General features: G+C 36.2%; 1 protein-coding gene across 1 annotated transcript; it reads right to left on the reverse strand.

Moving 5' to 3' along the window:
* Positions 1-2520: 2520 nt before the first annotated feature.
* PRKX (protein kinase cAMP-dependent X-linked catalytic subunit) lies at positions 2521-55059 on the reverse strand. Its single transcript, XM_066571618.1, has 9 exons — positions 54876-55059; positions 29068-29236; positions 24692-24955; positions 17847-17966; positions 12106-12201; positions 8393-8450; positions 6243-6320; positions 3195-3343; positions 2521-2793 (listed from the first exon to the last, which is right to left on the reverse strand). The coding sequence occupies exons 1-8, from the start codon at positions 55057-55059 to the stop codon at positions 3218-3220; spliced, it is 1095 nt and encodes a 364-aa protein (XP_066427715.1). The 3' UTR covers positions 2521-2793; positions 3195-3217.
* Between the last annotated feature and the right edge of the window lie 17030 nt (positions 55060-72089).

The raw sequence follows: 72089 nt of genomic DNA on the forward strand, positions 1-72089 counted from the left end.
CCATAAATCCAGAATTCCTAGTGCAGTGTTTACCTGCATGAGCACTCAGACAGAACTACATTAGCGGGCCATGAAGTCCCAGTAAAGACTTAAAGCAGACTCACATGTGCAAATAAATAAAACAGCCAGGTAATAACACCTCATTAAGTCCAGGACTGTAGAGAAAATAACTGATCGCTTAAAATAATGCTTCAAAAATGTTTTGGTTTTATTTTTTACTTCAGTATTTTAATTTAAAAAAAACTGAAAGCAGTTTTGTACTAGAAAGCATGCTGACGAGGTTGGTAGTTAGGTGTAGGTACACATGGCTCGGAAACAATGTAAAGTCAGTGAATTATCATTATTAATAACATTGTATTCACTACATTAGTCTCCATCATAATGAGTGTCAGTGCATCCACTGCCAGCAATGGATAAAAGTCATAGAAAGAAAATTCACTATTTCCTGTTGTTCAAGCATTCAAAACTTCTAACTGCCACGGCGGTAAATTACTCCATTTCAACTTAATTTCCTCAGATCTGAAGACTTAAACACAGAGCAGCTTTGAAATTTGAAGAAAAATCCTATATTTAGCACACTTTCTTGCAGTATTTTCTAATAAGAAATGGATGTATGTATTCAGAGTCCATAAAATACCATACACTTACACATCAAGAAAACTCTCCAACTGCTTGCTCCCCTTACACAAAGTAAACTGTGTTTCATGTGTTTCCGTTTTTCCAATTGATTTAGAATAACTAATTCCACAGATACAAACATAGTGGGTCAGATTCATTTTTCCAAGAGAATAAGGTACTTACACTAGGTTAAAACTGTAATTTCCTATGGATTGTCCTGTATTTCATTATACATTCCTACACAATATTCACTGAGTGGCAGCTGCGGGCATCAACTTGCAGAACATCAAGACAGCTTTGTGATATTCCAGAATTTTCATTTTGAAATATCCTGATTTTTTTACACATTGTGCATTTTTGACAAGAGTTATACAATCTCTTTTAGGAAGACTTGCTTTATGAAGAAATAATCTAATATCCTAGAAGTTACAGGTTCTCAATAGCACTTCTGTACTGTTTAAACAAAAAAAAAAAATTGAGATCACTTTTCCACAAGGAGACTCCAGTAACAGATCTGCAATAAAATCATAAATATGGTAATTTCAGTAGCAATTACTAGAATGCCTACTTGGTAGGCATTCAGGATTTAGTTTAGAAAAACAAATCTTCAGCCTACAGTTCTTATAGCTTTCAGATCAAAATGTGGAGAGTAGTTTTTGGAAAACACTGTCTGTATGATCTCATCAAACAGTATTATGTAGAGCCATAAGTCATACTAGTAGACCTTCAGAGAGCTGATGTGTTCTGAGAAGAAAAAAAGGCCTAAATATGGTAATTTCACTAGAAGTTACCTAAACTGACAACATCCTAAAAAAATGCCATTGTGTTTTTTGTAATTGAAGCACTTCAAAATCAACTCACTTATATTAAGACAATATTAAGACAAGTATCACAATATGAAACATGAAAAAAAACCTAAAAAAGGACATTCTGCCTAGTATTCAATCTACCTTCATGCTTTTGTGCATTCATATATAGAGATACATACTTATGCACATACTGATATTTAGTGCTACTTAAAAATAAGCAATATTGCATATACTTCCAAAAAAGTGTGCTCAAGCTGCTAGAAAGATGTTAACACAGGATGAAAAAAGAGACTCTGTGCATCTAGGGTTTGAACTCTGTACATATGAAATTGCTGGCAGCAGGGACTAGGACAATTTCAAAAAAGGAGGAGAAAAATAAGGCTGTACTAAATATTCAGTCTTCCCTCTGATATTCTGAAGTGTTCAGCATACAACAACAACTATTGTGCTAATGAAAAAGGTCTGTTATGGCTCATGCTTTACATTTGGAGACGACAACAAACTTGTGAGGGAAGAACTCCTGTCAGAGCCAGTTAAAGCCCTTTTATCAGGATGGACTGACTTGCATGTTTACAGTGAGTTTTCATGTGAGGAATCTCATTTCAGACAGTGTATTATCACTCAAAATTCTGGTTTTCAAAAAGACTTAATTGTAACAGAACTTCTTAAATTAGCCATTAAGATACATCTTTAACAACAATAAAACATGCCCTGGTCTTTCTGCTTTCAAGTACTATGGTTGTAAGTGTGAGGCATTGGAAATTTTAGGTACAAATCTTTTTTAAAACGTAATTATTTCTGTTTTTTACAAAGAATTATAAAATGTATATAAGATGATGAAAAACTCATTTATCCTTTTTTAAGACTTTTATTCCTAAAGAACTTCTTGAAAAACATTATTTGAAAAATAAAAATCATAGACTCTGCAAAGTACAAAAATTTACATCTTTGCACAATTCCTGTGCTTTAGTTGTATTGTATCCATTATATACATATATACTAATTTGTGCTTTTAATTACACAACTTTAGTATAAACTTATAAAATTAAGTCTATGAGTTAACTATGCAAAAAGGATCTGGGAATAGCAGGAAACTTAATTCAACCATAAGTTAAAAAAAAATAATCCTAAAAATATCATTTTAATTAGTCTACATCAGAGCAGACTACCATTATTACAATTTAATAAACTAAGGTCAAATGTTTACAGCAAAAAATTATTCCTGCCTGCCTCCATCTTTTTTGACATTTACTAATACACATATCTGAATGCAGTATCATTCTTAGCCACAAAGAAAATCTTCCTTTATATCTGAACTCCATTGTTCTTCAGACTTGCTCTTAGCACTTCAATTTCCTTCCAGTTTCTAAGACAAAAAAAGAGAACACAAAACTCAAGGTGGACTATTTGAACTCAGTAATAAGTATCAACCTATCACATTTATAAGAGAGAATATCCAGGGTACAGAACTAATCTGACCACCTTATTCCTCTAGAGTAGTAAAACCTTAGAGTTAAAAACTATCACATTTCCTTATCTGTGAAATCATTCTAGGTATTTCTTTTTACACACAATTTAAAAAAAAATAAGGACAGAAGGACTTAAATATTTGTAAGCAAATAAACCTTCATGAATGTAGAAAACCAAATCCTGTGAGGTGATTTTTGTCACCTCAAGCCATTATAAATCAGAAAATGTAATTCTGCATATGGTTCTCACTCACAGGTCTGCAATGTTTTCAAGGGCACTCTTGACATTTGGACATACCTTGTTGAGTGTAGATGTTACACTCAGAAGTTCTTGAAAATTTCTAGATCTTTAGGAGGTACCGGAGGTGTCTTGTTCCAGTCATCTTCAGGATAAGCTTCAAAATTGGAAGTATCCCCGTCATTGGATACTTTGGGCACTATGGGAGGCTAGTCAGAAGAAGCACAACAAAAATGTCAGTAGTTTCCTCAATGAGCTCCTCTCCATCATACTATTCTGTAAAAGCTCTATTAAACAAATGGAGTACAGATTTACTGTTCACCTGTTCCCTAATAATGAATGGCACAAGAGAGAGAAACTTGCAGCAACACATACACATTCCTACTTTTTGTCAATTTTAGACTTAAATAATGTGGCTAAAAGACACTTAGATAATTAATACACTTAATATAGATACCTATTTTATTGAGAGCACTAGCTTCCTTTCAACTAAGAATCTTCACAGCAGTATGGGAAACTGCTACCATATTGAAGGTAGCCTCCTCTTCACTGCTTTCAAATAGATTGATTGCTTTTAAAGAGGTTGAAATTACTAACTTCTGTCTACCAACTATGTTTTTTCCTAACCTAGCAATAAATTCAAGCAGGTAAAGAAATTGCTTCGCCATAACTCATTTCAAAAGGATGGTTATAAAAGCATCTTAATTCAAACAGCCTGTTTTTATGAAACTTGAAGGTGCCAAGAGACGTATCAGGTTATTTTTGTTTTCACAGAGGATCCTTTCAATTTCTAGCATTGCTCATCAGCTTTAGAGTACCTCCAGTTTTAACTTGTCTGAAATCTAACATTGAGAATGCTCTGTGCTTCTGGCCACAGACTACGAGATAAAGATCCCTTCAGGAACATTTCATTAATTGCAGGTATTAATGAAGGGCAAACCCCTTTTCCTCTCTCAAGGGACATTCATCTCTATTCTCTTCTCAGCAACTGAGAGCTTAATTATCATGCTGAATCCAACAGAACACTTTAGAATGAGAAAACCCTATGGATGATCACTGAACTGGCTCCAAGTTATACCACAGACAGAATTATAAAGTATAGCAAAATGCTATTCTGCACATCTTCAAAAAGATAAAAGTCTGGCTTCCACTAGCTTATGAGATCTTATTTGATCTTATGGGCTTTTCAAAATGATGTCATCATCAGTTGGTTTTCAATAGGAAAGACAGGTCCCTGTATGATAGTACTTCTAACCTTCAGCCAAAAGCAGAGTCCTAATTTTGTGTCTGGCAGCCACAGTAACACTGCCCAGATGGTGAGGAAAAGGTGCAGAATCTGCTCTGCCCCTGAGAAATGTCTGCCCCACTGTGGGCAGTGCCTGATACCCCTCCTCCCTGTAAGCATTTTGGCAGAAAAAAGAGAGTTTTGTGAAGTGACACATAGAAAGAAAAAAACAAGAGAGAAAGGATGATTAATGAAACAATTTTTCCCTTTCAGCCATTGCTATTGTTTATATGATATTGATATTTAGGACCTTATTGGGACCATGAATCTATGCATAATTTATACAATAGACAAATTCACGCTTTTTACCAGGAAAATGGAGCATTGTATGCATTATTTCATATTTTCAATCTCTTCATAAGTATGAAATCATGAAAACTAATTCTATAGAGGCAGCTATATTCTTCAAATAACCAAGTTAAATTCTGATCCACTTCACATCCCTACTCTAAAGTTTAATTAAGTACCACTTCATCTTCCAAGAGCTAAATGCAACCATCATAAAGATTAAGAAACAAGTTTTGTATTTATAGTAATCTGAATGCTATGGTAACTCTTTTTTGATTAATTTTTAAAATAAAAATGCCACATAAAGGATGTTTGGACCTGAGACATTTGATTGTACATCTAAAAATAATTTTTAATACTATTTGTTTTTTATTGCTTTGATTGCCATATTCTGAGTTTATATATTATTAAACAGGTTATCATCCAGTTTGTGTTCTTTGCAGGTTTGGTAAACAGATTTATAGTAAGTTTGGTAAACAATTTATAGTAAGTTTGGTAAACAATTTATAGTAAGTACCTAGAAAAATGTGACTTCATTACAATGCATATACATAAAAATATCAACTGGTTGCAGTAATGATTAAAAATAAAACAAACCCACACATTTAAAACACTGTAAACTTATTTTTCTTAAAGAGAAAAGCCATCTATATCTTTGTATTAGATATTGTTTACAAGAATACATCAAGAACATTAATATTGTCTCCTTTTTTTTTCATTTTTTCAAGAACTCAAGGTATCTACCTGGAATTTAAGTGGAAGAAACTAATGCAAAGAAAATAAAAACAAATGTTTAATTTGTACTTGACTGACTGCATGTGGTAACTCAACCTCTGCTACAGAAAACCACTGCTGTAAGGAATTGTACAAGTTAAAACTCTGAGGAAGGAAAGAAAGAAAGCAGTTTTACTTCTAAAGTACTTTAAAAACATTTTGTAGTGTTGATAGCTTTTGCAAACATCTGCCCTCATATAATACTAGAATTCAGTGCTATAAAAAAGTCTGTTGGAATTACATTCATAAATCCTTCTCTTTCACCTTGCCTATTCCTCCTACTCCCATGTGCTCTACATTTTATTAAAACATTTACCTGAATTGAACTTGGTACAAAAATTTAAAGTCCAGAATAAAATACCTCCCTATATGTAAGGACAAGGAAAAAAGAAAAACTAAATCAAACCAACAAATTAGCAATCCCCTCCATGTCCGCAAATAAAAAAACACTTACAACAAGTAATCACTTACAAAAACCTAAACGTGAAAACTAAATTCTGTATTAACAAATCATCTTCAGTGAACTAAAGCAGGGATTTTTAGACAGTTTGTATATAGACAAAAATGCAAACAGACATTCATACAATTAACTCCACATTGCAAAAAGGCCAATATGCATTTAATTACGAAGTGTGCTTATAGACATGTGCTTATACACACACAAACACACAGATGCAACAGCCAACAAACCTTCAACAGATCAGCTTAAATGAACAATGATTTCTCCTTGTGATGTCCTATACAGTATTTGCAGAATGTACCTTTAGTCTCCTTTGAGGTACAGCATCCCAGTCTATAGACCTGAACCATCGATGTCTCTTCACATCATCAGCTCCATTCTTTAAGGAAAGAAATCAAAATTACTATTTTTTAAGCTTACATGTATGCCAAACCATGTATTTCATTACAAGGACTGTAATATCAGGTCTAACCTTTTTTCTTTTTTTCAGGTGATAATCATAAAAAGATTCTAAAGGATAAATTCATAGTGTTAATTACCTAGTAGGTCCTGAGTTCCAGCAATAAAACCCAAGTAATTTTGATTTGAGGTTTCTTTGGGCTTTTTTTAGCATTCTTCTGACACAATGGAGATCAAGAACAGGCTTTAAAATACGCACAAAACCATTCATTACAGTCCTATTTACTTTTGTTTTCACCAACATTTTAGAGAATGCCTTCTATTCAGATATACTTTCTAATCCTTGCACTATAAAAAAATAACAGAGATGATGGTGTTTTAAATAAAAATAATGTCTGGGAAGCACATAGGTTTTTTTAAATATTACAGGCATTTAATGCTGACAGCAAGAGGTTCTCAGTACTGTTACGAAAGTAAATATATTAAAACATTTGTTTTCATTTTAGATATACAGCTAAAGGTGTATTTGCCTTGCAATGATTATTCTCTCTGGGGTGCCTGTTTTATTTATGTACATAAGAAACACAAATGTCTCTTTTTTTCATGATTAAGCTTGTTTCACGCACAGACTTGTTCTCAAGGCATTAAGCACTGGGGAAAAACAGCTGGTTCCCTGTCTCAGGCCTGATCAAAGCACAGCACTCAAGACTATAACACGTACAGCTCCACAAAACCAAGCATTATTACACATTTGGGTTTTTTCAGATTTATGTGGAGTGGAACTATCCATGCTCATATCCAATGAGGCATCAAGGAGAACAGTTCACATAGTTCCCTCAAAAGCAGACCTGACTGAATGTTTCACCAGAAAATGTTTTGTGGGATTTACATATTTTTAAAACAATTATGACAATGGAAAAGGATCAGACACAAGTCTGACCTAGTGCTCCCACCCCAAAATCTGCTCTTAATTAGAACTGTTTTTGATTTAAGAATTTTAGCCAATTGTAGGGAAAACCCCAAAACAAACCTAAGCAACCATGGACTAAAAACATCCCCAGAAAAGAGAAAACCCAGCCAAACACATTTACCAAAGCCCATGTTTGAACAAGTCAAGATTTGCTTTTATTTTTGTTTTCCTTCAAAACTGTCCAAAGATATAAAAGTTTTCACTGGTAAATGAAAAACTTTCAGCTTAAGAAATTCTCCTGAAAAAGACTACAAAGGATTCTGAAGGATAAGAAAAACATTATTTCCTGTTTTTTCTTACCAGTCTAACTTTGTGCCATAAAAAAGCTCCAAAAGAAAACACTGGACAACTGGTTAAAGCATTTATATTAATATGTTAAGTAAACCTTGGATGATTGTGCACCTTTTACCATCTTCAGCTATGTTTACCATTCAAGGTGCTTTGGGCCAAAAAGCAAACCTCTAACATCCCTTCCCCAGAGAAATAAAAATTTTAGATGTCTCCAAAGAGAAAGATTATACATGCTAATTTCAGTACCTATTGTCTTCATAAATCTGTTTGGATTAGGGTAAACAATTCTTCCTGGTGCAAGAGTATTTAACTCTTAAACTATTAAAAAGAGTATTTAAGGCTTAATCAGCCCCACCAAGACAATGACCAGGTATCACTACAACCCGTATCTTTTAAAAATAATTTTTAAACTTCAAGTTTGATTAGTGGCCCTTCTGGGATTAACACTGCCACAAAAAAAGAACCAAATGAAGCTGGCACCATGCACTACAGGGCTTAATACCATGTTTCTGGTCTAATCTAGGTTTTCACATTAATGAACAGGGTGGTGGTGAGGAGAGAGGAAAACCACCAGGAAGAGTAGCATTAATCCAAATAGGGGAATGATTTTCAGAAACACAGAAATACACAGTTAAATTTGCATTTAGCATTGCATAACCTAAGTAATGTATGGGGAAATGTATGTGTTTCATGCTTATAAAATCAAAAATTCTATGAAGAGCTGGTCTATATCTTTCCTACAGAATTCTTTCAACCTTGTGTGAATCTTACACTAAAGATTTTACACTGACCTTCATATTTCCTAGTCGTCTTGTTCTGTCAACCACAAGTAGCTTCTTAATAAGGTCTCTGAAGTAGAGAAAACATGTTCTCTGTTAAACAGAAGTAATTTATATTTGACTGTCAAGTGTTACAGAATATAGACATGCTTCCCTCTGACCATTCATTTCCTCATATTTTAGGACATTTAAGAGTAAGCAATAAAAAAGAATCTAACAAAATTCTTGCAGATTTCTTTTAGACTCTTCCAAGAAACAAAGGGAAAAAACCTCACTCTCTCCTCCCCTGCCCCTTGCCAAGTAGCACCATTTTGTTCTTTGTTTTTTTGCATTTTGCTCAGCATGCCCAATCTCAAAACCTCCATTTTTTTTCTCCAACAGATATCCAATCTGCTTGTCAGAACTCAACACTAAAATGTATTAAAAAAGCACATAAAGCTGCATCCTCATCTTTATGCTAAATACCCAGGGAAACCATGAAAGAGCTAGTAATCTGCTTAAAACTAGTAACATCTTTAATTTAATTGAAAACAAAGTCTCACTGAGATACTGGCTCATTGAACAGTTCTACACAAAACTAAATCAACATTTTAAGCAATTAACAGAAGTTTAGAGACAGAAAACTCTTCCATATTAATAGCAAAGTACTTCAAATATTAAGCCCCAAACAACTATCACAAACCATAAGTATCATAATTTATGGAATTAGCTTGATTACTTGCAAGTTGAAAGAAAAATACGGCTTCATATTTCTATAAGAAGTTACATTTTATCTCAAAGATTATTTTGCTATTTGATTTTAGAAAACTGGATTCTGGACTGATTGCATGAAGTACCAATGACAAGAAAGAACATAAGTTTAACCATCCTTATTTCTATAATCTCAAGTATTCCTGAGAGATGACATACAGCATGAAAGAGATTAAAGAGTATGGCTAGTTCAAATTTTCAACAATATCAAAGGTTAAAGAAAGTCAACTGTTTTATTTACAGAAAAGAACACAAACATAACAATGACACACCTGCCTCTCTCCATCCCTACCTGTAATGTCTACTATGCCTCCCAAAAATAGCAGTGTCATCTATCCTTGAAATCACAAAAGTGTGTGCAAAATGAACATATAAACTGAATATGCTAGACTGTTTGAAAAGCTGTTGCATTTGCAAATACAATTCTAAAATTCAACTGAAAAAAAATTAAATTACCAGATATATGAATAAAAAAGTCCATGTAGAAAGCAGTTTTTAAAACTCTTGTGATTATTCCAGACAATCAATATTTCAATTAGATTAAATCATGTGACCAACTCCTTTCACAGTCACCTTTGCAGAAAGATCCCTTTCTACTTCACAAAGAGCATTCATCATGGAAGAGGCTACAAGGAGGACTATAAGCACACTTAAAACAGAAGTAGGGCTGAAAAGAAATCCAGAAACCCTAAAAGAGATTCACAGAGTTTATGGGCAAAGACACTTTCCCATTCCTATAAAACCAGAAAACATTTCATGGATCATTCTTGGCTTGCTTCAAAAATTCATCATAAAACAGATAAGGGATGAGCTTACATGCTGATACAGTATTGTTACTAAATATGATACTTGCTGCATTGGACCAGTGAAATATCCATTGAATTGAAACCAATAATAGTTTAGTAGTTCTTTATTACATTGGTTCTAAATACTCATTTAAAAATTATGTTAAATTTAATTCAACAGATATGCTGGTGCATGTTTTTGAGAACCAAATTCTACATGAAGGTCCCTGCAGAGCAATAATCAGTAAAATGCTGTAACAGGGACATTTCATTTGGAGGTTTCCAAAAGTGGCTTTGCAAAGAAAACCTTAAAAAAACAGTAAGGAAGAGTGACATTCATGCATCAGGAGGGAAAGCAGAAGTGGTACAAATTCAGAAAGTAAAGAGTACAGGAGAGTGATAAGGGATAAGTGAGTAAAAAATGTAAATGCCTGTAAGCTGAGGCAGTACATATCCCTAGGGAGAGAAGTGCTCTCAGAGTTCCGAAAGGGAAACAGTTTTGCTGCCTCAGAACAGAGCGTTAAAACTTTGTATAGCACTAATACTTCAGACACAGTCTGGATCTGACAGGACCCAAGACAGCCTTCTTTCTGGCTGAAATATTGACTTATTGGAAGAAGAGAGAAAACAGATGGGTTAGAACGTAAGAAGAAGACTGCCTTCATTAGACAAAATAATCTCAGCACTTGCTTTAAGGTAATGATGCAGAGATGTTCAAGGACTATCCAGTTCTGCATATTGTGGTTTAAAAGAAGGAAGAGGGGCTGACATCCAAGACACTGTGTTCACAACTCACTGCAGAAAGTAAGTGAAGCCACAGGAGTAGTGTGGCCAGCAGGACAGAACAATGATTGGCCCCCTCGACTTGTCAGTGGTGAGACCACACCTCATGTTTCTGTATCCAGTTCTGGGCCACTCACTTGAAGAAAGACATTGAGATGCTGGTGTGAGTCCAGAGAAGGGCAATGGAGCTCGTGAAGGATCTGGAGGGTAAGTCCAGAAGGAGTGGCTGAGGGAGCTGGGATTGTTTAGCCAGGATAAAAGGAGGCTCAGGGGTTATTAGTCTCTGTAACTGCTTTCACTATATTGGATGGGCTGTTAGTGATGATAACCTAATTTGAGGTGTTCCTCCTTCTGATCACAATATTATAGCTCAGTGCACAGAATACTAAAAGAGATAATCAGTTTTCTTTGCAAGACCAATTGGATTAGGAAGACCAGATAAAACTACACTAAACTGTAAACTGTGTGGAGCTACTAAGAGAAAACTGTTACAAAGACACAAGAATATGAGACACTAGTCAGCCTAAGGGGAAGCAGACATGCTTCATTCAGAGCATCCAATGATTCAGTGGAGACTTAAAAAAACCAAAACAAACACTTTCTCAAATGATTAGTTTTGCTTGTATGTTTACCCAGTAGTAACAGTAAGCAAGTGCCTCTCTGAAGTCACCATCAAAACATCAGAAGTGATTAACAAAGGGGTAACTTCCTGTCTTCACTCCCTCACTCATTCACTCAGTTGTCACTTAGAAGAAACTTCATGTTTATAATCACATTTCCTCATGTTCCAATGTTTACTAAAAATTATTTCAGTTATGGAATTTTCAAGGAGGAAAAAAAACTTATTTCATTCGCAATACACTTTTAACAATTGCTAAATACTGAAAATTAAACCCACATTACATGTGTATGCAATACTCCATATTGAACTGCGCCCCTGCTATCACAAATTTAAGTTGACTTTACACGAGAACTTCCGAAGTACCAGAGTTCACTCAAGTAATTATGCTGAGAGTGATTTAAGTGGTATGTATCTATGGATAGAAACAGTTTTAGGGTCCTCTTCCTGCTCTCCTAATTTTTGCTCAGATTATTTCCTCATATTTCTCTTCTCGACCTCCTTAAAGGACATGCCAATGGGGTTTCCACAAGGTGGAAAAGCATTTAATAACCCATAATAAACAGAAAAGATAGGTAGATACTATCTTACAACTATATCACCACCTTGAAGTCTACAAAATATGTAAGTTTATTTGGACTGAAAGTGTAAATGTAATATCAAATATTTTCCAATATGATGTTTCAGAAAATCAGAATCTGAAATCAGGTCTTCTAAAGAGATTTTTAGAAACAGTGCTCAGGAGGTATTTAGAATAGAAGAGACAGTGTTGGGAGTCATGGACTTACTTTACATATAAATCCAAATGCCTCGGGAAATCGATTTTGCCAGCAAGAATCTTCTGATATATACCAAATGGATTGTCATCAAAAAATGGAGGAAACCTATTTTAATACAGAAAATTTTCAGAGGTTAGAAAAGAAGTTCTAAAAATTTTATAAGCAATATTGTGCTATAGCAATTCCCCTCAGAAATAATCAATGATGTTCTTTTTGGTAGGACGCTACCAATCAAATATTATCTTGAAGAATAATTTAAGGCCGCCATTGTAAAACAGAAAACATTTTTGTACGCAACACACTGAATGCAGAATTAGAATTTAAATATAACAACAGAAGAGAAAAATATAAAATTGCTACACAATTGCCATAAAAATATAATTTATGAAAAAAATTTTCAGTTCAAAAGTAGAAAATGCTTTGCTTTTATCTCTAAAACCCAGGGATATACTCTCCAAAGAGCATTACCATTTTTGATCTTGTCCTGTAACTGCCGGCACACCCTTATTTATCAGTTTCTTTCTAAAGTGTTAAAGGGCCGCCACATGAATACATTATGCAGTTCAGTTATTTGTTGTACGTCTTGAATTCAACTATATGTTTTGCTAGATAAGGTTTTTGAAACAGTCAAACTGCTCACAACTCTCCAAGTGCAGCTGCCTTTCTGTGTGGGACAGATAAAGTTTTCATTTCAAAATCTTCCCCATGATGAATAGTAAATAACATGTAATTAAAACTTCTATGAAGTCATTCATGAAGTTATGAGCTAACAGAGAGACTACTTCTTGTTGTACAGCTACAGTAAGAATCGAAAGTTTTCTGCTGTGCTTCCTTTACGAGTACAGTACATCCCTGATGGCTGCAAGAGGTGCATCAGTACAGCCAGTACAGGCAGCTGAGCCCAAGAGCCAACAGCTTTCAGAGTGTCACTCATGCTCTTAAAAGTTAAACAGGAAACCTTCTAAGGGAATAGAATTACTCATTCAGTAATCTCAGTCCTGCTTTGCCCTCCGTAATATGACCATAACAACCCTCTTACCATGCTTCTGCCTCAAAATCCCCACAGAATTAAAAAAACCTGCAGCTTTTGAGTGGTGACCATATTAAAAACATCCAACCACTATTACAGTTTAAATAAAGTATTTTCACATCTCTCTAACATAATTACTTTCTCAGAGAACTTAACTGTGTGCATACGCACACAAATACAGTGCTTGTGGCTTTGGAAAGCACTGATAGCACAAAAACAAGGATGAAAACAACATTTTTTCACTTCAGGCTCTTTTTTTAAATTTTATGGTAGTCAAACTAGCTTATTCTTCAACAAGTAATATACATGATTTCCATTATGTTTTCAGAAATATTAATTTCTTCATTATTCAGCTGATGATCAAGTGGATTAGCATTCCCTTTGAAATACTGTCAATTTCGGCCACAGGAATAATCAAATTCCATCAGAATAATTAAGTAAAGGTATTTGTAGGCTTATGGTAAAAAAACCATAATAATTCAAAGCACTGAAAAGCATGACTAAACTATCTGGTCAGGGAAAGACTAAAGGACATTTTTTGTTGGTTTTCACAAAGAGTATTTTCTTTATGAAAAACTACTTCCCAGCTAACTGACAAATAGAAGAATCTCAGGAATAATACTTGTGCTATTAAAAATTCCTACTTTGACACTAAAGAACAAGGAAAACATGATTGCTATTTAACATGCACAAGTTTTTTCACCACAAGAATGACTATCATATAGTTTCTTTTTTAGTCAAGCAACATAAATATCATTCACATTCTCCACAGCAAGTTGACAAACCCAATTTTCTATTTATTACCTATTAGAATCTGTATATGCATAAAGCAATTAGAATATTTTTAACTATGTATTACAAAGCTACCAGCTGCAGTAAACAGATTACTGTACATTACTGAGGTGTGAAATCAAGAAGAATAGAATGTACATATAATTTTTTTCATATTTACATTGCATTGTTTTAATTTGCTTTCCCACTTTAAAAACCCAAAACTACTATGTCTAGAGTTCTTGTGAAAAATTTAAATCACAGTTGGCTGTATAATAATTTTATGGCAATTAAAGTGCATTTGAACTCTATGCAAAATGACAACAGCTTTGAAAGATTGCCGTTTTCTCATGGACAAACCAAGTAACTTGATTTTGATGCTTTTTATAAATGTCAAACTTCATTGACATGAAGCACAGATTTTAAACAAAACAACACAAGTATTGTGCTGGAAGCTACCTAATAAATCAGCAAAAATCCCCCTGAGTTTCAGACTTTCTTCACACCACAACACAAATACAAACAGCTGCCTTTTCACCAACTGAAAAGAAGCTACAAAAAATATCATCTCTGTAAACGGGAGAACAGCTGCAAACCATTCCTTTTGCTAAGTGAAGCATAACAATGGCACGGACATAAGTTTCCAAGACAGTCTGAAGAAGAGAAGCTGTAAAACCTCAAGGGAAAATATACAGGTCTGAGAATATGAAACTGCAGACAGGAACCAATAACCTACCTAAAATGCCAGACCACCACATCACATATGACAACCAAAGCAAAAGTAAAAACCACAAATCCATATTAATACACAAAATTCGTATTAGCTGCATATCTGATAACAGTACAATTACAACCTAACTTATCTAATGTTAAATAACAAGTATATTTTTCTTTGCATTAAATTGTAACAGAACTCACTTACTCAAAAAAATAGATGTTTTTGTATTGACAGTTTGTTTAGCTTGTTTAGGTTAACTGAATGAACTTGGTGTTATTCATCTGTTAAGTTTTCTTCTCACCCTTGCTTCTCCCTGTTCCTCCCCCCTTCTGTATCTTGCTATGTTAAACCTAAACAGGACCTTGCCTTAAACCTAGTTTCTGCAGAAGAAGAATTCAATGGGCCTCCAGAGATTAAGTTAGGGAAATAAGACACTATGGAACACAGGAAGGTGTGGGTTTGTTTGTTTGTTTTTAGAGAGGCCATTTCCTTACGTGCACACCTACCAATTCTTTTCAATTGCTTTTGGGCTTCAGAGAACTAACTTCAGGAAATAACTATCAAATGTCTGACATTAATTTACTTGCAGACAACCTGACTTAGTCTTGAAGTCAGGTTTTGTTCACCTTCAAAATATTTTCAGATTTCTTACATCTTCTTTGAATTTTGAATTATAAAGTTAACTAGGACTGCTTCTGTAATAAAAGCCTTGATAGCAAATATCTAGCCAGATCTTGAGCTGGTGAGGAAAAGTGCTTCAAAACACTATTGCCAAGAACAGCAAAAAACTTATAAAATGCTAAAAGCATACATTCATTGTGACAACATTCCCATCTAAAGGAAACACATACAAGCCATAATCCCTACCCTTCTTTAATCCCCTAAAAAAACCCCCTAAGAAAGTAGCATATCCCCATCTTAAAAAAGCCCAGATCAAACAAAAAAAAAACCCAAAAACAAGCCTCAAAACACAAACACCCCAAACATACAAGCTTGTATGGAGTCCCTACTCCAGCTTTGGAAATGACTGAATGCTGCTGTGTTTAATTTTTTAGTCTTGGATCCAGTCCCTATCCAAAGCAGCATTCAATCATTATAAAGAGCATGTCTATACAAGTACTGTAATAAAAAAACTTTAGCAAATCGCACACAACAGACAGCTGCTCTGTCAATCAGCCTATATAAAACTTCACTTGACTTTTAGGACAGTGTAAGCTATCCCTATTGGTTAAAAGTCTGTAAAAGCCAAAGTGTTCATTTTAAGCCACACACTCTGAAATCCAAGTCTCATCCCCTGAGCCAGACAGTGTCATGACACAGAAGATCCTACATAGAAACAACAGCAGCTGCTCTCATTTTTAATGAACAAAATATACCAGTCATGTTTCAGTGGAATATACAGAAGTCATACTTCAGCACCCTGCGGTCTTGAGGTCTCAATGACTCCAAATATCTTGCTTGATCGCCACCTGTAGACTTTGTTAACTTTGTAAACTACATTTCTATTAGTGGTCTAGTGGAGAGAATCATCCCAACATCTCTGTAAGGCATGCAAATAAATAAGGTCTAATATCCAATCACACTGAGACCACACAGACCTAACAGAGAGTGGTCACACTGAAACCCATGGCAGGAAGGTAAATCACAGCTGGGTGACTGCAGCACCTATGCTCATATTACAGCCCAGACACTTTTATCTACAGTCTTCCTGCTGTCTAAGGCTAAGATTAGTGGCAACAAGCTTGCTGGGAATCTCTTTTTTCTCTCTGAGAAGGACTCTTTTGACCAACTTGGGCTGCTCACCTTGCAGGAAGCAATGGAAAAAAGGTGAAGCCTGGTCTCTACAAATCAGCCTACATAAATAACAACTTCATATTAGACCAGTCAGCCAAGCATGCTTGGGTCAGCCAGCAACTATGTTTATTGCTTTACTATCTACAAATTGCCATGAGATTCAAAGGCAATGCATATGTAAGCCTTCAGGACACTAAGAAAGCAAGCAGTGGGTAGCAATGTTGTGCTAGGGAAAGTTGTGTTGCTATTGAGTGAACTTCACAGCAGTACCCGCAATGGATCAGAGCTCTGAAGTGAACACCCTTTCATCAGGGGAGCTACTTGCTCAGGCAAAATTACAAGCTTGTCCAAACACTGGAAGAATCAGCAAAATCACTTTGAAATGACAGAAATACACAGAGAAAAGGATTAATAAATCCAAGCAAGGACACTGTTCTGATCATTCTACAAGGCTGCAAATTTATAAGGAAAGGCCACAGAGGACACCTGATGCACCCAGGGACCAAGAAGGTATAGAGTGCAGAGCCAGGTACCAGGCAGAAGGCATGAAACTATGAAGAAGGTAGAACTATGAAATCAAACTGATGAAATGTTTCTTCAGAAGCTATGAAAACCTTGCTTTCACCTGCATTTGTCCTAAAGCACCCACCACGGCAAAGCCAATGGCTTTCAAAAATCCAAACCTTTTTTCAAGTGCCCTCAAACAACACAACCAAGACAAAACAAAGTAAGAGGAAAACCATAACAAGTAATGAACAGGTTATTGTATTAATGCCAGAAACCGTTTCTTCAGTTTGAATTTGTATCTTCTGAAAACATTGCTTTATCAAAAAAATTCCAAAACAGCAAAAGCAGCATTTGAGCAAAGTGATTTCAAACAGACCTATAAAGCTTTCCATTGTTCTTCCTCTGGTTTAAAGAAAACCAGTGCTCCGTTATAATATAGATTGTATTAATAAAAGTCTTCTGACTTGCCACTGTGCATTTTTACAGATTAAAGCTCCCACTGTAACTAGGATTTCCCTATGCTGGAAATTAATTACAGTAGTAGTCCTGTTCTTTACCATTTAAATGTAAATATAAAGGACCTTGTGAATAAAAATCTAAACTTCAGCAAAACCTAAATTTCCAAACACATAAGGAAAAGAGAAGCTGTTAAAGTATTAAGAAAAACAAAACAAAAAACCCAAACCAAACCGAAAACACAAACCCAAAACAAGGAACAAAACCAAAAAACTCAAAACCCTAAAACATTCCCAGAACAAGTGATATATGTAGTTTTGTAAAGCTTCCCAATTCCTTTCTTTAAAGGCAGAAATTAAACCAGTAAATCAATAATAAATTTGGCCCAAATTTGCTTATCCAAATATTGTAAACAGAACTAGCAAATAATTCTGTATTACATAATATTGCTGTGATATAGTAATTATCACTTACCCTGACAACATCTCAAATATAAGAATTCCTAGGGCCCACCAATCCACAGCTCTTCCATGGCCTTTACTTTGTATGACTTCTGGTGCAAGGTACTCAGGAGTGCCACAGAGAGTCCACGTTCTGGTTGTAAAAGAACGGGAAAAGAAAAAGCACAAAACAAACAACAATAGCAGATCAAAGTGGAACTGAAATAACAGTTACAGGAAAAACCAAACACACACATAAGAACTACCCAACATATACCTACCTATGTATTTACTATACAAAGGAATAGAGAAATGAGAAAGGCCTGTACAAGATTTAAACAGACTGCTTTGATGATGTTGTCCAATTCTCCTGGAACACAGATATGTGCAAATTAAGAAACCTCCTGTCTCGGAAAATACCTGTGCATAGTGTTTCCCAGCTGGTGCTGTGGTACTCTGGCCATTAAGACTATACATTGTTTTGAATTATTAACAGTGTTTTTCATGGACTCCTTCTGATAGGCCCAGCAGAAGACAAGCTTAATGAATTTTTCCAGAAAAACAAAGTTTCATTTAGAAAAAAGAAAAGGAAAGGAGGAGTTTTTAAAGCAGTAGTAGTTTAAATCAGTAAATAATAGCACATATATGAAGATTTGTTTTACAATCCAAGATTTTCAAATAGTATTGAAATCTAACCTTTCATCACTTCCACAATATTCATAAAAGGGAAACATTTGTATTTTTAGTTATTTAAAATATTTACAAGGTGTAGTCAAGCAAGTGTGAGATAAGTAGGCAATACTTTTTGTGATCTATTTTTAAGTCATTTTTAATCATAGCTTTCTATGGTAAGGTCAAAATAAAACTCTTATATTGCTAACTAACTGAAGCTGCTCAAGTTCTATAAAGACAAGAAACAAACTGAAGCTAAGCAGTTATGTTTACAAAGACCAAATTATATTTGAAAATAAGAATATACATCAGTAATTTCTTCCAGAAATGTGAACTTTTCGTTGTAAAAATACCCATGTAGAATTTGCTTGGCTTCACTCCCTTGACTTAGGTTTAAATATACACTTGAGAGAAAAAGGTCCTCTCATTTTGAATAAATTACCCTTCCCTGGCAAGTCAGAAGATGAAACTGTGAAAATGTGCTCACCTATTCAAGAGAAATTGAAATCCCAGCACAGAATAAGAAAGGAAACTATACCAGATTTTAAAAGGAACTCTAGTAAAATATGACAAAGACTATAATCACAAATGGTCACCACACGATTTCTAACTTGCACCAAAAAAACCTGAGTGTTTGTGAGAGGAAGAATTTTCTCCAATCAAACTGGTAACACTCTCCTGAACAAATGCATTAAGATGAATAGCAATCACCTTTAGAAGTAATACAAATTCAATTTCTTTTTTTCTGAGAATGCAAGGAAGATGATTGTTCCACCCTACTCTGTGCTGATGCGGCCTCACCTTGAGCCCTGCGTGCAGTTTTGGGCACCACAATGTAAAAAAGATTTTAAGCTACCAGAGAGTGTCCCAAGGAGGGCAATGAAGATAGTGAAGGGTCTGGAGAAGCCTTACGAGGAAGGGCTGAGGGTACTTGGTCTGTTCAGACTGGAGGAGACTGAGGGGAGACCTCACTGTGGTCATCAACATCCTCACAAGGGAAAGCAGAGGAGCAGGCACTGATCTCTTCACTCTTTGACCAGTGAGAGGACTCAAAGAAACATAATGAAGCTGAGTGAGGGGAGGTTTAGGTTGGATATCAGAAAAAGGTTCTTCACCCAGAGGGTGGTTAAGCACTGGAGCAGGCTCTCCAGGGAAGTGATCACAGCACCAAGCCTAAGAAAGTTCAAAAAGTGATTGGAAAATGCTCTCAGGCAACATGGTGTGACTCCTGGGGATGTCCTGGGCCAGGCCAGGAGTTGGATTTGAGGATTCTGATGGGTCCCTTCCAACTCAGCATATTCTATGACTCCTTGCAATATTTTAAAGGGAACTTTTGTTTTTGGTTTTTTTTCCAGTTGGTTGGTTTTTTTAAACCTTGAACATTTGATTCATAAAAATAAGATAAAGAAAGGGAAACTGTACAGTCAGTTAAGGCTTTAGCTGAAGAATTACGACTTGAATTTCTTTAAGCTTCAGTTTACTATGGCAAAAGCCAAATTACTCCAGCTAAACTGCCAGAAGTCTTAGGCACACTTTGCATCCAATGCACTTCAAGGTTCTTGAAACTACATTTGTAAGTGTAAAGAATACATTTTTATTTTTATCATGAATTTATCTAAAAAATATAAACTCTTATTTTCCAAATCAAGCATACTGAATTTTTACATACAGCGCTGCTTTACACTACTGCCATCTAGCAGCTACCTAGATCAGGACTATGGAATTAAGACTAAAGCAAAGCTCTGTCATCTTTTAAAACAAAGTACTTCTCCCTCTCCCAAATTTAAAAATCTGTATCTGTCATGTGACTTAATCACACTGATTTAGGCAGCTATGCAAATGAAGCAGCTGACAGTTTTACCATGTTTTTATTCAAGCAAGAGGAAAATTGTGAATGTAACTTGCCAATGCAATTTGAAGTTTCCTAGCTGCATTAGGAAATAAAATTTATTACCACCACATTAACTACTTCCTTAATTTCAATCAAGAAATATATGTTTACTAACTAGACAAAAACTTGGAACTCATGTCCTTTTTTAAGATATGCATTTGTGCTGTAAGACCACAACTTGTGTTTCCTCTTTAGTTGGCCATGAAACAGACTACTTAGTATTTTGGAAAACACATCAAATAGATGCTACAAAAAGATAATATTTTAAATTATTTTTTTTATCCTTACTATTTTATGGCTACTCCATATTTATCTGAAATTCCAGATAACTTATTTGAAGATAAATTACAATGAAAAAAGGTAAGAATAGACTGTTCCCTTCTAACTGCTACGAAATAGTTACTCTTCTGAATTTTCAAGATAAAAAAGCTGAAATACAAGAAAGTTCTAATTGATAAGCTTGAATATGCAATTTTAAAACATGAAATATAGAATCTACTCTGGTTAAAATGTTAAGCGACAAAATAATTTTGTGAAACTACTGAAGAGTACTGTGTGAAGAAGTTCAGTCTTGATGGTTAATGTGTTTCAGCATTCTACACCATTCAGCATCCATCTCCTTACCTGACAAGCTTTTTGCATATAAGCCAGATTTGTTTTGGTATTCTGTCAGTTTCTCCATAAGTAAATTTAACAAATATGGTTTTGCATGCAGCCAACAAAAATTTGTTCTGCAAGACATTCTTGCTTGCTTCTACAGCGACAAAAGGTACACTTTGCAAACTAGACTTACTATGCCTTACATAGTCTTTCTCTCTTTAGTCCACTGTGTGGAACAGTCATGAGGCACATCCAGCCTATGCAACAATGCAAAACTATCCCCAATATGTTTAAGATTAATCACTTCTCAAGTTTCGAGAAAGACTCACAGGTAAATTTCTTTTTTAGGAATGTAAACTGAATAAACTAAAATTAACAGTTCCAGGGAAAAAATAAAAAAAGAAAAAAAGATCACTTGAGTCTTAATTTTACCTAAAACATTTATAACTTTCTGAGTGAAATATGCCCATAAAAAAAAAACGTAAAATTCCATGCAGATTAGTTTTGTGCTTCTCTGAAAGAATATGGGAATTAAATGCCAACCACCCAAAAATTCCCAAAAAACCCCAAATACCCAGACCAAAAAAAACCCAACCAAAAATCACACAAAAAAAGGAAATCAGAACAGAAAAAAAAAATTCAATAAAAATACTATATACCCAAAAAGTGGTATATGCATTTCAGAAAGAGAAAGCTCTACTAATGTAACAGTTGTAAAGTTCAAAAGAAATCCTTTTTACAATCTTCAGGTAACAGTAATTTATAAAAACCCCCCTCCCCAACTTTCTTCTTGACATCTCCCTTTTCTAGAAGTAGTGGCACATCTATTTTATATGAATGTACTTACAAGAAACTGAAAAGGTTATTAAGTCTTCAGTTAAGCAACATCAAGGTGGAAAAGAGAAGAAATAAACAGCAGCTGAGGCAAAGATACACTGTTTTGGAGAAAAATTCAGAGTTTTTAAACATACACTATGAGTGAAAAGGGAGGAACAAGGATAAACAGAAGGACATACCAACAAGGAACAGAAGGAGCAAAGAAAACCTCCTCTGTCTAAAAAAAAAAAACCAAAACCATTAAGAGTCTAGCCCTTCAGAAATTGTAGTAACAAGAAGGTACAGGTGCAGACTGCTTTCCACAGTGGGAACATAAGCTATGAGCCAGACACTCTTTCTGAAGAGCAGCTTAACTGTAGAGGGACATGGTGAAAATTTCATCCCTTTACACATGGCAGTGGGAAGAAAGGAAAATGTCTACAGAAAAACCCCAATTAAACAGCTACAGAATCATTCAGTGAACTATTATCTATCTGGAATGTGGGATCATATCCCAAGTCTTCTGCAGACCATGTTTTCATTTATGTAAAGTGTCTTCTTTCTAGGGATGTCTCTGCTGATCCTGAGAGCAGGTTACCTCACAATGTTTGAAGAACATAAATACTTCATGTCTTCTTTTTGCCATTCTTGTATGCTGTGTATATGCTCACATCTATACACTCACTGACACCAATATACATAAGATTCATGTGCACAGACATTTGCCATGCATAAAAATGACAGTATCTCCTATAATTTTGATCAAATAGGCTATGCCATAAACAAAAGCACCTAGTGGCGGGCATTAGTGAATAAAGGGTTGATAACTGTGTATTTTTACTGTGACAAAACCAACATTGTGAAAATGACTTCAGCTAGTGGGGAGAATACTATGTAGTTTCAAAAAAAAAACCCCAGTAACACAAAAAACTAAACCAGATTTGCATAGGTGCAAACTGTGCAAAGGTGCAAACAGGTGCCACCTGTGCTCTAATTGATAATGTTTTTGCTCATTTCAATTTTATGTTCTGCACTCATGTTACCTGTTGTACATTTGAAGGAAAATCAGCTATGAATATAAAACTACTATAATCTTCTATGATTCAACAAAAACTGATCAACTCCACTGCCCCCAAGCAATATGGAAAACACAAACCCAATTAAAACAGTAGTGATAACTAAGTTTGATATCCTAAAATATATTTGAACAAATTTACTCTTAGAGATTCATCTACCAGGTTGAAAAATATACTCTGATATGAACCATCACCTTATTTAATGAAGAGTTACTTCTCCTTGTGCCTTAAACCCACAGAAGCACAAAACAAGAATTACCACTAAGTGGCAGTATATACATATAAAGAGCAAGTCATGAGTACTTGTATGAAAATGTCTTATAAAGAGATTGTACTACTTTCTTACATGGAATATGTTAGCTCTTCCTGCAAAAAGTTGTTTCACTTTAAAAACAAAGTATTAAATGAAAGGCCAGAATTTGTAGGCCTTTTTACTTGCCCAGTGAAACTGAATTAACATACTCATAATAAAATTCTATGGATTTAAAACAGATTTTCAGACCTTAAAGGTTAATAGAACTTTTGATTCTATTTTGAGACATCATTGGTCTCATCTGACTTTTACTTCATAAGGGATACATTAAGCAGATTCTTGTTACCGTTAAGTAAAACCTTACAAAAGGAACGCCTTGTAAAATCATGGCTCAGCCTGTTACTTTGGTTAACTAGAAAAGAACTGTGGGAAAGAGACTGAGCTCAATCAGGGGTAGAAAAACAAGTTATGTAACCAAGGTGTGCTCACATCATGGTGTATGGTGGCTGAATTATGTTTGTACTGATTTAAAAGTATGTAGCTGATAATGGGCTAACTGCTCAAAAAGGCCTGGTTTTTGCAATAAAGCTGCTCTCCTTTGCACCTGCCTGGGGACTCAGCATCACTATGGACCCTCACCCACACAGTCACCTTTCAAATTGACTTTGTAGAACTCTCCTCACAAACAGGCCCGTTTGTTGCTTAAACAGCATCAAACAGGTTGATGACTGAAGAGGATGAGCACCTACGTAGCACCTAACTCAGCACTGTGCTGCCTCAATCAGAACAATCAAATACAGTCTCCCTCAAGAGATGACTCAAAGGCATAACATCAAGCCTTGTCATACCACTGATAGAACATACCACTTCTGATAGAACAGACTGGTTTTTACCTCCCTTTTCTTGAATCCCAAGTCTCTTGTTTACTCTTAAAAACATGTATTATGGTCTTGAAAGAGTAGTCCAAACAGAGAGAACAGAGAAATCACTGCAGGGAGGGGAGCCTCTGCATTATCAAAACTCACATATGTAACTAAAGCCAACAGTAATATAGAAGCTAGATTTAAATAAATCAGTTCTGCTGAAGCTGGCCTTATGGTTTCTGTCTAGGTTTTCACAGTTTCATTTTCGCCACAGGCTAGTGAAAACTCTGTATCCAGTTTTAAAATCACTCTTCAAAAATCTCTAAAAGGAAACTAGAAGGAAACCTGAGTTATAAAACATATTCAGTATGTATGGAGGATTAATTTATGTATCTTAGTATTGGTTCATATTATTTTCCTTAACTCCCTTTTTCCAACATGACTGCTGAAAACTTAAATATACAAAACGAGCAACAGAAAAATATTTTTCTGTCCTTGCTTACATGTGATATGGCTCCTGGTTATACCTAAGGGATAATACTGATTTCCGTTCAGCTATTTAAAGATTATCATTTCCTTCATATTAAGGGATTTGATATGTGTGAACCACATGGAGTGTTAAATCAAATGCTGAGCACCTGAAATCAAACATTTTTTTCTAAATATTTAGCATGCAAAATGTAATTACCAGAACAAAACCCAACTTACCTGTCCACCAGTTTTTTTGCAAATCCGAAGTCAGTAAGCTTGATATGTCCTTCTTTGTCTAGTAATATATTTTCAGGTTTTAAGTCTCTGTAAACTATTTCTTTGGAGTGCAGGTATTCTATTGCACAAATAATTTCCGTCGAGTAAAACAGTCCTGTGCTATTGTTGAAACGTCCCATGTTGCGCAGGTAACTAAAAAGTTCTCCTCCTGGCACATATTCCATTAGCATATATAAAAAACGTTCATCGTGGTTGGTCCAAAATCTGTAACAAAAGTATTGTTTTACTGAATAAAGAAATTATGTCTTTGATTTGCTTTACAAGTAAATGTCTGTAAAATGGCCTCTGCTACCTCAACCATGTACATAACTAATTTCTGATTCCTTGTCTGCAAACATTAAAACCTCCAAGAATCCAGCAGGATTATTTAATACATTTGAGTAACCACTTTAAACTACACTACAAAACCAGATAGCTGAGGGTAAATACAGCACAGGACAAGAAAAAACATTAACTGATAGATTCTGTTTCATCATGCAAAACAGGTCTCTTCTAACCACCAAATAACTGATCCAATAAAAAGACCAGACACTTTTTACACGCCTTGCATTTTATATTATCAAGCATTACCAAAGTGATGGGGGTAAGCAGAACCTGCTTTTGTAAAGACTTTCATGACAATATGTTCAAGACCAGACATCAAAGAGTTGTCCTCCTGTCCTATGCCTTCCTCCCTAGAGATACACAATCCAAGCTAAAGCATTAGATGACAAGCCTTGATCTTCTATGGCTTGATCTTTCACAAAAACAAAATTGATAGCAGAACAAGGTTCATTTCTGTACCTCAGAATTAATCCAAGGATAGGTACCTTGTATTCCTCAGACTACTACCTTTAATTTAAGAGCAATTTCTGTGGTAGTCAGAGAAACATAAAGAACAGGTATAGAGGAAAGAAAATAGTTATATGTGGCTTTAAAATGCTTCATTACAGAATATAGGAATCTTCTCTTCTACATTCACCTCAATTATCTTTTATTTCATTGTATCTACATTAAACAAGTCACCTTACCCCTAAATGTAGCTCAAAAGAAGAAAAACAAATAGGTGGTAACATCTTGAAGAACACTGCCATTTAAACCAAAGAACTATCCCTAATTCCATAATAAAAGATAGAGAAAACTGTATCCTTACCTACCTTATTGATACAGTGATACAAGAACAGAAGCTACTTCAGCTTCTAGCTAGTGCTTCTGCACTATCACAAATACCTCATGGTTAATCAGGGCATAGAGCCTCAGGAAAGGTGAGCATAAACTGAGCTCCACAACACATGAGTGACTTTTAGTCCAGAAGATTTTACTTTTGACAGTAGCACTGCGGCAACCAAGGAAACAAGACAGACTAACAGACATGAGCTACAGATCTTTGACTGCCTCAGTGATGGAGAAAGCAGAGCCCAGGCTTGTCTTCTTTTATGGAACTTCTTCCTGATCACAGTCATCAACATCATTAATTAGCTATTGATGATGTTCACAGCATCTTTACAGACTACACAAAACCACTCTGAAAATGTATTTTATGTAATTAGGCAAAGCTATACCTACAATAAGCAATGAAAGAGCAGAAATGGGTGAAACAAAGCAAAACACATATATATATATATAGTAGAGGAAGAGCAAAATCTTACAATACAGAGGGGGAAAAATGGAACTTCTGCATCATTAAGCACAGCATTTTTACCAGAATTAATTTCTTAAAAAACTGACTCTTAAAGGTTTGTCTATCCACAGAAAAATGGATACATTATTTGGTATACATGAAAAAGAGCAAAATTAAGAATTTCTGTACTTGCAATTCAGACTGCTTTAAATGGTAATGTAATACAAAAAGAAAAAAAAAAATCACAGAAGCTGTGATTAGAATAACATGTGGTGTCATTAACTCTACAATTCAGCTTGCTACATAGACTTGAGATGCCACTGTGAAATCCTACAGACAAACAACCTGTTTCAGCTTATACAGCTACAAGACACAGTTGATTTTTAGTAATTCTTCCTCTCTTCAAAAACACATCAACATTACATCTCACTATGAAGAGCTGCACCACAGTGAATGTGACATGTTACTCAATTGTCAGTAAATATTGCCTAGGAATCTCCAGTGATCAGTTGGTTGCAGAAGCACTTAAGAAGAGTTTAGAAAAAAATAGTGTAAAAAAATAATGAGTAGATGAATAATTCCAGTGTCTACAGCAAAACTGTACATCCCTATATTGAGATTAGGTATTTCTCAAAAGTAACAGAAAAGGAAAAAAAAAACCATTCTTTACATATAGGAAAACATATGAAATCTCCAAACACCAGAAAACAATTATCTGCAACATTAATTTATAATTTTCCATCATAAAATCCTGAAATACTATGCTGCACTGAAACCAAAGGAAAATGCTATCTGTGTTAAAGATGGTGAAGCTAACTGAAAACATAAAAACCAGACCATGTATATAACACACTTGCAAGGCATTAAAGCTGAACTATATAATTTTCCCCTGTTTCTGTTAAACACTTACAGTAAAATAATTAACAGATAAATAAACCAAACACATACTGGGCAGGAGGTGGCTGAAAAAAATCTTTTAGTTACACAAAAAACTGCAGAAAGTATTATTTGTCATACAATCTAGTGATAATCATCCACAAAGGTTTGTTTAACCTAAAGCACATAAATATCTTTGTGACTTAAATTTTAACCACCTCACTTCAGCTATGTTGCTTGGAGTCTCCTCTGACAAGGGAAAAAGGCATCTCATGGACAATTACATGAACAAAGCTGCTGATGCAACATACCATTGGACATTTCAACAGAAAAAGCAGAGCTCTAGAAGACATGAAAAATGTTTGCTTTGCACAGAAAGAGAACTATTTGAATTGTGTCCTTTGGCAACCTGAAAAATCTGATATTTTGTGAATAAGGTGTGAATGAAATCCAGGAAAACTCCCCTGGTTTGGATTTTTGATCACTTCTGTATGAACATGAATCCTCCTTGTCTCTGACATGTCACCCAAATTTCTCTACTCCCACTGTTTCTGAGACACAGACCTACTGAGATGGGGTTTGTCTGGGAGTTTGCTTGTTGTTTTCAGTAGGGTTTTCTTTTCAAGAATTTCAAGATGTACACAGATACATGTACAAAATCCTGTTCCCCCCATTCCATCCATACTTCAACCAGTCTAACCAGATGTACTTAGCTTCTCCATCTTGATTTCTTCCATGAATCTCAATCTCTACATATTCTAGAACTTGTCTTACTGATACTATGCCACACACAGGATTTCTGAACGCTAGCTGGAAACTAACAGCATCATGATGCTGGGAAAAGCCAACACCACACCAGGGAAAAAGCCTCCTCCTGCAGGGCTCATTCCATCTTCTGAGTGACTACCACAGTGTTCCCTTCTTCTTTTCCCTCTGATACTTGCCTAACCCTGGCAGGAAGCTGCACTCCCTGCAGCTAGATTAACTAATGCTAATTTTGTCTAATTCTATGTAAAACTGATTAAGGCAGGTAAATGGAAACAAATCTTAGTTAATAGCTGGCCATGTATCCATGCATGAGAAAACATAAATGGAAATTAACCTGCAATTACCAGAGGTTTAGTTATGCCATTAATAGATATAGACTCAGATACACAAGAAGCACTGTGGTGCTGTGAACAGAAAAGTATGATACCTTCTCTCTTTAACAATGGGACCATTGGGATCATCAGAGTTACCTCAATTCCACTAAAAAAGAAGTATTTTTTAAGAACTGTGTTTAAACAATGCTTCTCAATAGGTTCCATCACTTAACAACCTCAAATACAGGAATACCAAGTCCAAGAAGTGCTGCAGTTATTTAAACTCTTTAAAAATAAAGTTTGCAAAAGTTCATTTAAGTTTTTAAAAACTAGCTATTTAAGTCTGGGAATATCTTTAGCTATTTACCAATATCTACAGCACATACATGTAGAAATACTTTCATCACAATTCTAACATCAAGAATCATCCTAGAAGTCATTTTGATGAGCCAAAGCTAACAATTCTTCATTTGTATTTTCCTCTCACTTCAGAAAATGTCTCTTCTGCAGTGTGAAGATAAGGGAGAAAACACCTTATAATAAATTGTCTCTATGTTTAAATAATGCCTCTTTATTTTAAATTCTTGACTCTTCTAAAATATGTACTTCATTCCAAAGTCTATTTTAATCTAGATTACATATGAGAAATTAAATATTCAGTGTTGGTAAAGTAACTAAGAACTTGCAATGAGATTCTGGAGTACTCTAACTGCGCTTCCTGTATGACTGAAATGAATTTAAAAAATAAAACAACTTACAATCTGATCAAAAAAGGGTGGTTAACTTCTTTCAAGACAGACTTTTCATTGTGCACATGTTGCTCTTGCTTCAGTCGAATGACATCAGGAATGCTCATTACTTTCAGTGCAAAGTAACGCTTGGCCATTTTTTCCTTCACTAGATGAACACGTCCAAAAGTACCTGTGCCTGAAAAGTTGGAGAAGAAACATCAACTTAGCATAAAAAGGGAAAAAGAACAAAGATAATTTGCTAAATTAAAATCTACAGGAACTCCAATTATTCAGGTGAGGAGATTATAAACTTAAATGTGCACAAAGAGGTAAAGCAATTCAGTAGGATAAGGAAGTGATGGGAAAAAATACATAATATTTGCTGATCCTTCTAAAAATTAATACATTTTTTTAAATCTGCTTATCGTGCTCACTGTTATATCACTTGGAAACAGCAGCTGTCTGGCACTCCTTTTTTTTTTTTTTTTACAGTAATGTACTCCTTTTTGAACTCACTCTAAAAAATAAAGAAGGAAAATAAAAATGTAGTGACTTTTAAATAAAGTATTAGGCATTTCTCTATTCAACAGTCATTAAAGTTCCTTTTAAGTGCATTGCACTCAAGACAATCATATATAACTGAACTGAGTATCTTTTAGTTTGAAATCAAAGTTAAAACTGGCACATTTAGCTAGACTGCTATTTGTTGTGCAGCAGAGTTTTACACATTTGAAGACCAACACAAATTTCAGCTCATTAGGTGATTGATTGCTTATTGTTTTTCTGCTCATTAAACAATGACACATAGGTTCCATTACAACAGTGCACCTGATCTTTTTAATCCCATTCTCAGACAGCAATATGTACCACTATAAAGGACACCTGGCATTAAAACCAAGCACCTAACTTGTGAAAGGTCCCTCTCTCCAGAAAAGTCAAAAGCTTAATACTTCAGTTCACTATCATCCTCTTACTTGCACATACCCTAGGAAAGGCAGCACACAGACCTGTTGCAGTATTATTAACTGGTTTGTTACTTGATTTCAGATTGTGTTGATCAGTTATGACCAATTTATAGTAAAGACAATTTCCTAAGATGTGCAACAGGTACAGGGAAAGGAGTGCATATGTGAAAGGAAATACATTTTTCAGAGATAGGTAGGAGCAAGAAACCAACAAATGAACTTCTAAAATTGCATTACTGGGGAGATGAGAAAAAACAAGGGAATTTTTGCCTCTGCTAGCTTCAATTTATGCTTGAAGTATTTGTTTGCTGTATGTGGATTCTCAGCTAAAATATTTTATGTTATTTAACAGTTTTTCTTTCCAATCACTTAAAATGTTGTTTAAGACAGCATTTACTAAAAAACACTAAAAACTACTAACTCCAGCAATCCAGTTTTATGGAATTTGCAGCTTCACTACCAATACAGATTTCAAAGCCAGTTTTCAAGATAAAAGTTCTCACTACACAAACACATCAAGCATTACCGTTGTTGAAGCACAAAAGATTCTATCAAAGAAGTTTTACATTCCCACCTGTCCTGAGTTACGGTTCTTTAACCGTGAAAACTATATACAGATCTCAGAGAAAGCCTGCTTTTATAGCAAAGTAAACCATCAGGTTACCCTGGAAAATTTATCATGCAATGAAATCCTTTAACAATGTACTCACATTACATGACTATATCTGCAAACAACTTTATTTGCTCAGGGACAGGCTTCTGCAGTAAAAAAAACCCAAACAAATAACATAAACCCAACAAACAAACACCAAAAACGGCCCAAAAGTTTCCAAGCAGAGACATCTGTTCAAACTACTTTAAATACTGATTACTTATATTTACACTGCATGTACAGACAAAAAAAGAAAATTAACTCGGTTATTTCTGAATTAGGAGCTGAAATTTAAATTTTGAGTAAAAACATTGTGAAAAATAATGCTAGTCATATGGCACACTAAAACTAGAAACCATCTTTGATTTTTGAAACTTCCCAATGTGGACTCAGGGAAATTAACAATACTAACCCCCCATAAGCAAATGTGGTTTTACATGCATTTTGATACTTGTACAAACAAAGTGCTTCTACAGACATATCCAACAGGAAAGTCAAAAGTGAACACATATCTAATTGTTCCTAGATCTCTAGTGATTACATGCTTCAGGACTTGTTCTACTTGTTTAAGAAATTTTTATTTTAGAATGCTTTACTTTTCCTTATGCTATTAATTTCTCTTTACAAACCACTGGTCAGAAATAACGACAATAATAATAGAAATCACAAGTTCCACCTAATTTCAAAGAAGAACCTGTCAGAGACTTATTTAGCAATCGTTCTAACTTTGGAAACACTTTCTGCGTAAAAACACCTCTGCCAGAACAGCAAAGCCTGGCAGGCTATTCCAGAATAGTGGCAAGGCCCTAATCTACAAAGCCTCAGGGAAAACCAGACGACCACACAGACAGGCGAGAACATAGAACCTCCCTAACCAGTTTTATTGCTGAACTGATGCCAGGCAGTCTATTTTCAAACATCTTGAGCACACTTGCCAGCAACTATGAAAATCAAGACCATACAGACTGAGAAGCCATCTAACACTTGTTTTAAGACATGTCTTCTCAAAATATGCATTTTCTCTCCATCAAGTCGTCTCAGAAAATTCATTAAGCCTGCATTAGCTGGCAGTACCCACACACCCACCACTCTTCCACGGGACTAATTGCTATGCCTTTTTCTTGTTTTGTTTCATGCTTAGCCAGTCTTCAAATAACCAGGTAAAATTTTCATAAATTACATAAAATTTGCATAAATTACTGCAATTAAAAATCTCACTTCAAACCAGCTCATACTTTTAGCCATTTCTGCTAACATTCTTTAAGTGTTCTTCCTTGCAATTGATAGGGAAGGTAGGAGGCTGCAACAAGATGTTATTGTGGTTGTTTAGCATAGTCAAGTATATCCGTTTTATAAGAATAGATTGTTGTGTTGTGAGTAGATGGAAATTCTGCCCCTCAGATTCATAAAAAGAAAACTAAAAACCTGAAGCAGTAAGTGGCACTGAGCAAGACAAAGGCCCAGCTCCATAAATTTGAGGGAAAATTTTTGGCAGCAAAAAGGCAGTGTTATTACTCTTCCATCAAAGCCCACTCCAGGTGAGGAGACACCTAACTCATGGGACAATTTCTGTTAATCCCTATGAAAGAACTGTTCAGCATTTTCCCCTGATCACCTCAGAGTTCATCTGTGTGAACCAAATGAAGTTGACCTTTTGTGACAGATGAGTAAATGTTCCTTATGATTACCTTAAGATGGAAATATTCTACACTTATCTGTAAGAATTAAGGGAAACACTGTTGACAGATTTGCACTTTAGTCTACTCATGTTTATTTCGTATTTAGTTCAAACCAAGAGAACTGGAGGGACATTGTACCATTCTGGATTTGCCCTGGGATCTACCAAGTACTATCCTGCTGAAGGAAGAGCAATGGCTTCATACAGTCCCTACACATATATCCCTATCTGTCTGTTTAATTTAGTACATGTTACCAGAGTTTCAGAGCAAAACAAAGCACCTACATGATAAGATCATACCTCAAGAAAACAGCTGTTCTTACCAAGTCTGAAGGCAGAGTTGTAGTTTAATTGCACAGGCCCCTTCCCCCTGCTAAGGCATATGGTAAGTGAAGGTCTCTGGCCACCAGTAGCAACAGCAAGAAGAGTGCCTGTGCTGTTAGCAACACAATTCAGGATTTTCAGGACTAAATGGGCAAACAGAATAAAATACGCAAAATGCTAACCACTAATCCAGTATAATCTGTTTACAACAGAAACAAAATTCTTGGATCCCACTGCAAATTTTATGTGGTTGCAGAGCTTGAAGGAATGCCTGCAATCTTCTCCATTAGGTTACCTTCTCATGTTAAACACAAAGAGATGAGGCCAAAATCTGCAGAGGACCAACTTGGGCTATGTATCACACACAAGTAGGGTATTTTCAGTCTTACAAAACAAGCTGGATTCACTAATACCGTTCAAAAACACCATAGCCAGTTTCCATTTTGTTTTCTTTGAAGCCTGGCAGAAAAGAATAAAGAATGTGGGAACATTTCTGATGCAATTTCAGATACTTTTGATGCTAGGTAAAACAATCCTGCAACTTTTGATCAGCTAAAACAATTTAGTGAGTAGTCATGTAGTGACTATTTTGCTATTGATGCAGATGATTAATTTGATGCTTAGATTGTCTCTTTATTTGCTCCCATTAATCAGCCCCAGCCGTTTTAATCCCCAGCTCTTTCTTAAAACCAAGTTTGCCTTGCTCAGATAGATACCATCTGTTTTAATGAAGAATAAACTAGGTCATGTGAGCTCTGTGACCCTGGGGGCTGCTTTCTGAGTCCCAGAAGCGTTGGCCCTGACTTCAACAGATGCCTACAAAAATCATCAGATGCATTCACTTTTATTTACAGCTAGAAGAAACATTTCCTACTATGACACATTAGTCTTTACTAATAGCCACAAGCACAACAGACTTTATTCTGTTAAATATCAGAGATTAACTAAGTGATAGTATCAGATTGCAAACTAACTACTAAACGTCAAATTTTGTCTGCCATTTAATTGCTGTCTTATTTTGGGATTGAACTTCAACAGACTAGACTAGGAAATGAGGGTTGTCAGTTCTTGACAAAAAAGTGGAAAAGTGGCACAGCAAAGGAAAACCAGCCTGCCCAAACAGACTGGTAATCAGAAGATTAATCACTTGGGAGAATGATTTAGGGAAACCACAAAGCACAAGCAACTTGTTGTTGGGCTTCTACAACAAAAGATGTGGCTGGCAAATGAATAGGACAACGCAAAATGAGGATGATGATGATTTTGGACATCACAGTAGTGAAGTTTAGATTTTTATTAATGTGTCAACCCATTAACCAATGTCACTGAAAATGCCAAATACAGTGTCTTTACTGTCCTGCAAGCCAGCTGTGGATTGTTCACTGTAAATCTTAGATCACTGCTTTTATAGATCTTTATTACTTTAGCAGGTTCAGACTTAACAAGTTAGAGGAGGTTTTATAGGATGCCTTTTTTTTGTCTAGAACTACGCATCTCATACTGCTGAATCAACAAAAGAAATGTCTGATCACAATTTTTGTAAAGCTTTTTTTGTATCCTTCAACAATACACACTGAAATCAGAAACAGTCTGATTAAGACCTTAACAGCACAGAAAACAGATGCACGTGTAGGGTTCACCATGGGCAGCCCTGCCAGATGAGCTTGCTTCTATGCTTCTCATTCATTTGTTGTGCTGTGATTCCCTTTCCACCAAGCATCCCTTGAAGAAAGAAAATGACTTTCTCTTTAGCAATAACGGGAGAGAGTACACAGCAAGAACTATGCCCATCACATTCCAGGCAAGATCATTGGATTACCTGTTCCACAAATTTTACTGGCACTGGCATACTACTGGTTTTCTCTTTTGTTTTGGTTGATGGCCACACCCATTGTCAAATCAATTGAAAGCTCAGTATCATTAATTCTTTATCCCAGCTCAGTTGAACTTAAAAAGAAAATAGCAATGCATGTTCAAAGTACAGCTTACCTTCTGACTCAAAGGGGATGCTGCAAAAAATTTCCAAAGATCCCAAAACACTGCAAACTTTTGGTTCTTTCTTACTTGGTATAAAAGGAGCCTGTAGAAACACACCACTAAAACTACATTTAACTGCATGGAATTCAGTTTAGCCCCTTTTCAATTTCATGCAAGATTCACACAAGTATGCCAGAGAATACCAAAAAGTTGTGTCAACAACTCTTGTTGTTTACCCACTCATTTAAATCTTACTGAACTACAATCCTTAAGAACTAAGGACATGGGAATCACCAGGCTAATTAACACCCATCAGTCAAGTTTCCTGTTTTTCCACATAGTTCAGAGACATTTCTGATTTCCAACAAGTGCTAATCAACTAAATATCAATGATGCAAGCTCCTCTGTAATTTCAGGGTTTCGATTTTTTTTTCTCACAAATTATTGTCTCTCTACAAAAATATTGTAAATATTAGGGTGTCCTTAAGCAAAACATGCAGAATTCTTGAAAGTTTTTTCTGTCTCTTCAGTCTTTCTTTTCTAATTTATTTTGGAATACTAGGAACCACTAAATAAATGAAAGCAGAAAGTAACCAGATTGCTGGTTATGATAGCCATAAATCCTCTCAATTTCTAAGCAGCTTTTAGAACACTGATTCTAAATGCATCTCCCTTCTCAAAACTTTTAATACCCACAATCTTCAGAACAATTCTCATAAAATCAGTATTTCCCTACTTGGTTCTTCAATGGTATTTTTGCAGCTCTTTCTATAAAGTCTTCCACAACCTGAAATACGTGACAATGACCAAAAAAAGAACATTGATAAAAAGAAGATGAACATAGGAGTGAGTGGATGATAAAGCTTTTCTTCCATAGTGAAACTAGGACATTGCAAAATCATTATTTCTCCTACTTTAACCTATTTAAATATTACACTTGAAGTACAGATAGATCACAACTTCAAAACTGGGGTTTTTTATAAAAACTGCTGAAATAGAAAACTTTAATGACGAACTCCTTTTTCACCTAGAAACTAAGTTTTATACTACTTTCTCAACTAAATTAAGGAGGCCTATTCAAACAGCTTATTTTAAATGATACAAAACACTTGCTAGAAGTGAAGCTTATCAATCTGTATTAATATATTTTTTTTAAAACCTGGCCTACCATGTTTTAAAAGACAAGTAAATTTAAACTAAGAATCATGCACCTGTCTAGCTAGTAACACTTGCCAAGCTAAACACTGATACAGAGTATAATTAAATTCTCTTTTCCATCTGATGACAATTTCAGGTAATTAAAGCATTATCAAAAAGTGTCACATTTTAATAGCTGGAGAAGAATCAGTAAATTAGAAATTATACAAGAAAGACTGATGTTTTCTGGAATTTAAAAAGTTGTAGCATTGAAATCCTATTCACAGAATTGATTCTTTCAGGCAGGGACAGGTTAAAATAAGCACATGAATTACTTCTTGGAATGTAAATATTAAAGGGAATAATTTTTAACCTATTCGTTCCTTTCCAAATAATTTCTCAAAAACAAAAGCCAGGAAGGCAAATCCCACACCTAGCCTCTTGTACATTAACTGATGCTTAAAATTCCCATCAAGTTTTGAGTAATTCAGGACTCTTTCTAAACAAATGTGTTCAAAGTGAATATTTTCTACTGGTGTTAACGATCTTTAAGTGTTTAAACCCACTATGAAACATTTTCCTTAAAATGTAAACTAACACAAACAGACATTAGCACAAAAGTTACTCTATTTAATTCTAGTGTGTTACACTTCAAGTTACCACAAACAAAATTAGATACAAAATAACCCAGACTCCAGTAAAGAAGGAAAATCAACAAGAGAAGCGAAGAACTAAGCCAGGTATTATAAAACCCCGAATTTTAGTCTACAAGATTTCTCTTGATTGTTTAAAAGAAGTAATAAAAAATGTTATGACAGGAACATTTTCCAATACAATTCAAAGTAATGAATCCTGATCTTTCTTCAGATACTCTTTGATTTTGTGTCTGTGAATAGATGCGAGTTGTGAATACACAACTCTTGCTTCTTGAGCTGGGATTAGAAGTACACTCAGTATTTTGAAGTGGATGTCCCAGAACCAGTTTAAGCCAAAAGGCTTCTCATTTTCTACAAGGATGAATAACTTGCAGTTTACCTTTGGTAGTACATACAGAATCAATTCAAGCAAATCATTAACACACCATTTTCCATGTATTCTGTTCAGTTAATGAGAAGTGTTTCTCAGTACTTTTTCCCCTTCCAAAAAAAGGTAAGTAGGAAAAAAAACCTGAACAGGGACAGCTGATATTGGAAAAAAAAAAAAAAAAAAAGCTCAGTTTCTAAGTTTCATCCTCATAATCAAATTTTTACCCACAAGGAGAGTAAAGCTCTCTCTCATAATTTATCAGCAGTTCTATCTTCATCTTCAATTTCCCTGGTGACAGGAAGTATTTACTGAACTGTTTTAGCTGGTTTACTCAAATTCAGCATGAAGAAATTTAGTTTGTTTTGAACAAAAAAAATTAAAATCTGCAAAACAAAATAAAGCATCCAAACCTGAACAAATTGCCATGTCACAGCAATAACAAGTTTTAGCAGACTAAAATCCTTTTCAGGTAACTTTAACTAAAAGAAGCAGCCAATAAGGTCTTCTAAGTTTAAAACAGAACCTCTGTAGGAGATACACGACTGTTCAGGTACTTGAAATATTGTTCCAACATTTTTTGCTCTTTCAGTTGCCACAGCTCAACTTATGAGGTTGCATATATCACCACCAAAGAATTATACACATCATCACTGTAAGCTTACAATTACCCCCAAAGAAAAAAGAAAACCTTAAAGTGGTCAGCCAAACAACTACAAAACACGGCTCAAAACTCACATTTACATCCCAGAAAAATAAATAAAAATAAAATTTTTATGACTAAGAAGCAAATGTAATGCTAACCAATATTAATTAATATAATAATCCATAAAGGATTTAGAAGCATTTGGTTCCAAAGAAGTTCATGCTACATAGAGTCTAATAAAAATCACATCCATGCAAGAGCACAGATAGAAACTTGAGCAGCAACCCCCTCTGAACCTGGTAAGTCTAAATAGGGGTATTTGGTATCTGATTAGCAACCTTTCTTTTCAACCCAGAAATATTTGTATCTACCTACTTCTACGATTTTTACACAATCATCATCTTTCGGTTTGTCCTGAAACTCAGCTTTTCCTAAACAGTTACTCACTGCAAGTCAGTCCCATGTTAATGCAAAGAAAGCATGAGCTTAATACCCTTGATAGTGTCCTTTTAAAAGGCAAACAATAAAGTCTTGTGAAGTACAAAGGTTTATTATTGCTGACCCAAGGTAATAAAAGCCACATTGTTTGTACTTGACCGATTTCCTCCTTCACCAGTGCTGGACAGAAGCCTTTGAGGGACTAGTTCCTCTTATAATACATTCCTTTCAATTATATTTCACTTCCATCTTCACTGAAAGCAGTGCTAAATCAGACACAAATCAAGAGGAGATACTCCCCACAGTGCACAAAAACTGTATTTTTAAACACTTTTCAAACAGATTGTGTATTTATTACTTAGTATGTACTACAATGATCGTAAAGTATAAGACTGGAATTAAGTTGAAGAGCTTCTGCTTGAAGACAAGAAGGACTTACATTTAAGACCTAAAGTCCTGCACTCAGGACATTTTATTTCTCTCATGTGTTTCAGGAAATGAGTAAATAGACAACTAATAGAAAAGTGTTCCAGGATTACCTATCCCTGCTATTATCTGTGTTACCACACAGAAGGCCCTAGTCCAGAAACATACCAGCACAATTGAGAAAGCTGGAAAGACCAGGTTGAAAATCTGATACACTAATATTAAGAAAGCAAAACGAAATCAAAGTTCAGCCATGATCAACAACTATTTTTTGTTTTCCAATCAAACTTTTCACTTTCATTTTTAAATTTTAAACTGACCTAGAGCTAACTCAGGATATGCAAAAACAAAACAAACAAAACCTCGGGACATTCCCAAGGAAGACAAAGCCTGACCACTGAGTAGTAGTTAAAGACCTCAATTCATCAAAAAGGTCAGTCTTCACATTATATCTTAAAACCTTAGGACTGGTACCTTTGAAAACTGGAGCAAAACTTCCACTTTCAAAGATGGATTACCACAAAGCACCACATAACTCACATATTCTTCATGGTTGCACATTAAAAGACACAGTAAGTGTATGTTTTGAAAGAAATACCATTATTCCTGGCCTGCTCCAATTTATGGTAGAAACTTATAAAACTCTTTGTACAATAAAAAAAAAAATTAAAGTTGCAGGCTAAGATTATGCAAGCTGTTATTGCATATATATGCAACCCAACACAAGGTGAGAGACACATTTTCTCCCATCTTTTAGACAAAGAATCAACAGGCTTCACAGACACCCAGAGCTGGAATGTCTTCACTTATTACACAGTTTAACTTTGGACCAGCCAAGTGGAATTCTGGGCAATTTAACAGAGGAGAAAAAAGGCACTTCTGTATTCAATAGAGTGGTTTTACACATTCAGTTTATGAACACAGAAGTACTACCTATTTCCCTCTGCTGACTCTACACACATAGGTTTGATAGTTGTTTACAGTGCATAAGTCTACATTCAGAAGAGACCACCTCAAAGTTACATGGCCTGATACAGGCATGACGCTTATGGCACAGAAACTACTGAAACAGAATATGCTAATCTGTGTAAGGAAGTATATAAATTTGCAAGGCTTGAAAAAGAATTGTTGGCAACTCACTGAATTCTTCAGGCTCCATGCCATGAAACCTACACCAACTGATATCACAGTATACACCACAGCATATGTCGCAGTTGAGAGGGCCACAATGCACAGAGTATCATCACAGAATTTCAGAAGGCTCCAACCCATAGAGAGTAATGCCACACCACGTCAGAAGGCACAAGCATCTGCCCTTCTTGTTCTTTAGCCCAACCTTTTATACCCCTCATGTTCATGCATTGCACCTGTGTGCCCTCTGTTCCCTTCCATGACTGGTCAGTGCACCTGGGCCCTCCATGTCTCTTTGCTTTCAATGTTTCCATGGCTCATTGCTGTCAATGCTGCTCACCTGCTTTTCACAGCTGTAGCCCCACTGGGGATGTGGCTCAGTCACAGCCCAACTCCCAATTACCACAAACTGTGTGCCTAAAAAATGATACCTAATACTTCTTTATAATCTTCAGTACTGTTACCTAACTTACTGACCCAGTGTCACAAATGTGGTATTCACAACGTCAGTTCATTCATCTGGCATTTTTTTTCAAAATATTGATATAGTTTAACATTGCACACAGGAAAGGATACTGTGTATACAAATAATCATGGTTCAAACCACATCCGATTTGCAAGCTTGAATTTATCTCAATAGTCTGTAATTTTACATATGTTATTCAAGTTTATATAGCACAATAGTCTTAGAAGGTATTTAAAACACTACTCTCAAACTTGAGCTATTATACTGACAGAGAAAAATATTTCTGATATAACTGACTATTTCTAAAAAACCTATTTTGCTAGATCTTTGTTTTAAATGGATTTTAGTGAGTACTAGAGATTTTACTATAAAATGAACAAATGACTCAGCACTGTAACCACAGCAAAAGGAAAGCCTTTCCAAAAGACCCAAATAATTCCTTTGCATCTACAATTTACGAGCAGCTGCAATGTAACTACAACCCTGCATTCTATCTTCTGTAAATGAAATTTTACAAAAAAACTACAAGCCCACAAGAATTTTCTCCTTAAACACTATCTCAATCTGGAAGAAGCACTGCAAATATACTTTTATTTGGTTAAAGGTTAATACACTGAGAACTCATGAGTGGAACAAAATATTCCTCAAAGGGAAGGCTTTGTTTATATTCAGAAGGCAGTATCAACTGATATTCCTAAGAGACTACAGAATAACAATGCCTTAGGTATCTAGAATTTACTTCATGTGTTCCATTACCTTTCCAAATTCTCACATGGTATACCTTACAAAATTAGTGTAACTCTGTACAAGATAAGGTGATGAAATCACCATTGTTTGGCACTAGAATGAATATCAATGAATATCCCCATATTCTCTACATAAAGAGCTATTATCCAAGAAAGAGGAAGTAAGTCTAGATTATCCAAATAAAGTTATATTTGATATGGAACTGGAACAAAAGCCCTAACACAAATATTAAGTTTCAAAATCCCAGTCTTCAAATTGCATTCTCAATTAAACATATTGGAAAAAATCTTGATAGCGTCCAAGAAATACATTACTAATGGAATAAAGACTGAAAATATCACTTGTATTAATACCTACTGTTACTGAAGACATGCCAATGCCAATTTAACACTTAAATACCCTATCAGAAAAGGACCATGGTCTGAATTTTTCATGCTATTCAGGGTTGTATGGACCAGTCACTGTTTTTTCTTTACAATGCAGAAAAGTAAGGCTAAACTTAAATTTAGTTCTAACTTCATACCAGCCAACTATTTGACTGAAACACAGAATGGATGTAGTAGTTTCTTCTATTTTTACTGTGCAGTTCCTTAATAGGAAAGAAAAGCCACTCTACCAATGTCCCAGTTTCACCTTCCCCCGAGATTTATGCACACACTTTCCATTCCTTCCTGTATCAAAACTGGGATCCAATCTCTGTCTGTTATTACACCTATCAATATCATACACAAGGAACCCATCCAAATCAACAAATAAGACTTTAAATAGAACACTGTACATAAATGACATTATTTAAATGCACCAGGATGAGAACATTTGAGAATTTATGAAAAAGTACACCAAAACATGCTACAAGTAAATTCCTTTCACAAAACAACCCTGATTTTCCAAACTACTCTTAAGAAAGCAACTCCACAAGGAAAAGGAAATCAAGTCAATATTAGAGTAAGTTTCAGAGGCTATGGCATATATTGTAACAGTATCATTAATTTTCCAACAGTAAGGAAAGATATTTTGGCTGATAATCGGATGGCATTTCTGTGCTGGACACTGTTTCTGTACAATCTTTCCTTTTGTTTTTCTTTAAGCATAACATCATCTGAGGTCCAATATTTATTTTTAAAAAATTTGTTTGCAAAATTTTTTTAAGAAGTTTGCAAATTTCATACATCTGAAGAGACAGGTGGAAAGATGTAACATGTCACAAAGAGGCGAGGCTGGAAGTGAACTCCCTACACAATACCTTATTTTCCACACAAAAGGAAGATTGACATACAAGATTACAGAATAAAGCTCATTTGCAATGACTAGCTGCCCTGAACAAATATATTTAAAGAGTAAATATATGTGATTAATAAAGAATTTATCAGACTTGAAATTATTAACAAGAAATGCATGCTTGCAGCCCAGAAGATCAACCACATCCTGGGCTGCATCACAAGCAGTGTGAGTGAGCAGGTCAAGGGAGGGGATTCTGCCCCTTCAGTCTGCTCTGCTAAGAGCCCACTTGAGTACCCAGGTCGGGGGTTCTCAGCACAAGAGAGACACAGACCTGTTAGAGTGGGTCCAAAGGAGGGACACAAAGGTCATGAGAGGGCTGGAGCACATCTCCTGTATTGACAGGCTGAGAGAGCTGGGTAGCCGAGCCTGGAGAAAGCAAGGATCAGGGGAGACCTTACTGAGGCACTTAAAGAGGGCTTAAAAAACCAAAATAAAATGCTACTTTTTACATGGGCAGATAGTGACAGGACAGGGGCAATGGCTTCAAACTGAAAGAGGGTAGGTTTAGGCAAGATGTTAGGTTAGATTACCCAGGCTGCCCAGAGAAGTTCTGAACGCCTCATCCCTGGAAGTGTTTGAGACCAGCTTGGATGGGGCTTTCAGCAACCTAGTGAAGAAACCTGCCCAGAGCAGACAGGTTGGAACTAAATGGTCTTTAAGGCCCCCTTCAAGAATTTCACAGCATTCTCTGATTTTATGACTACTCAAATCTTGAAAACAAAACAAAGTCCACTTTTTCCCTAAGAATCGACATTTCCTTTCATATTTTCTGTTATTTCACTCTGCTATTTCACTCTTCATCCTAGGTATGTCTTCATCATACATTGAATTTCTCAGGTAAGCAACAGACATATACACATGCACCCATTTATCAAAACTCAGGTTAATTTGTTCTGTTGTTTACTGCCGTAGTTGCTTCTTACTTGTACTCTACAATTCTCTCACCCGATACAACCTCAGAATTACCTGCACCTCATCTGATACACTTAAAACAAGACCACAGTCAGTAGTAAAGGAAGTAATGAATAGCAAATCCAACACCACTTTGATAGGATAGATTCAATTACAGCTAATTGAATTCATGAGCTATAGTTCACACGCCAAGAGTACTTGATGTGCCCTTTGTAGACTGTATTTCTCCAAAATTGAAACATCATTGCTGAGGGTCACTCACTACTATAGCTGACACAGCACACAGCTCAACAGAAATATATTTGTTTTCAATTTAAAGAACAAACAGTTCAATATCATTTATAATTCAGAATCTACATTTAAGGAAACAGAACACAAGCTCAAAGCTGCTAAATTTAGAAGGCAGGGACAGAATTTAAGATCAGAAATAAACGCAAATCTATCTGGGCCTGCTCATCAGCTCATATTTAAATCAATTGTAACTGAAAGCTACTGGTGATCTGATGGTGATTATATTATTATCCATTAACACTTTTTACAAAAGGTGAAGCATGTTAAGTTTTTGGTAGCAAAGCTAAAAGGCATATTTCTTCCCTGAAGACAGATGAAATAGCCAAACAAGAAACATTATCAGGCATATTAGGTATTTACTGTTACTAAAGCTTGTTTCAGATGCTTGCAGATTTCCTAGGAACAGTCTCAGGAGACAAAACAGAGACTGATGAAATTATTGTGTCATATATATGAGGTCCTCATACGTCGCTAATGGAAGAAGAAACTTGCACTGCACTATTAAAATACACCTCCTCACAAGGTACCAGAGGAAAGCTCTGACAATGACTAATAAAATTTCAAACTTCTTGACATAAAAACTAAATGTTATCCTTTGTAGGACGTGCTAGTACACAAGCTAAGTATAATCAATGCTTAAACAGCTAAGTACCTGTTTTCACTATAGTGCCCTTTTAAGTCAAGTTTACTTTCAGTCTTTTAAATGAGGTCTGTGTACAACATACAAAACTCCTTAGGGATGACTGTACTTTATGGCAAATAATTAAATAGTTTCCACCCTTCCCCCCCCCCCCCCCCCCCAAAAAAAATATAATTGTCTGCTTATAAAACTTACAAAACTATGCTGTGGAAGGCTCTCCAAAGTGAAGTGATCAAACACAGTATGGCTTTTCTCCTTCCCTCAAGTGGCCTTGCATTTCTAGCTGGCTCTTTTTTTTTTTCCTGTCCTATTATTACAATCAGTGTTTAATTCTACATCAAGATTCACATTTCAGAGAAGCAGAGGAGGCCAAGCAACAAAGTTGTGTTTGTTCTCAAACAATGCAGCTCCTAACATTTCTACCAAAAATGAAAGCAAATCGGACTAGAAATCTCAACTATCATGGGAGGACCTGGAGTTCTGAATCTCTCCATAGGTATTATACCCAACTGCCAATAGGAGATTTTTCCCCCTTGTACGAATATTTTAAATGCCAAAACATACAAAGATTAGAGAGAAGCTTATCAATATATTTTATTACAGGGCATAAACCATCCATATTTCACTCAGGAGTGCCCAACTTGAGCATTTCAGAAAATCATAAAAAAAGCACCACAGCTCACTTACTTCCACATGAATAGATGACCCTGCAGACCCAGTATGACCTAGCAAAAACTACACATTCAGATTCACTTATCAAATCTAGAACTAGTAACATCAGTTTCTTCACTTACAATCATCTAGAATATCCAACTGTGCTTCTAGCTACACTTTCACTCAGTTCTACTGGTTTTGCTCTGAAAAGCAGCAATTATCCAGGAGATACAAGCCCACCTAAACAAAATGGAAGTGTCTCAAAACAGCATTAAGCCCCCTTCTCCCTTCTTTTTCCAACATCATTTTTAGTAGGAATTTGAACATTCTGTGCCAAAAGTATAGCCTCAGATATGCATTCATCTCCACTGCCTGCCAACCTCCTCCCAAATTATTATTTTGGTAAGTCCCCATTTCACCAAGAACCCTCTTTTTTAAAATGCAAATAGCAACCACACAAAGTCAGTAAAATTCTAAAAGAATATTTAACACAGAAGTGTAAACCCTGTCTCTAAATACTATGCCAAAGCATTTCAATTGCAATTCAAAGATAAAATTAACTATATTGCAAACTTTTATCACCCAGGTACACTCATGGGAAACTCTTAAAGCAATGTGAAACAGGTAGACACTAAGCTATGAAACTAGTAATTTTGAAACCAACTCCTGCCTTATCCTTAAGTTAGCTGGGTTTACCTGCAAATGTGTCAGGATAAAAAAAAAAAAAAAGAAAAAAAAAAGACTGCTTGCTGAGACACTGATTCATTAGTCACAAAACCAGTTGTCTTCCTCATTTATCATTTCACAGTGTTGCCTCTCTACTTACAATTACCGTGTATTGCAAGCTCTTCTCGACAGATCAAGAATTCACTGATAAGAAACATCCCTTGCAGACAGCAAAATCATATGTATTTCATGTTCAAAATTGTTTTAAAAAAATTGTTTTCACATAATTATGCCAAATCAAACAAACTGGGCTGTACTCTGTCTAACCCTCAACCAACAGTAATTTAGGAGCACTGAAAAATTTAGGTCTGCCTAAGAACCAAGGCAGCAAAAAATTATCACCACTGCCACCACAATAAATCTTTTACTTTTCAGTAAGTCAGGTGTTGCAGATAAAGAGTTAAGATAAATCTAGAAACCCTTCACATATTAGAACAAAGAATATAATTGATTTTCCTAAAATACTTAAAATTGATAGATGTCACAAGCTTTACAGCATCAGGATTGGATGTGCCCCAATTTGTATCTATTTTTCAACAGATGAATGTATAAAACCTGAATGAATGTGTAAAACTGAAATGAAAAAAAAATTGCAAAACCTCTTTTTTTCCCCCCATACGAAATATATCTTCATGTATTTGAAAATATTTTGCACCAACTGTTAGGGGTTTTTTCAGATTCTTTCCAATTCTCTTCCCAGTTACTTTTGCTTTTCCTTCTAATGGCTCTGTCTGGTAGGACACACTCTTTCTCACAGCTTCTTCCCAGCTGGCATTTGTAGGAAAAAAAAAAACAAAAACAAACAGAACAAAACAAACCCAACTTTAATCAAGAAAAACTTTCCATAAACAAATCCAAGGAACCACAGCTACTCACTGTAAAAGGTAAAAGTACTAGAAAAGATGTATAAAAGCTTTCAAACAAAATAATTTTAATTAAGGTGCAATACTGGAAAAATTTTAGAAATGTTTTTTAAATTTATTATAACCCAAATTCCACTATTTCCAAATATATGAAAGAATGAAGAATTTCTACAAATATGGGAATTAAACTGTGTTGGTTACTAAAAAAAGGAGGGAAAAAAACATTGCTGCTACACCATAAATTCTAAATTCACCACTTCTGAGTGTGACAACTGGGTGGTTTAAATAAAGACATACTGCTAAAGTTTTTAAAGGCCTCGGAAAGTCACAGAAGTCAGGGAGAATTTAATGGCCTCAGAATGCAAACTTAACATAGTGACATGCAACTTGAAAAATTTTCATGAAAGAGGGGACAAGAATCCCAATTCAGAAACAGACTGACCACCATTGTCCTCACTGTTCTCCAGGGACAGACAACAAGTTACCCACTAATTTTCCTGAAAACAAAGAAAAATTTTACAATGTATACTCTGAAGTTACTTTTGGCAGGCCACGAAAATTGAAACTGTACAGGCTATCATCTCCTGCACCCAAGAGCTGCAGGAAGCCACTCCAAGCTGGCAGGGAAGAGCTCTGAGGCTAGAAGACTGTCATCAGTTTTGGGGCAGGTGGCACAAGGAGTCTGCTATTATAGCAGCCAAAGTTGAATATGAACACAGTCAGCCACCAGACCCTCCAAATTTTTCTATTTGCCATACATACAGCTATTACAGTGCATCCTCATTAGCAGATCAGCAAAGTAAAAATCTTATACCGCTTTAGCCTGTTGTTGGAAGAGTCTGTAGAGGGATAGTTCCCTTAGCATCTACCTAAAGTATTTCAGAGCATTTAATTTACTGACTGGAGTAATACCTGACAGGCATAAAAGGCAGTACTAACTAGACATTTTGCTTCCATCCAGGAGCACCCTGCACCTTTAACAATAATGGCAGAGTCATTTCTATTAATATTTCAAATTGCTCTGAGTCACCATATTCCCCTAAACAAACATAACAACACTTTAACAAATACCAAGAATGCTCTGTAAGAAGCTACATTTTAGCAAAGAACAATTCCAAAACTCATAAAAAACACAGCATAATGGCCAACTCAAACTGTCATTTTACAGGATTTTGGTAATCAGCCCTTACCTCTCTGGAAGGAATCATGAAGAATAATGAAGAAACAAACAAACAAGAAAGCAACCAAACAGAAAACAAAACAAAAAATTCCCACACCTTGGCACCTTCACCTGATTTCCTCTTGTATTAGACAATGTCAGATGTTCTATAATTGCATTTTCCAGGCAAAATAATTTACCACATTGTTAGATTTAATGCTTTTAAAAATATGCCTTAGACAACATCAAGGCTACATACAAAAAACAACAAGTCTAAGTCACAGGTTACAACTGCTGATAATTGTTTATAATATACAGCTCTTCTGCTCTGAGTTCCCTTTCTCCAGCACTCCAATAAACACAAAATATAAATAATTACACCTGAATATACAAATTGCATATTAGAATCAAATTAACAAATAATAGGTACATGATCTCTCATGCAAAATTAGCTCAGAACCAATCCTTTAAGGAAGTAAAAAATATACCAGCTTAAAAATTAAATAAAAAACCTGCTCCTACATATTGTAGGTACTTATGAATAGTTTCTAGAAACAAGTATCTGGTGTGAGAGCCATTTAGAAGCACAAATATGCTGACAGAAAATGAGCAGAAGAATTACATATTCTCACTCTTCCTCTATCAAGCTTCAGAATAATAAAACTTAAAATTTATGAGTTTGTGTAAACTTAAATATATATACATATTTACACACATAATGTATATATGTATATATCCAATATAGAAAGCTGTGGGTGATACTCAAACCAAATATCCAGGAAAGAAACAAGAGCAAAGTTTTCACATAAAAATTAGTCTCTTGATATACAGACAAGATAACGGGCTGGCATAAGGGCTATGAAATACTCTCCCTAACAAATAAAGAATCACAAGACTAGAAAATCAGATACTATGGGAATGGTTCCACTGGCCAGATCAACCCAGCAGACAAGTCTCACATTCCATCACCACCAGTAGCATACAGAAATAGGTTGTACCATACAGTTCAGTGACATGAAAAGGATGCTTCCTTCATTTATATTTAATGTGCATCAGTTGGCAATAAATAACACACACACACACACACACGATTTGTCTGATTTGAAACGTGTTGAAACAGCCCTATCGATCCCCTGAAGAAAAAAGATAATACATTTACACAAAAGTTATGGTCAATCAATTAACAGACCACCTAGCAACTGCTCCAAGCTGGGATGTGAGTGAAGAAACTGGCCAGAAGAAAAATGGCAGCCAAGTGAAAAGTTTTCATGACCAAATTCTACAGATCACCATCTTTGATCCACTCCAGTATTAAAAATAAGGGTTAAAATCCATATTTTATACAAGAAACCAAACCAGTGCTCTAATGTGAAGTGCAAACAGTGCAGCTCACAAACCGAATATTACTAGCAAAGAATGTTGTATGATATATCTCTCCCTTCTTTATTTTTTAAAAAAATAAATCAACATTTGTTCAGTCATTTGAAAGACAGTCTTTCTATGGGAAAGCAGAAATAGTCTAATTTTGAGAATTGCTCTACCCTAAATATCCCAGGTGCACACTAACACACAGTATTCAGAAAATTTTATGTACCAGTTTGAAGCTGCTAAAAAACCCTCTAAAATATTGCACAGTTTAAAGGATGCTTTCCCAAGTAAACATAACATGTTAAATTACTCCTGAGTAGTACAAGGTAATACTGAAAATGTTTTACACTGGTAAGTGTCAACAGTAGGGGAATTACACTGAGCTAAATAATTTGGTTAAAAACAGCTTATGCCCAGACAAGACCTTGGAAGGTAAACACAGGTTCCTATATTTACAAAAAATCACTCTTCATTGCTGTATACACCTCTATGTCTCTCATAATAAACAAAACAGTATATAAATTTCACCACACTTGTCTTTTTTTTTTCTATTTACACTGACAATCACCTTTAAAAGTGGACCAAACCAGGATTAAACACACTTTGAGAAGGGATTGGTTTTGCTAAGTTTTCATTACATGAAAGCCAAAATACCAATGCAGTCATCTCCAAAAGGCTGTTCTCTCTGTCCTCTACAAGCAGTCCAGACATGCATGCTCAAGAAGCTAAACATAGAAAAAAATTGAGTCAAGCCCTAAGAACCTACATGCTTTCAACCCCTAGCACTTTTAAGTTCCTGTTTCTTCCCATTGAAAAAGGAAAAAGAAAAAAAAAAGTTAAAATCTCAATTTCTCTGCAGGTTTCTTATCTTCTTCAGTTTAGGCTAAGACAACACTTAACAGAGGAGTTTTTCCAAAGTATTTTCACCTGGTAAATCAGGTTTTTTTAAGTGTAAACTTGGCAGGGGAAAGGTATGGTGTTGGGTGCTTTTGATTTTGTGGGTGAGTTTTGCATGCTTCTTATTTCTGAAATATTAATACTGGTTGTGTCCCAGATTATCTGATTATTTACATTGCAAAAAGCACTTCTGGGCATCTCTGGGCTATTTATAGGACTTTACAAATTACTTATCTTTAAGAAGCATATTTGAGTGTTGAAGCCTATTCTATAACACACTGTCAAATTCATAACATCAGATAAAGAATACTGAATTTCTTTGTGCAATCAGTTAAATATCTAAACTAGATTCAGACAAAAGGAACAGGTGACAGGCAAACACTAACAATTTACCTCAAGACTGATTTTAAACACTGAAGATAGAAAAGCAGAAATGTGAACTTTCAATTTTCACATGTTCAGACTTCTTCCATACACTCTCACTTTTCTGACCTCTCTGAAAGATAAAAGAGAATACTTGTTTCAATCCATTTTTTTCCATCCTAAAGAGAACAAGAAACTTATGGGAAAGAACCTGTTGCTGCCTAATCTACAATAAACATTATGGTACTGAAATTCACCTCAGCAGTGGATAACAGGAAAAGCAAAGGAAGAAAGCTGAGTCTCACACCTGGTCATTTCTCTCTAGAACAGCAGCTATAACAATAATGATTTATTTTGGGACAAGTGTCATTTTGTGGGAGGTAAAAATAAAGTAAGAAATACAGAGAGTGAAAACAAAATTCAAGTCATTTAGCTTTATGACTAAAGCCTCAAAGATGTACAAACGTAATGGTGAATTCAGGTCACCATTACAGTCACAACATTCAGACCATGTTTTCTTTCAAAACTTGTGGTATTCAAGAACATTGCCAAGTAAAATCATGGATTATTATTTATCATCTCAGTATCAAGAAAATGTGACAAAACAGGGAAAAAATGCTCATGCATTCCTTAGAAAATTTAAAATAGGTGACAACCTTGGTAGTGAAACCAAAAATAACACTTAGTAAGAAAGTGAACTAATTTAAGCCTCCAAGAAAAGGAAAAAGCCACCAGCCTTCTTTTCATGTAAAGAACTTTTCATGTAAAGAGCTACTCTGGGGCACAGTTTCTTACTTAGACAATTCCCTGGCATTAGACTACAGCTGCGTACCTACTGTCATGCTGACAGAATGCCACTTGAAATATATTTGGCTAGCATATTTTGTGTGTGAACATAGAGAAATTAAGTATTTGAAAATATGTAGCACCTCATTTTTCCCATGAACTCCTTTAAATTTTCCCATGTGCATAAAAATGAAAATACTGGTATGCCAAATTTTTTATTCTGCATTTGTTTAGTGTAAAGCACTTCATGGGAAAAGTAGTTTAAAAGAATCTTTTTGCATAAAAATACTCTAATTAAAATATTTCAACCAATTGAACAGATTCGCAACTCCAAATTTACATTTACATAGTCTGCTATGGAATTCACTGCACTTTGAAAAATGGACAAGAAACAGATCTCAAAGGAGAGAGGATAAGAAAAAATTTGTCATCTTTCACCTCCTGGTGTTCTCTTCCTTCTCCCTTTTCCATCACTATGCATTTCAATTGGGAATGTAACACTTTTCCCATCTTTATGTACCCAAAAACAAAGAAGTACCTTCTGGTTTTCCTATATTACTTATTCTAGTTTACCTGAATTACCTTTTCATTATGGCATAATTAAAAATTTAGTATCTCTATTTCAAGATACGTGTCAGGTGTCCAACTGCAGGCACTCTGGCTTCTGGAACAGGAAGTCTGCCCATGTTAAATGCCTATCACAACAAAGGATGATTCAGAAACTACGCCATTAGTGTTCAGTCTCCCCTTTTCACTGACTTACAAGAAGTTTGAAATAGGTTCAGGTAAGCAAAGGTCACGAACTTTGAATGAACATGGTGGTCATGGCATATAATTTTTTTGTTTCTGTACAGCACAGAACTAACTCAATCTTGGCACAGGTGAGTACATAGATTCACTGAGATTCACAGAGTATTTCAGCCTGGCCTGAACAGCAGTTTCTGAGTGTGCTGAGCAAACATTTGTATTTCAACCTCCTTTGAAAGGAAAATTAATTCAAAACAAGATGAGGACAACCAAGCACCTTCAATGGCTCCAGAGCAAGAGTATTCAACTTTCATACAAGGAGACTAGTTAAAAAACCCATATACTTCAAAGGTTCAAAACCACATGTTCAACCCCTCAGGAAGTACCTTCAAAGAAATATTTTTCCTGTTTAACTTCTCTTAGTGCCAGAAACCAGTATGTGTCCCAATCCTGTGCCCTCCCCAAAGCCGTAACTTCACTTTATCAACTAAATATTAAAGCACTTCCCTCCAAAGCAAACTTGTATTCCAGACTCTGCTCCAATTGCCTTTTAACAAAGAGCCCACAAACACTCAAACAAAGGCTGAGTCCTGGGATGCTTGGGGGAGATAAATGTCCTCTGAATGATTACACTAAACCGTACTTCCCTTTTGCTCTTCCCACCTTTACATGAAGTTCTTTGCTAAACCAGGCAGAACATCCCAACAGAAATCACAGAAAACACATGTCACAGAAAATCCAGCCTGCATTATGGTGGTCAGGTTAACAGAGAGATTTTAATCCTCTGAGACTATGAAGGATACTTCATAGTATACTTCATAGTATCCTTCAACAGTAGCTGCTATATTCAAAGCAGGTATTGCGGTCAGCTTTTTTTTTTACATGGATTTTATTCCATCCTCAGAGAGAAGTTGCATAAAGTCATAGATGACTACAATGTCACAGACACCAACACAATTCTGCTACCTTAAATATTAATCATAAACAGCTGCAAGAGCATGGAACTCACCTCCTTATTTTGACTTTCAACTTTCTCAAGTTGATAGTTTCCATGGCCATAACTATTTCTAAGCCTGGGTATATCTATAAGCAATGATTCTAGTAAAAAGGAGATACCTAAAAATTACATAACAGGAAGTTCTGGTATGTCCCCTCCCATCCCCAAACATCTCCAATTATCTCAGACAGCATACAGCTTTCAAGAACATCAGCAGAAAGAAAATGGTTATCCTTATCAGAGCAGTCAAACTGCAGACTACTGTAAATTGCTGAAGTGAAACTGATGACTTTAATGCCATCTATTTGTGCAAGGAGATCAAAATGGAGGATAAGGTAATACTGACTTAAACCACTGCTAAAAAGAACTGTAGAGATACTCTTTCAGTACACGTGATATAAACCTACAGTGTACTTAACTAACTGAATTAAAAAAGGTCAAAGCCAAGCAAAAAAGTTTCTCAAGCTAAAAAACAATTCCACTCTACTACCCTGCAGTATTTTGCACTGATTTAACTTGCAGCCCATTTAAATCAGGTCTCCAATGCTTCATGCTAGCAGGTGTACACAGAGCTGCCCAACCTCAGGCAGACTTAGACCTGACTCAGATCCCTGACTAATGCACTACAGAAGCATTAGTGGGGCACTGCATCTTTTATAAACTTGGACACTCAGAGCAGGTACTCATGTGTTCAGTTTCAGTATCACTTTAAGGCTGCAACATTGCATCCTAGTCAGGAGCAAGATACACAGGCATGTCACAAATTCATTTTTCAACCAACTTAAGCCAGCTCTGTTTCTTTGACAATGTAAGGCCTTATGTATTTATCTGTGCACAGTTTTATACCTCTCCAGTTTCATCTTTTTTTATTTTTATTTTCCCTATTAAATGACCAATGACACAGTTCAAAAGAGATGCAAAGAATGGTCATCTTTTGAGACAGAGCTATTTGAGAAAAAAAGAAAAAAAATCAAGCTGGGGAAGACAGAGAATGAAGGGACACTACATATTCTGTCAGTGCCTTGAAAGGCAACTATCTGCTCCTTTTACCTTGTATTTCTTTCTCTGTTTCTTCGTAACAGGCAGTGTCTCCCTTTTTTTAAGTCTCTCTTTAAATCCTGTGGAATCACAATTTTCCCTTTCCTTAGCCTCTAAAGAGCATCTTAAAGAACACTCTAATAAAGGTATACTGCTTAAGGTTGACACCAGGATTACTGCCACATTTCTTCATTGGCCGCAGGAATATTTCCATGACTACCCTGTCCTCTTTTAAAATTACTATTTTTCTGCAATCTGTGCTTTACTTGAAGCCTTAATCCTCAGTGATGACTACTGCATCCACATGGTCATGATGTAATGAAGAAAAGCAACCACTTCTGGAGGGAAAAAAAACATTACAAACCTTTCAAGAAGTCTCTTAATAATCTCAAATAAATTATCAGTAAAATGTCTGCCCACATTTCAAATTGGAGCACTATCTCAAAACACAACGCACTTCAAGTGAAGATAATGCATTCTTCATTAACAACAACACTCCTGTGCCTTCCCAATTCCATGTTTAAAGCCATTAACTTCACTAAGAAAGGGTTTATATCACACCTTTTTGGCTGAAGGGATCTTAGGGGAAATTAAGATTTACATCACATTACTTACTGGAATAAATATATCCAAAATAATTTCACAGCCCTATAATGAAAAAGTGAATAAAACTTCCATGTAGTTGAACATACAAGCTTTCAAACCAGATGCAAAAACATATGCAACTGTCAGTATGTTCAAATACAATACAGAGATACAGCACACTTGAACACCACGAACTTCACTGATGTTTGAAATGCCTATTTATAAGGCACATTTACCCTACAATGCCACCGATTACAGGCAGCTTTAGTAAGCGTGGTACTTGTGAGATGAGACCTTACCTTCTACCAAAATTCTACACACGTAAAGCATCTTTGCATCAATATTCAGGGCAACGGCGTGTCGGGGGTTTGACATACACTCACCTGCATTCGGTTAACCTGTTTGATCTCTTCCCTGGCCCGACAGCTAATTTAAATGATGAATTTTTTATCATGATGCAGGTAAATGAAGTTAAACCAGATAAACCAGGTTTTATACTAAAAGGTCTTTCAGCTTCAGCAGTGGCAGTACTCCTCCCAGAGACAAGCCAAACCCAGGTCCGGGTGCAGGCTCGCTCCGCTGCAGATCCCGCAGCCGGGGCCGTACAATGCCCACAGCCTCCCCCAGCCCCGTAGCCCGGCTCCCGAACCGCGCGGAGGCTGCGGCGCGTCCCCGCCAGCCGCCCACAGGCACCTACAAACACCGCAGGCAGCCCAGCTGCCCTCACGCCGGCCAGCGGTGGCGCGGCGGGAGAAAAGGCAGCGGAGCGGGGAGGGGAAGGCGGAGAGAAAAAAAAAATACAAAAAAAGAGGGCGCTGGGGAAGGGGGCAGCCAGCTGTTCGGGCACCTCCTCTCGCCGGGCACGGTCGCAGACGGGCACCTCGGCAGCTCCTTTGTTCCCCTCCTTCCCGCACTCACCCACGGTGGCCAGGGTCTCCAGGTCCTCCAGCTTGTAGGCAGCGGGCTCGAGCGCGCCGGGCGAGCCGGGACCGGCGGGGCTGGGGGCCGGCACGGCGGGCTGAGGCGCGGCCATTCCCGCCGCCGCCGCCTCGCCGCCGCTCTTAGCCCCCATCTTGGCCTTGGCAGCGCTGAAGGCGTCCATAGGGCCGAGCGGGCGCCCCGCGGCCGCTCAGCGCATGGAGAAGGGCGAGAGGAAGAGGGAGGAGAGGGAGCGGCGGAGACGCAAAGTTTCAGTCTTCAGCAGGCGGGGTGGCTGCTCCCCAGGGCTGGAGCCCGCTGCCGCGTCTGAGGGGGCGCGCAGCCCTTCAGCATCGCGGCCACAAGCGCCGCGCCGCCCGCCGGTGCCCGCAGTAGGCAAGGACCGCCGCGCAGACAATGGCGAGGGTGCGCCCAGCCGCGCCACACGCGGGGCGGAGGGCGGGGTTTGCCGCTGCCGCTGCGGCACCGTCCCGCTGAGGGCTGGCGGGGCGGGGAGGGGCCGGGGGAAGCGCGGCCCCGCCGCACAGCGGGAGGGCGGCCCTCGCCCCTCGCCGCGGGCACGGCCCGGAACCGTGTGACAGCCCCGGTGCTCTCTGCTTTCCTTCCCCACCCTGCGTCCCGCCGGGGGCTGCGCGGCTGGGCGGCGGGGAACGGGGCGCAGGGAAGTGCGGGCGGCTGCCGCGCCTGCCCTGCGCTCCCTCAGTGTTGTAGGGACACCTGGGACGGTCCCGTCCGCTCCCCGCAGAAAGTTAAAAATGAGCGGTGGGGCCCCCTCGGCTGCACAGTAACAGCCCTGGGAGGAGCTGGTCTTTCCCCACGCGTGGGAGCGCGCTCGAGTAGCTCCCCCCGCACGTCCCAAAGGGATTGTCACGCCTTATTTTACTCCTCGTTTCCAAGCAGGTGTGGATTCCGCACCGGTCACAGCGCGTCCCGCTCCAGCCTGCAGTGTTCTTGTGGCTGGGGATGGCTGGGGGTAGCGCTGGGCTGCGCTCGGCCGAGGCGAGCAGACACCCGCCTCATGCAGCAGCAGCAGCAGCAGAGTACCGAATATAGCTCCTTCAGAGCAGCCAAGAAGCTGTTGACGATTATGCTGAAAGACAAGGCAAATTGGTGTGTGAATCAAGTCACTGTAAAGCGTGCACATCAAAACTGGGAAGGAAATCCTAATATTTTCCATTCCTTTTTCTGGCCCAGTTTTACCCTATTCACAGCTACTACACTGTGCTCCTGTGAGCAGGGTGTCTGCAAAGCTGAGTGTAAATGAAGTCACACGGGTGGCATTTGGCATCTCCTTTTTATTAAAAGTGACATGAGAATTTAAGGCTTCTTAGTTTCTGTGTTGGAGTAGGTTCAATAATATTGAGAAATGTGTGTATACAAAAAAAGTGAGTACAAATATATAAATTATTAATAAGAATTACAAATATATTTACATTTATCCTGAATTTTAAGGTATCCTTAGAGTCCAGTTTATAGTCATAATATCAGAGAATGTAAAATGCATTTTTATCTCGTAGCTTGTTGACTTGAAGGGCTATGACTAACTCAAAAAAATCATTAGGTCATCTCTGCTTCCTGTCAGCCTTTGAAAAGTCACCAGTCAAGGAGGATGACATCACTTTTCCTCCAAAATTTCAGATTTCATCTGTTAACTCTTTGGAATGCAAGTTTTGCCCATCTATATTGCTTTACTACTTCACTGCTTTACTTCCCTTTCTGCTTCTTTACTGCAAGGTTGACTGCGCACTAGAACAGGTCACCCAGAGAGATTGTGGAATCTCCCTCACTGGAGATATTCAGAAACCATCTGGATGCAATGCTGTGCCATGTGCTCTGGGATGACCCTGCTTGAGCAGGGAGGTTGAAGCAGGTGACACACTGTGGTCCTTTCCTGCCTTACCCAGTCTGTGACTATGTTCTGTACATTCTATACCAGATTTACCATGGTTTAGGCCTTGAATGATGTATTTTAAAGATTCCTTAAACTGCAAATTGTAAATGTTCTCGCAAGCTGTAAATTTAATTTCTGTTTGGTCAAAAGGTAAGCAAGCCAACAAAGCTCTTTTAACAATGACTGATTTTTTTAAGATAGCAATTTGAAAAATACACATCAAAACATTTAAAAGAATCTTAGTGTGTCTAAAAATCTAACTTTGTTTTTCTAGCCAAATAATTGCAAATTGAGAAAAAAGATATAAGCTGTATTGTGCTATTTTCAAGATAGAGTTCTTTAACTTCAGTCTAGCCAAGAAAATTGATATTTGATCTTCCTGAAACCTTTCCTTTTCGATTAAAACTAAGAAATCATTCACTTCTCAGATGATAAAAAGGGCATAAAGTATTTTACTTAAGGTATTGATTATCTTCAACTGATATTTCCATTTATGCTACAAATTTTACCCAAAAAAGTTTAAATTACTTGCATTCAGGACCATAAAACTTTCTTTTAAAGAGCCTCCTACTGCCATGCTTCAGCAGTTGGTGGCCTGTATGACAGCACCCATTCAAAAGAGCTGTGATTCAGCAAGACTCCTAAGCACAGGATTAGTTCCATTTGATGCAGTGTCTGTTCTTAAGATTTAAGTTTGCTTCCTTCCTTTGCGTGCAAGGCATTTCCTAGTTGTAGTTGTAACAACATAATTGCAATGTTTATATTTAGAATGTCAACATATTATTAGCGTGCTTTGCCACCTCTCTGGAACCATCTCAGAATTTATCTTGCAGATACTGATTATTATCCACAATACTTCAGGGAAAGAAAATGTCCTTCTTTCTACGTACAATGAGGTTGAGAATCAGAGCTCCTAACTTCATAAATTGCAAGTCGAAGTAGAGCTGACCACTAGATTGCAATAATGGATATGAAACATAGTTTCTTGCCCAATTTAGGCCTAATTCATAGGCAAGCCAGCAGCCCTATATTCCTCTTTTCTTTCTTCTTTGCCTCTAACTTAAAATGTCACCTTTTGGTCTCAGGTACTTTTTGAATAATCTAGGCTTTTCCCTTGCTCTCGATAATTCCTAGTTCTCAGATTTCACTTTCCCCACACATGCATTAGGTGCCTGATGCCAGGTTTCTTTATCTTAAAACAATTTACCCCCTTTATATTTCTAGTCCTTCACCTTACAGGTGCTTACACCAAGGGTTAGTTCTATTTTCATTGTCTCTTAAAAGTACCAGATGTTAGAGATTAATCTTTCCAAAGACAGTTAAGATCTTTTTAAAAGAGATTTTATTTAGAAAAGCCCCCCAAAACCAGAGAACAGTAGTATATTTGATTTTGTCAATTCATTATTTTAGTGAGGGCTTAGTCTTCTATTTCAGTTGCAAAAAAATTTCTGTGTACTTATATTCCTTTATAAACTCAGAATTTTCAGGGACCAGAAGGGTTCCAGGTGTCAATTTGGTTGTTCCCTGTGGCCTTTCATATATGTGCATTTGCCAAACTTCAGCACATAAAACCACACTGGTAGTTAAATGTTTATTTGGGTCCTAAATCACTTACTTTCCTCCCATTCCTTCCTTTTGGTTTGTAGGTTGTTTTTTTTTTATTTTACCCCAGGAAACCTTTAGTTAACAACATAAACCAATGGAAAGGATAACAAAACTCTACCTATCCATGAGTTGATATAGCAGATCCTTTTTCATTCATTTTGGGGGAACCTTGTGGTACACATTCCGTGCAAATGGAATATGATTTAAGCACCTAACTCTCTGGGAAAGGACTCAGTCATTTAAATGTCTCCATAGCTGCAGACAAAAGTGTCTTTCCTGTAGTCTGAGGAGGTTTGCGTTTGTCTTCCTGAAAGCCTGCTTCTTTCTTCTCTGCAAATATATAATTTTCCTTACAAATCTTGTTAAAGCATATATTTACCATCACCATCACAGTAAAACTACTACAACAAGTTTGCAGGAGAACCTGTTCAAACCTGTAGGGAGGAAATGGAGAAGTCCTTCAGTGGTGGTTATTACTAATAAATAGCTCCATATCATCTCCTTTAGTCACATTACATACGGTGCCTAAAAACGTGGGACTGCTCTGAGAAGGAAGAATAACTAGTAAAGATAATTAGTACTGGTATGTGTTTTTCATTTGTTTTGTTTTGCTAAAGAAGTTCATGATCAGGCAAGTCCTATGATGTAAACCAGCACCCTTTCGTACAAAAAACCCGGCCTGGACAAAGGAAGGGGGAAATTATTCCACCCATCTGAAGTAGTTCCTTCATAGTATGGAAATAAGCCTATCTGTATAACGAGCAATCACACAGCATGTAAATGTACCTACACCTTCATAAAGCAACTATTGCACTTTTATTTGAATATGATTATGTTTAACATTTTTTTAAAAGCATTTTAATTACGATGAGCATAGTGGCAGTATCCAAATGAGAATTTAAACACAAAGAATTTAACGTTGTTGCCTACATCCAAAACTGTGTTTCTGATGAATCTTGCTGAGTTGATTCCTTGCTTCGGAAATACATTGGTGTAGCCAGTTCAAACATGGAAATGCTGTTACTAGGGTGTCTAGACTTTCTGCCCAGTCTGAGCAAGTTTGTGTCTAGCTTCTGCCAAAACTAGATTGAGATCTGGAAACAAGATGTTGCTTTGCCTACATTTGCTGAGGAACTTGTTCTGTTAAACATTCTGAAGGTTTATCTCACATACATGCAAAACTGCTACCCTCACAAAAGTAAGTTGTGGCAAATTTTTATACAAAAAAAAAGTTATAGGAACACTGTCTTAGCTGATAGAAGATCCTGAAGTGCCAGCATGCTGGACAAGTTCTTTGAAGTCAGGTGGTGGTATTTGCTTCAGTTCAAAGATAGAATAAAGTACCAATGCACCAGGACATCTTTTTGTTCATTCTTTTCCCCAGACAAGTGTCCATTGACATGGGCATATCTCATTTTGAATATTCAGGATAGTATGCTGCTTATAGATTCATGCAGGAAATGGGAAATCCAGAATTTTTGCTCTTAATTGTATGAGAAAAGCTCTCATTCTGGCCTCCCTTCTTTAGGCTACTGAATGCAATTGTAGGACCTATTCTCCCTTACTGTGCATTACTACTTCACAAATACTCCATATTTACTGTGTCAATGAAAGAATGTGTTTGCTACATTGCTGTGTGGAATTCTGCAAAAGTTGAATATATCAAATATAATTCTCTTCACATTTATTTATACAATTTATAGTATGTAGCTGTAGTGTATTTTTACAAATTTTATCACATTCTGCAAAAATTTGTATAAAATAATAAATTCCAGAAACAAGTAAATTGGTTTGAGCTTTTGAGCTTTTTTTTTGCTTTTTTTTTCTTCCTGGCAAGATGTGCAATGTGAACTTTATAGCTTTCAGGGTAGTCAGAATAATAAACTCTATCTGTTGCTGCCAGCTTCGGGGAATTAAGCTATCTCAACAATGAGTTCTCATTTAGATAAATGTAAAATTTCTGTGACAAAATATTTTTCCCCTGTATTTAGCATAATTAAAAGCCTTTTAAATGAAATTGCAAATGTCTTTTTTAAGGTGTGTTTATCTAATGCATGAATAGAATAAATCTTTTAATTCAACATTTTTAAAATCTTATTTGGTTTCATATTGTTATCTTCATGTACAAGACTAAGGATTTGGTGAGAAAAAAGAAACAGCTAAAATCTTCCTCTAGTCATGGGCATCAAGGTGAGAATGTTGTCAGGCCTCAGAGTGCATCGTATCTGCATTGATTTAGCATCAAATTTTCTCCATGTCACAATTTATTTGGGCTTCAAGTGTGGTTCATTTTAACCTGATCCAAATCCAGGCTGCCACAGCTCTGTTGTTCTCCTCCCTCTCTCGCATCAGCACCCACGCCCTTGCTTTTGCTTTTGACACTCAGGGAGCTTCTTGGTGAGCCAGTTCAGGAATTAGTTCAGGGAATCATTTATTAAATAAAGTTATTGGGGTTTCTGGCCAAATCACTTTCCCAAACCCTCACGATGCACAAGGTTTTAGGGCATTTACAGCTGTAGGGAACTCTGAGCCAGACTGCATTTCTATCAAGCTGGTTCAGCTTTTTACACTTTCTTTTGCTTATGCCTTTACTGTTTCATACACTGACCCTCGAAAAAAAAAAAACCCAGCACTTTAAACACTTCATAGATATACATGGCTGCAGCTGATATTTTTTAAAGATACCTTAATTCATAAATCTTTTGCAAACTAAATGATTTTATGCTTTGCATGGCTAAATCACTACACAGTGGTGTTGAAACTGGCCATAAAATCAGAGGTAAGAGATGGGCACCTCATTTAGATTGTCAGATGGTAGGTGGTATTCTGGATTCCTTTCTTTGATAGCTCTATCAGAAAAAAAGCAGTTAGATTTAACTGACATGGGTTCCAGATGAGAATGTCATTCTCTTTTACATCTGTAGCACTTAAAATCAGCTGAGCAAAATCTATTTACTTCCAAAATTTATTTACTTCCAGCTTAGACAAATCTTTTCAGATCTTTACAGTTTATCTCTAAAACAAAGATGAAATCAGAGCCCTCAAACTTTTACAAATTGTATACAAAAATGTTGTATAAATATTTATATTCATGGGTAAATGTAAGCAATTCTTGTTTTTTTTTTTCATTGAAGGAAAAATGCTTGAATGCATGATAGCTACATCTTTAAAACTGGAATTGAATTACTAAAAGGAAGAACATTATCTTTTAAATACAACAATATGAATTATATGTTTATTATTTGTAACTGGTATCTTCTGCTGTGAAGTAATATATTCTTAATCTGTTCTTAATGTAATTAAAGTACTATAAAGAATAAATTCATTCTGTATTGTCATGCTTACCAATTTAACACTTCAAGCTGGCCTAATTTATACTTTTATTGTCAATTAATATCCTCACAGAAACATGGGTTAAAGCAGATAGAAAAGCCTTCCAAGTATTTCTACTTAAACTCTTACAATCTGATTACTACCAAAGCGGAAGAAATGGATTTTAGATTTCTTAGAATTCATTTTTGTACACTTACATGTGAAATAAAATTTATGCATTATATTCAAACTCTTTTTCTGCTAAGCAAGTATGTTTTGCTGAACAATTACAAAGTGATATTAACTGTGATTCATTCATCTGTTTACAGTTCAGTTCATGAACTGTTCAGTACATGAGAGTCATTGCAGACTCATTAAGCAAAGTATTTAAGCACCTACTCAATTTCTGTTAGTTTTAGGCCAGTGCCTAGATTCTGTTAAAGCCAATGGAATTAGTCATAAGGTGCAGTGATTCAATAACTGCTGTTGAGTTACATGCATGGTTAAAGTCATGCATATACTTACATGCTCTATGAACAGGAGCATAAACCAAAAGCATGAAACTTGAAACTACTCAAGCACTGAAGGTGAGAAGGAATCATATGTCAAATATATAATGAAAATAGAATAAAATGAAATTTCTTAGGCATCATGCTCATTTAAGTATGACCTTCAGCCAAAAAAATAAAAGCATTGTGGCATTTAGGAAGCGTCAAGGGTCGATTTAATATAGGATCATTATAGATCTGTGCAAAATCTAGGTTATGCCCAGGCATATATGCTACATAGCTGCTCACAATAACTCCTGAAGAAGAAGGGCAATACCATAAATTTACATATGAATTCGTTTAATGGTCTCACTTTTTTTTCTCCTTTATGGTACATTTTATATTTTTTCCATTGCATATTACTTTGATGTAGTATAAAACCTGCAAAGTAGTCAACATAAATATTAAATATTACAAATGTTGAGCAATACAGAATATGAATGTAGCTGAGTTCAGCAGCATATGAGCAACCCAATTGTTCATTGATCTTGCAAAACAACTAATTACATAACTTTCCTACTATACTTAGCAGCTGATCTCTGGCCTTTGAGTCAACTTTGTGTGTGTTGGAAGGAAATGGATAATTACTTTACATAGCTGGAATAGATCACTCATTCATAGTTTTATTAAGGATGAAAACTTTTATAAAGCCACGATTTGTCACACAGGCATTCTTCTTTTCAGGTTTCAGACTTAAATAATTTTACAAGTTTTATACAGATGAAATTAGGATTATTTAATTAAATGTAAAATCCAAGAATTCAAATTCGAGCCAACAGCATGTCAGGGGTTAGCTTACTGCATCAATTGATACACTGTCAGTGCAGTTCCCTGCAAGTCTGAGGGAATGAGGAAGACAGTATCTTGAATCGGAGGAAATATTGATTTAGGAAGAAAAGATGCTTTAAGTAATCTAAAAATAATTGCAAGCATTCTTTTCCAGCTTTGCTTTAGTATATCTAGAAATCGTCCCATCATTAATAAATGCACTTTATTAAAGTTTTTACCCAGTGTTTTGCAAAATTTCTCAATATGTTTATCTATCTATTTTTGCAGTGATTATTTTTCATCATCCATTCATCTACTTTTCATAGTCACAGGAATGTTTCTGTGATGACAGAGGCTTTGCATCAGGTATAATCTACATACACTTGGAATTGGTTTGTTTGCTTGTTTGTTTGCTGTGATTAGTTAACAGTGACATGCTTGAAGTATTGGAAAAATGCTTGCTTAGATACTGATTCCAACCTAGCAGAAATTAACAGGAATCATGCACTTACTGATGTCTGAGATTAGTGGATAATATATCAAAAATATGTATTAATTTTGTAAAAGAATATATAATTTTGGAGAGTCTCAGATTACAGGAAAAGTATCTTTGTTGATATTTCCCTCCAGTTCTAGTTTTTCTTTCTCTCTACGTGAAAGAGAGTCAGATATATACAATTTATTTTACTAAAATATCTCTGGCATATATTTTTATTAAAAAGAAAAATAACTCAGTTTTTAACTTGGGCTGCATTTAACTACTTCGTAGATCCTGTAACAAGGGGATAGAGTTTTGATCTTTATTTTGTTATTCCTTTTTTGTGACTGTTACTATTCAGATTCTTGACTGCCTTAACTATTTTATCAGTGGTGCTGCTTTCATGAGTATAAGAGTCATGTTTATGTATTGTGGGTTTCTTGTCTCTTTCTATTTTTAGAAATTTTTTCATCAGGCAGGCAAGCAATCTCATTGCTTTCAACAAGGTTCATATCTCCCAATGACACCTGTACAGTTGCAAAGGTTACTACTCAAAAATTAATAGAAAACTCTGCCAGATGTCTTCACCTTTCTCATATTCTCCATTACAAATGGTTCCCACATTCATTATAAGAAAATCCAATACATGAAAAATGAAATATGTAAATAATAAGTAATAGCAGACATATCGGCCAAGGAGAAATAATGTTTTCTATTGGAAAAGTGCCATATGGGGTGGGCAGGATAGTGGGGTTGGAGCAGCACTTCCAGGTGTCATGGCTAAGGAGTAAATCTGCTGGGGGCTTCTGAGCCTTGGGGCAAGATTTTTGAAGGAGAGTGTTTGTAGAGTTTCCTTTTTCAGCTTCCTTCTGAACATCTAGTGGGGGAACAGCAGATTTACATTTCACTGGGGACTGAGAAACCCAATCTATAGAAACCACTGAAGACAGAAATTGGATTTGATCATACCATGGTTCATGCCATGACTTTCCTGGACAGCTCTGTCCTTTTCCGGTACCTTAGGAGGAATGGGTAATAAATGCACATGTGGAAGTGCATGACTATATACATCTGTTTCTAAATCTAATGGGGAAAAAATAAAGTTCTTTAGCAATGATTTAGCTAGCTTCATCAGTTGTTTTTAGTATCTGCATTTGAACAGATGGAACTTGGAGAATATTGAAAGGAAGAAAATTATTGTAATGCAGAAAGAAATGTGGATAAAGTGATATAGGGATTTCACATAGAAATAATGAAGAGAATAAAGTTCTTCCCTAAAAATGCTAAGGTGCAAGTTTTAGGGTACAGATGACTGTAACACTGGTGAGGTGTTTCTGACTGAACATATGCTCTTTAGTTTGGACAGCTGATCACCTCATTTTTCTATCACTAGTAATATTTGGCTGCCCCAACCTGTGCCCCCCAGGACTGTTATGTAGGAAGAATGAGGAATTTAATGAAGGGGCATGCATGAGGTTTTCAGAAGTTAGGAATTTAAAAGCTGAAAATGTGAGAATCATATTGTGACAGTGCTAGAGATAGTGGAGTAAAGAGGCTAACTTGGACGATGGAGACATCAAATGTTTCTGCAGGTTTACTCAATACTCTTCTATTCTGGAAGAGTATTGAGTACTATTCTACTATTCTACTATTCTACTATTCTATTCATTCTATTTGGAATGGAGTGAAAGTTACATTACTGCTGGTACCTTTTTCACTCATTATAAATATTCAAGATCTTTACTAGTGTAGTGGGCTGTTCTATTAAAATTTTGGTTTTAGTGTTTGATTGTGAAAAAAAAAGCCTAAAGATGACTTGCACATTTGAGGGAAATATGAAAATACTTGATAATATTATTTTCAAGATTCAGTGAGAAGTAGTTTTCACTAGATGATTTGAAGAGCATGGGTAGCATTTATTTGGCAATATTACAAATAGTGCATATCTTAATCTCATTACATTACAGAGGATTTTTATTTCTTCAAATCAGTAGTTATTTGCTGAACATAACATGAAAACTTTGATAATTGTTTGAAGTTTTTTGAGAGAAAGGTTTTGACTTTAGATCAGGTCCAAAGGTTGAAAATTTAATCTCGCCAGCCATACCCAAGGACTTTAGAAGGAAAAATCTTTAATGAATTGTAATAGAATCAGATCACAGCTTTTCTTGGATAAGTCCATTTAAAATGTGTTTCACAGTTTGGTCTTGTTTTATGAAATCAGTTATATGCATTTTCTGTTTAAGCTTGTGTATGATTTGGAGTCAGTAGGAACAAAAGAAACGTTAAAGCGCTTTGTTGACTAACAAACAGTTAAGTGCATACTTAACAGTAAGTGCTTTACTAAATTGAAACTCTGTGGGAATGATTCAGGCAGAAATCAACAGTGAATTAGCCCTGGCTGACCATGCAGAAGGCGTCAACTTAAGGCCTTAAGAAGCAGAATGCTAAGAAAGAAAACATCTAAATATGTTATGGTGAGAAGCACAGGATTATGGGTTACGTTAATATAGGTTAAGTCACAGTCTCTATATAAGGTTACGTGTTAATGATTGGTTAGTTGGTTTTCTGTGTATAGTCACGTTGTTGTTCATAGGTTCTTCATTCTGTTACCAAGGTTGTATAATGTTCCGTTCCCTGTAATATTGGTCTTCTGTTGGCTGCCCCCCACAAGGTGTTACCTCCTAGGGCTACTGTGTTCAGCTTCTGTTTTTGTTATCTGCCTTAATAAATTACCTTTGGGGCAACTGCAGTCGTACCCGCTCCTTTTACTGCACCGGTAGCCGCAGTGCTCCCCTGGCAACGCTCATCTTGGTCAAGCCAACGATCCAGCGCTATTGCCAGACTGTGATAAAGCGCCAACCCTGAATCAGGGTGAACCCTGCTCCTCAAATTGGGTCAACCAGACCGTGACAAAACTCCTCTAATTTTTTTTCCAGTTGTGATGAGACTGGAGTGAAAGAAGAAAAAAAATTACCTTTGATCTCAGTGAACCATTAAAAAAAGAGTTATGGCTCTCTAGGAACCTATTGTACCAAATCAGGCCAATGCAGCAGAATGAAGCTTCAAACCATAGATTCTTATTACATGTAGCACTAATTTCACTGGGTGTGAAATTGTTTTTTTGCTAATCCAAAAAGCATGAAATAAGCACTGAGCAAGGAATATCTCATAGAAATAAAGTGCCACACTGATGGTTTCTGACAGAAAGTAATGATTAAGGCAAGGGAAAAGGTGTTCTCATGACACAGGATTGCTGCAAACTAAAAAATTCCCTTTGCACCTCCCCAGTTTATTATTTTCCAAAGGAGTACTAAATCTTGATTTTACAAAGCAGTAAAAAAAATGTCAAACAATTGATGCAGAGCAAATATGATATTAGAAATTTGTATTTTTGTGGGTTTATAGATTTGCTGAAAATAGGAATAAATGTCTTGCCAAATGAACCTTACAGTGCAGTGATGAGAGTAGAGTGATGAGTACCATCCTACCCATCCTTATACTAACATTCTCCGCCTGCGAAGTAGGCACAGGGCTGGCCCTACTAGTAGCCTCCACCCGAACCCACAGCTCCGATCACCTACACAACTTCAACCTGCTACAATGCTACAAATCATCGCCCCAACTGCAATACTCCTCCCTTTAACTCTCCTCTCCCCACGCAAACACCTATGAACTAACATCACATTATACAGCCTACTGATCGCCACCATCAGCCTCCAATGACTCACACCAACATACTACCCAAACAAAGGCCTAACCCCCTGAACATCCATTGACCAAATCTCCTCCCCCTGCTAGTCCTTTCATGCTGGCTCCTCCCCCTCATAATCATAGCAAGCCAAAACCACCTAGAACAAGAACCCATCAACCGCAAATGAATCTTTGCCACAACAGTAATCCTAGCTCAACTATTCACTTACAGTGCAGTGCAGAAATAAAATGCTGGCAAATGATGCATCACTGGCACATGTAGATCTCTGTGTTAAGGCCTCCCAAATATTTTCTGTTAGTTCACACATCAGTATAATCTAAAAGAACTGGGTTTCTTCTCATTACATATATAACGTAATTTGTCACTAGAAGTGACTATGCATCAGGTATCTCAAAATAAAATAGCAGTGATAAAAATATCCTGAAAAAATTCTTTGCATGAGATGAAGGTCTGCCTCAATTCTGAGAATTCTCAGTGTTTCTGCTGAAGCTGTGACAGTCCGTCAAGGCCATGAGAATACCTACTCTGTGGTAAAGCCTCATAAATTCTTAGTAGGGAATTATTTTAAGATGGGGAATACCATGACCTCTGGAGCCCTTCAAAACCTCTTACTATATACCACAGAAAGATTCCTGCTAATTTCTGTTTGTCTTTATTTAGCAAAGCTTTATATCATTACAGTAAAGAAGTGCTTACATCATAGCTGTTATGAGATTCTATGTTCCTCCAAAAAATAACTCAAATTATTAACTTATGATTTATTCTTAGATTTTCACTTTTGTAAAATGTAAACATGAACATAAAATAGTATACAAATTATTTCTTTCTAATTCAGTTTTCCTGGTTTTATCTAGGTGTGTGCTAGTGAAAATGAGATATTTTTAGAATAGTTCATTTACCCAACCCAGGCAACTTTAAAACAAGATTAGAATCACAACTTATATTGTCATGTTGCAGTTGCAGTGAAACAAAATGTTTCAAATTTAAACCAAACATTTATTAACGGTCTAAAATTTTCCTTCTGAAGACATATTAATTACTTGAGTGTCTCTTTGAGTTATGCTTTCCCCTTATGAAAAGTATATAATTGTGATTTATAATGCCATGATGTATTTTTGTTTATCTTTTAGAAATCTCATAAAAACTTGAATTTTTTCACTGTGTTTTGAAAACAGGCACATTTATTTCATATAGAAAACATTTTTCTGAAGAAAACCCAACTTTGTGAGTCTAAGTGAATTACCTGTTTTCTATTATTCCTCTGTAAAATTCTCTCTGTTTGTCCCTGAAGAACATGATTATTTCTGTGGCATAAAAACAAGAAAGAGTTAGCACTGCTAACTACACTAACATAATACTGAAAACAGAGTTGCAGACCCCAGTGCGCTGAGCAAGGAACTACTAGTCATCTATGAGGGAGTGCAGGTCAGAGAAGGCAAGGGCAAGTGTGGTGTGGGCAAGGCTAAGAATTTACATTTGATTGACAAATTATTAGTGTACAAAGTCAAGATGGAAGTGCAGGTGCCTTGTCATCTCAGCCATTGGGGTAAAATGAGATTCAGGCCAAGTTAAGCAGTCATCAATCAGCTAATTGTTTCTTTTTCCCTCAGCCCCTTCCACTTGTCCCCTCAGCTGTGCAACCACACCGTGAAGAGTCCTGGCAAAGCCATCAGACTGAAAAGTGATGCCATAGAAAGGGAAAGCTTTTTCTAGCCTCACCAGTTCCTTGATTTGGGACACCACACTTTTACAATAATAGCTCTCCCAGAAAGATGGAAGAGGTGATCAGGAAAAGAGGAGCTAGGTGAGCACCACACAGGTGCTGCAGCTGAAGAAACCCACATAAAATAATGACCTAACAGACCTTTTTTTTCATGCTATGTCTTGCTGTTGACTCGCTACAGGATATAGTGGAGGCAGGACACTTGTACTCTAAGTCTAGATGCAATCCAAAGCTGGTTTTAAGATTCAGTGTTCTTAAAAACAGAACACCTTATATTTGCTTATTGACAGTGGTTACGAATTTGGTTGTTGTACCTAGGAAATAATCTGGTTCATCAAAATTAATAAGAATAGTCAGAAAAGACACAAAGCTAGTGAAACCTGTTTGTAGTGATTTCTAGCATTCTCGGATTTCATTCACAGTTGAATTGTAAATTGTAGTCTTTGACAATAAACTCCATGGTTTATGATCAAATTCCAAGTGATTTCACTTGTATTGTATTTCTTTTGCATTACTCTGGTACATTATACACCTTTTGCAACATAGACATGATGTTTTATTTCTTTTTCTTCTTATTTTAGCCTTATTGTCGAAAGTATTTGCAAGGACCCTGTCTTCATGTCATTGAAAAAGAAAGCTCACATTTTTACATCTATTTATTTTGTTGGAGTCCTATTACAGCAGTATCTCAAATTTAACTCAAGATCTTGCTAATCTTGGCTTCTTTTTATTATTTATAGTTCTTTACTAACTTCCTTTGAAACACATTGTTACAAATATTGGACGGATATCCATATGAATTTCTCGACAGTCATTATCAAGGTGCTATTATATTTCCTGTGGATTTTTGGACATTTTTCAATCCTCTTCATTTATTTAATATCTCTGTTTTTTCTCAATTTAACAATCTCTTTTCTTCTGCAATTGCATGTCACTATTTATAATAACAAAATATAACATAACATATGAAATCTATCATGGTTGTTGGTTTGAAGCCTAAACCCTGTGATACCCACCTGAACTTAACTGTGTTATGTTCTTCCTCAGGAAATATTTAGCATTTGTATTTCTCTATATTTCTCCTTAAACTTTCATCTATTTCATTATTCTGGAATATAAACATTTTGTTGCAGACCTGTCACTATTTGTTTTTTGGTAGCTTAAAAACTTACTTATCCTGCATTCCATCTATTTTTCAGTTCTGTAAACCCTAACAATTTCTGGCATATTTCATTCATTCCCACTCACAACTGTTTTTCCTTCTGGTGATTTAGATTTATTTCACCTTCTGTAGTCACATTTGTATCAGTTTTTTTAATGCATATGTATATTTAAAAGGTGTTGGTATAATGATAATTCAATATTTTAGTTATTTCGCAAGAATATAAATATTTAACAGAAGTTCTATGCCCCAGTCCTCTTCTGTCCTCATCTATTTCACATATTATCAACTGAAACCTTATTTTTTTTCAAAATGTGTTTGGCAAAATTCTCTTTGCATGATTATTGGGTTGATTAATTATTGCTCTGAGTGATGATAAATGAGCATAGAGTACAGCTGGGTCTTCCTAGAACATATAAAAATCCAGAAAAAGTTTTAATTTTTTTTTCACTGTGAAGTATGAAAGAGAATCAATACTTACCCTTAATCAAGATTTTGGAAACAGTGAAGGCATGCAAATACCCAACTGACAGGCCTCTTTTAACTGTGGTGCAATGATGGATAGTGCAGCAATGCTGCTTCTGTGTTTAACAGGTGAATTTAATCATTATTTAATTAAAACTATATTAATTAAAAATTCAGCTGAAGAATAGGAATATGCTGACAGAGGATGCTATAAGCTATGTAAGTTATTATAAAGTCAGCTGCTTTAAGTGCATCTTGCAGCCCAAGGTATCCATTTCCCCCTCTGGCCTCACTGTGTTCTTCACAAGACTGGAGTCACCTCACTACTAAGCTTTGTCTGGCAAAAGACCCTGAAGAAAAGCCCTACACAGAAGATATGAAAAATTTAGAGAAAGAGCTTCAGGCTTCCTAATCTTCTTTTCATGTTGAGAACAGGCCTGGTTTTTGATCCCTGCATCACTAGTGCTAGAAAACGGACTACTCAATAATTATTTCTTCTTTTCTGTGGGATTCCTCTGACTATGACATTTTTGTACCAAATTAAAGAGGCTGGGTGATGTCAGAGGAGCAACAAAGCCAGTCTTGTGCACTGCACAGAGGTAGAAATGTACATGCCAGGTCTCCTCCCAAGTTAACTCTCAAAAGAAATCAAGAAGTTGTAGAGTTTCAAAAATAATTCTTGCCTGGAGTAATGGAAGATTCACAGATCAAATTATTTATTTCCTGGTTCTATGAGTACTCTTCACAGTTTTTGACAAATGCTAATTGAAAAGCAGAATTCAGGTACAATTCAGGCACAATTTCTTACACATCATCCATAGGACTTAGCAGCGCTGGACAGTTTAATGTTGTCTAGCAGATTCCCAGGTCCTTATTAATATAAGAATGAAGCCTATGTCAAATTGTTTGCTTGAGAACAATTCTTTTGATCTTGTTTAGCATTTATAACTAGAACTTTAAAGTGAAGCTGGTTTAGGCAGCTGCAAGAGTGTTCTAGACTTTTTTCATATTATTTCTAATTAAATGTTCTTTCCCCCAGACCTGATTTTTTTTTTTACTAGCATTTGACTTTTATATTCTTCTGATTAAATTATGCTGAATGAATGCTGTGTTCTTTTTCCTCTTTTGCTCTCTTTTCACACTTCTTACAAAGTCTTGATTGATTTTTAAGAGCATTGTTACTGCTTTGGATTGCAGTAGGAAGCAGACATTGATAAATGGAGTGGCTATTACAGTGGCTGGAAAAATGTTCTCCACTAATGCCTAGAAGTTATCTACTCTTCTAGTTTTTCCAGGAAATAAGTTATCCTTGTTTTAAAATAATCATACTAAAACAGCACTTTAAGTAATTTCTTATGAGGATTGATTTTAAGGCTGCTATAGTTAAGACTGAAAGTTCACTTTGGGCTTCTAAATTAAGGTCTGAGTTTTATTAATGCTCAGCGTCTGCCAGTTCCACCCAAGACAGTTGCTGTATACTGTACAACACCAGAAAATCATATTATTATTCTTCCTATGTGGATATA

This window comes from Molothrus aeneus, chromosome 2 (assembly GCF_037042795.1).
Source record: "Molothrus aeneus isolate 106 chromosome 2, BPBGC_Maene_1.0, whole genome shotgun sequence".
NCBI classification, from domain to species: Eukaryota; Metazoa; Chordata; class Aves; order Passeriformes; family Icteridae; genus Molothrus; species Molothrus aeneus.

Coding starts and splice junctions, on each gene's coding strand:
- PRKX (XM_066571618.1), bottom strand. CDS start 55,059: ATGGACGCCTTCAGCGCTGCCAAGGCCAAGATGGGGGCTAAGAGCGGC. Junction 17,967..24,691: donor GCAAAAAAACTGGTGGACAG/GTAAGTTGGGTT, acceptor TTTTACAACCAG/AACGTGGACTCTCTGTGGCA. Junction 3,344..6,242: donor TACCTCAAAGGAGACTAAAG/GTACATTCTGCA, acceptor TCTTCTGACTAG/CCTCCCATAGTGCCCAAAGT.